Below are 71,386 nucleotides of genomic sequence, written 5' to 3'. Positions count from 1 at the left end.
ACAAGAAACATGAAGAAAACTACACGATGTACATAATCAAATTGCTTAAGAACAGAGATCAGGAGAAAAACCTTAAAAGCAGCCAGGACAGAGGCATGAAGAGCAAAGAGAATAACAGCAGACTTATTGTTGGAAACAATGCAATCCAAAAACCAGTTGACCACTTCTTTAATGAACTGAAAGACAACACTGTGAACCTAGAACTCTATAGACAGCCAAATATCTTGCATAAAAAGAAGATGAACTAAAGATTATTTTAGACATACAAAAGTTAAAAGAATTTATCACTAATCCTACAAGAAAGTTAAAGGTGAACTTTTGGACAGAAAGAAAATAAAATCAAATAGAAGTTTTGTTCTACATAAGAGAATGAAGAGATTGTCAATAATCAATATGTGGTAAATATTAAGAACAAATTTATTTTTAAAAGTCCTTAAAAGGCAATTGATAGGCCAGGGGCGGTGGCTCAAGCCTGTAATCCCACCCTTTTAGGAGGCAGAGGTGGGTGTATCACGAGGTCAAGAGATCGAGACCATCCTGGTCAACATGGTGAAACCCCGTCTCTACTAAAAAATGCAAAAAATTAGCTGGGCATGGTGGCACGTGCCTGTAGTCCCAGCTACTCAGGAGGCTGAGGCAGGAGAATTGCCTGAACCCAGGAGGCAGAGGTTGCGGTGAGCCGAGATTGCGCCATTGCACTCCAGCCTGGGTAAGAAGAGTGAAACTCCGTCTCAAAAATAAATAAATAAATAAAAAGGCAATTGATAATTAAAAACAAAAATAATAACAATGTATTGTAAGGTTTATATGTATAAGTGAAATGGTTACCAAGAATAGCTCAAAGGCCAGAAAGGGCAGGTGTAAATCCAAGTGTATACTGTAAGGTTCTGATGTTACAAATGAATTGCCACACTATATGTTGAAGATGAATTGTGACTTTTTTTTTTTTTGAGGTGGAATTTCGCTCTTGTTGCCCAAGCTGGAGTGCAGCAGTGTGATCTCAGCTCACCACAACCTCCGCCTCCCGGGTTCAAACAGTTCTCCTGCCTCAGCCTCCCGAGTGGCTGGAATTACAGGCATGTGCCACCACACCCGGCTAATTTTGTATTTTTAAGTAGAGACGAGGTTTCTCCATGTTGGTCTGGCTGGTCTTGAACTCAAGCCCCCCGGTCCCCCACACCTGACGAAACCTGGAACTCTCCATTTAGGTGACTGATTGTGGCTGGAGGGGACCAGGGACACCCAGATGTAACGGGGCAGGGGTATTTAGGTCAAAGATGAATGAGGCTCCAAGCTGGGGGCCTCTTTTCTTTCCTTCTCCCACTGTTTCTTCCAGAAAGGAGCAGTTACCCCAACTGGGCCACTGGACAAGGACCCCGAAAGTGCCTGAGTAGCCCCAGCTCCATGCAGACTACAGTGCCACAGCTACTAACCAGACCCTCTGTCTCCAGCCTCATTTTCTCACTTCTGCCCTCCGGCCAGCTGTATGGTTAGTCCCTACAAATCACAGTTCCCTCTTATCACAGAACAAAACTGATCATCTTCATCCTGCAGTTCGCCAGCAATCTTTATTTTTCCCCTTCACGTAAATCATGCACATTAATATCTGTTCCCATATCTGTTTCTCCACTGGCCTGTCTTAGCCTGGGTACCCTGAGGCACAAGTATGCTACTGCCTTATTAAAGGGTGTGCAATGCTTGGAAAGTAAAAGCAAAGGAAGAGGGGAGTGAGGCAGGAAGCTGGGAGAGCCCTTATGAGCGTGCTGTCAGGTAGAGCACCACTCACACTGGATACGCTGGTTGCTGGATGTTGCAGGGCTGTCTTCTAAGAGGTTGTATGAACCTCTGAGCCTCAGGCCAGCCTGGCCAGTGGGGAGGAATGGGACAGAATGTGTCCACTGTCTCCTGTCTGCCATTGATCAAGGTCTGCTGATCTCACCCTTCGGAACTCTACATATGAGGAACATCAGTCGTGTCTCATACCTTAGAGACTAGGTAGCCCCAAGGCAGGAAGGAGAGGTGTGCAGTGCTGGTGTGACATGAGGGCTTTGCTGCCTGAGCTGCTGCTGAGCTGATCACTCAGGCACAGCTGGAGCGCAACCAGCACCCTGGGGCCCCAAAGCAAGTGAGGCTGAGAGGGAGTGGGTGGTCCAGGAGAGGCGTCTCATCTATGGTGCACACAGCTGGCTCTCTGAAAACATCTGAAAAGTTGTAGGGGCAAAGAGCAAGAATTCAGTCTCTTTCAATGACAGTGCTAGGTCCTCCAACAGGACAATTTCTGTAAAGTTCTTGACCTGCTACTTAGGAAAGGTCAATAAATATCAGCCGCTATTACTACTATTATCACCCACGGTGGCAACCTTGCTCCATCTCTGTAACCTGGAAGAGGTGTTTCTTGGTCATCCCCAGCACTGTTTCTAACACATGGCAGGTGGTCTTTCTCCAAAGACTGTCTCTCTCCCACCCCGTTCCACGCATGTCACTCAGGCAGTGGATTTGGTCCAGGAAAGGGAAGGTGGGCCTGAGGGTAGGCAGGGTGGGGCTCGCAGAGGGGCCTTGCTGCATTTCCCCAGATGGCTTCCTCCTGCCCTGCCCAGGCCTGCTTCTGCTTCTCTCCACTTGGTCAGCAGACGTGAACCAACACAGCGGGCCTCCCGCCCAGCTGCTGGGGCCGGGACCTGCTGGTGTCTAGGGCAGCTCTGAGGGTGGAGGCCCCTCCTGAGGCTGAGCAGCTGGGGAAAGAGAAAGCTGCCAGCTAGGTTAGCAGTCAGCCAGATCAGGTATGGAAAATGCCAGGAGCTCCTGTCTTGGGGCAGCTGGAGCCTGCCATGAAGCATCTCTTCCACATGGCCCCAGCCCTGCGGCAGACTCTTCATATTCCATCCTGGCCTTGGTCTCTCCCACCACCCTCAGTTTGGAATGAAGACCTGCTGCCCTTTGAACAATTTGGTGGTTCCAAATTGGAGCCTCAAAGCAAGATCAGGCTCCCGCAGGAAAACAGCTCGATTTGACAGTGATGGGGAGGGGTGTCAGGGCTGAGGTGGCCTTCCTTTCTGCCCCCACACCACCCCAGGAGCAGAGTTCCATGGCCTTCCCCACTTTAGAAGCTCACCCAACAGCCTGCATCAAAGAACTCTTCCAGACCTGTTTTCAGAGGCCCAGAGGGAAAAACGCTCTGGTTAGCCTTAGGGGTGCAGCACAAGGACTTTGTGTGTGACCCAGGAGATTAGCTCATATGTTGTGGGGCAATCCGTATGTGTGTCCAATACTCTGGAGTTACAATGGGATCCCCACTGTCTGGCCCGCTGGCCTTTGAGCAATTTGGTGGTTCTCAATTGGAGCCTAAAAGCAGCGTCAGACTCCCCGAGGAAAACAGCTTGACTTGACAGTGATGGGATCCTCCCTGACTCATTTCTTTGGTCTTTCATCCAGTAAGTAAGTTATCTACTCTAGAAGAAGGATGATCATGAAGTCCAGCAGCATCAGGAAGACAGTTCACAAACAAGAAACTAAACTACTAAGAAAGGAGGCTCACAGAGGAGAGATGAGCTCTGCCTGAGCGAGGCAGGAAGGAACTGTGAAGACAGGCTTTTTTTTTTTTTTTTTTTTTTTTTGAGATAGAGTCTCGCTCTGTTGCCAGGCTGGAGTGCAGTGGTGCAGTCCCGGCTCACTGCAACTTCTGTTTTCCGTTTTCAAGCAATTCTGCCTCAGCCTCCCTAGTAGCTGGGACAACAGGCACGTACCACCACACCTGGCTAATTTTTTTTGTACTTTTAGTAGAGATGGGGTTTCACCATGTTGGGCAGGATGGTCTTGATCTCTTGACCTTGTGATCTGTCCGCCTCGGCCTCCCAAAGTGCTGGGATTACAGGCGTGAGCCACCGCGCCCAGCCGAGAAGGGCTTTTTAAACTGGGTCATGAAGGAGAAGTAGGAGTTTGACAAGGGGAAAAGTGGAGAGGTTGTAGACGGGGTTGGTGCATTCCAGGTACCGTAGAAGGAAAAACAGGCCACGCTTTGGGGTAGGAGGAATGTGTGTGTGTTCATTGTCATTCCGTAAAATTTTGTTAAATACCCAATATGTTCTAAGTAATTGTTTTAGGTGAGGTTCCAGAAATGCAGAAAAGAACAAGGCAGACAATTCTTATCTTTTTCTCTAGAAAAGGGAAATGAAACAAACAAAAATCACACAGGTAGTTGTATATTGACAATTGTGCCAAGCCTGTGGAGGGGGAGAAGAAGGAGCTATGGAAGCATGAATGGGGTGAGAGGATCTGCGGATCATCAGGAGAGTTCTGCCTGAGGAGGAGGCAGCTCAGCTGTCTTCTTCCAGGAAGAGGAAACAGCATGTGAATGGGCCTGATGCAGAAGGGACACAGTCCAGAGTATCTGAAAGTAGTTCAGAATCAATAGCGCAGCCAGACTTAAAGGAGGCAGGCAGGGGAGATGGTGGAGGGCCAGAAGGCTTTGACCTTTATTCTAAGAGAAAGGGGAGGGATGCAGTGAGATTTGCCCTGTGAAGAAGACCCCTCTGGCTGTTGCGTGGAAAATGGAGTGGAACAATCATGGATGTGATGAGGCCAGTTAGAGGAGTGATTCTTAATCCTAGCAGCACATTAGAATTACCTGGGGAACTTGTAATAAGGGTGATTGGAGCCTACTCCCAGAGATTCTGCTTTCGTTGGTTTGGAATAAAGCTTTAGTACTGGTAATTTTTAAAAAAGTTCTGCAGGTGTCTTAAATGTATATCCAAGGGTTGAGAAGCCTTCGGTTAGAGGAATATTGCTTTAAAGAAAAAGAAGGAAGAAAAGGAGAAGGGGTAGGAGAAGAAGGAGAAAGAGAAGAAAAAGAAGAAAAAAGAGGAGGAGAAAGAGAAAGAGGAGAAGGAGGAGGAGACTCATGGTGATGTTAGTCTATTCCAGGTCACAGAAGATGGCGGTTTGGCCTGGAGAAGCAGTGTTGGAGACAGAGGGCAAATGCTGGATACTTTTAGGAGCAGATGTATAGTAGTAACCAGGAACTGCCTGATTTTGGTTTTGGGCAATTCTCTGAGAAATAAAACATTGGGGAAATACCAATTGTGAGGTGCATGACATGAATTCAAGTTTGGACATGTTGGATCTAAGGTGCTTATGAGCTGTCTAAGTGGATAGCAGGCAGTTTAATATATAGATCTGGAACTTAAGCAGGGCGTGGTGGTCCACTCCTATAATCCCAGCACTTTGATAGGCTGAGGTAGGTGGATCACCTGAGGTCAGGAGTTCAAGACCAGCCTGACCAATATGGTGAAACCCTGTCTCTCCTAAAAATACAACAATTTGCTGGGCGTGGTGGTGTGCACCTGTAATCCCAGCTACTAGGTAGGCTAAGGCAGGGGAATTGCTTGAACCCCGGAATCGGGGGTTGCAGTGAGCCGAGGCGCCACTGCCCTCCAGTCTGGATAACAGAATGAGATTCCGTCTCAAAAATAAAAAAAAAAGCTAGAGCTCAAAGATATCTGGATCCGGGGTATAAATTTGGCAGTTAAAGATGGAGAGGCAGAGATATTATTTGAGATGTGGATGGGATTGCCTAGGAAAGGGAAACTGTATGTAGAGTTGCATGGGAGGCGTGGGAGGGTAGAAGAGGGCCTAGGACCTAGTCTGAGATGCCCTGGCATTGGCGGTTGGGTAGAGAAGAGGAGTTGGCAACAGAGTTTACAAAGGAGACGTTGGGAGAGTCTGGAAGCCCAGAGCAGTCACGTTTCAAATGTTCCTGGAAGTCAACAGATCTGAGGTGTAAAACAGGTTTATTTGATTTAGCAGTCTCTAGGACATTGATGGCTTTGGAGAGAGGTGTTTTTGTGGAGTGTTTAGGGCAAAAGCCAGAGTGGAGTGGACGCAAAGGGAGGAAATGCAGAGGACACAGCAAGAGTTTGGTTGCAAAGGGAAGTCAGAGCAGGCGGCAGTTGCTGGAGGGGATTCTGGGATCAAGGAAATATTTGTTAATACGGGAGAGAAGTGAGTGACTTCAAAGATTGTTGGAAAGGAGAGGAAGGGGTTGAAGATATGGAAGAAAAAAGGGATCATCGAAAATGTAAGGAGATGGGATAAGATCCAGTTGTTGGAGGATGAGCTGGAATCAGCTTTAAGGACTTGTCCTCTACTGCAATGGGAGAGAGAGATGAGTGGTTGCATGCACACATGGATAACTTTGTCCCTTTAGAGCTGAGAGGTTAAGGGACTTCCCATCTGATAACTTTCATCTTTTTGCTGATGTCATCTCCTGGGATTGAGGGGAGTGTGCATGTTGGGGAGGAGTTTCGTTTCTGAGGGTGGGTAGTCAGAGGGCTGGAAATCTGAAGAGAGTTGGTAGCATCTGCTATATTTTTGGGGGAGAGATGAAGAGTTGGGTGGTCAGGAAGCACAATAAAATGTGAGGCTGGATGGCAGACCTGGAGAAAATGTTGGTCAAGAATCTAGAGTGGTGCTAAACTCTGGAGTGGTTTTCTGGCACTTAGTGAGGTTGTGTTGTATCAATTATTTATCACTGTATAGCAGGTTATCCCAAAACTTGTTAAAATTACAAATGTTTGTTATCTCAGTTTTGGGTCAGGAATTTGGGCACAACTTAGCTGGGCACCTTTGCTTCAAAGTCTATCACAAGGTTGCAGTCAGAGCACCAGCGAGGGCTGGGGTCTCATCTGAAGGCTCAACCAGGGAAAGATCCACTTCCAAGCTTGCCCATGTTGGTGCTTGGTCGGATTCAGTTTCCCACAGGTTATTGGGCTGAGGCCTCAACTCCTCGCCATGTTTTGACCTGAGGTCCCTTTGAGTTCCTCGCCACCCTGGCCTCGCTGCAGAGCAGCTCACAATATGGGAGCTGGCTTCCCTCAGAGCAAAGAAGGGTGAGGGAAGGTGTGCAAGACAGGAGCCGTGATTTCTCTTCAACCTAATCTCGGAATTGATAGCCCATGATTTTTCCTTACTCACATGGCAGAAGCAAATCACCAGGTGCAGTGACTCTTCAAAGGAGGGGTTTATACCAGGACATGAATAGCAGGAGGTGGGGCTCACTGGGGGCTGTCTCAGGCTGCCTGCCACCCTGTGTGGAGAGTGGGATGAGGACAGGTTGTGGTCAGGTTGTAAAGAGCCATGTGTGCCAAATGGAGGGATTTGAGTTTCATCCCATTGACTCTTTAGAGTCATGGGTGATTTTTAAGGCATGAGGTGGGTAGATCAGTTTTTAAAAGTTCACATTCAGAGACTCTTTGGTTCTGCAAAGAAGAATCAACCCACAGGAACACAGCAGTGATGTACCCTGGCCAGGCACGTGGAATGCACATCCCAGACATCCACAGAACTTATTCTCTCACACTCTTCAGGTCTTTGCTAAAATGTAATCTTCTCCACGGGACCTCCTCTGACCGCCTGATCCAAAATTGCACTTCCCAGCCCCACCCAGCATCCCCTGTCCTCTGCTTTATTTTTCCATTACCTATCCCTATCAGGCCCATTATAAATCTTGTCACTGATTTCTTTATTTTTTATTATTGCTCTCTCCCTCCTAGAATGTAAGCTCCACGAAGGCAAGGATTTTGGATTGTTCTGTGCACGCCTGTCTCCCAGCACCTGAGCATTTAGTAGGTACTATATGAAGATTTGCTGAATGAACTAATTAATAAGTAAAGTAAATCTTGTTTCTCCAGATGCCATCTCCATGTGGGAGTGAGTATAAAAGGACAGCACCCTGTGAAGTGTGTGGGTGCAGAGAAGCATGAGGAAGTGGTGAGCTGGGTGCTCTGAAGAGATGAAAATATAAGACAAAGTCTGAATCTAGAGGGAAACCTTTAGAAAGGAAATCTTTCCTCCTCTGATCCTGATGGGTTGCAGAATTAGCTAACGCTTTGGGAATGACTACAATTCGGACTTTCTAGTAAAATAAGAAAAACTACAGATGGTGCAAACTCAATGTGGTGACATAAGTGGTGTAAGCATTACTACTGTAGGCTGACTGGGGTGGGGTTCACCGAGGCCTCTCCAGGGTACCCTATGGGCAAACACCTCGCCTTTTGATGATTAAAGCGAACTTCCCCCAGCCTCTTTCCCTTAGAGACACACAACATGCTGCCAAGGGAGGCACCTGTGGCCCAAGATGATTTTGCCCAGAGTGCCAGGAGTAACAGTCCAGCCTGGTTAGGATGCAGGTGGGGCCGGGCCTAGCATTAGGAGAGCCAGGCACTTGGGTCATAGCATTTAAGGAGGCACTCACTCTAGGGATCATGACAGTGCAGGCTCAGTACTTGCAGGAACCTAAATATGAAAGCCTCCTTAAATCATGTGCCCTGGCCACCTCATTCTTCCTAGGATGCTCACTTTCAGGTCAGGAACCATTATGACTTTTGTGGCCCTAGGCACGATTGCCTTTGTGGATCCCTTTATCTAAAAAATATCTATACATATACACACAAAATGATATTTTAGAACTGCATTGATATAGACTCAAAATAATATTCAAAGTAATATTCAAAATAATATTCAAATATTCAAAATATAATTCAAGCTGGATTATATTTCCTTTCTTCTGATTATAAAATATGTTAAAACATTTTCATAGGCTCCCAAACTATCGTGGATCCTGGCACCGCTACTGCAGCTGGCAGACAAATTCTCCATGGCAAGGGGTCACCCAAACTTGAGAGGGGGTCTCCTGTAGTCCGCACCCTAGATGTTTCACTTGCCTCACCCTAGTCCCAACCCTGGGCACAGGAATCCCTACGTTAGCAAACTTCATTGAGGGAATTATTTCCTGCACTTTTCTGAGTTTCAATGTCTCTATGTTTAAAATGGTTGTAATAAAATAGGAGTTGTTTATCACAATATAAATAAGAAAATACAATAAAATTACCACAAGATCCAGCAATTCCACTCCTACTCAAAAGAATGAAAAGTAGAAACTCAGACAGATACTTGGATACCAGTGTGCACAGCAGCATTATTTACAACAGCCAAAAGGTGGAAATGACCCAAATGCCCATTGACAGATGAATAGACAAACACAATGTAGTCTATACATACAATGGAATATTATGCAGCTATAAGGAGAAATGAAATTCCGATATGTGCCACAACATGAATAAACCCAAACACATTATACTAAATGAAATGAACCATACACAAAAGTCCAAATATTGTATGATTTCACGTACATGAGTTACCTATGTTAGGCAAATTCAGAGAGATAGGAAATAACCGAACTTCTGTTTGGAATGATGAAGAAGTTCTGGAAATGGATAGGGGTGATGGTTGCACAAGATTGTGAATGCAGTTAATGTCACCAAATTTTACACTTAAAAATACTTAAAATGGTAAATTGTATGTATATTTTCCACAATAAAAAAAAAGAGAATGCCGTATCGGCATAAGCACTTTATATAGGGTAAAAAGGCACACAGATGTAAGAAATTCTTATTGTCCCAATTGATAACTACTATATTGCTGTGGTGAATGAGTCTTCCAAAGTTCACAGACAGATTGGCAGGTGTTAAAAGGCTGTGTAAACACAGCCTTCTCCAGCCCAGACCTGTTGCTCACTGCCCACTATGGCCCGCAGATTTGATGACCAAGTTCATGAATGGATGATAGCCAAGATTCTTGAAGCTCTGGGTGGCACAGGGCGTACACTTTCATCCTGGAAACCTGTCATTCCTTGCTGTCTGACAGCATTCCCTTTGGGGGCACAGGGATTATGGTTTTGGCTGAGACATCTAAGATAGTCCTGGTGTTGGTAGCATAAGGAGTGACCCACGAGAGGCCAAGTTACCCACCAGGCCCTGACAGTGCACTTTGTGCTGATGTTGCCCTGATCCAGTTTCCTGGTTTGGAAAGAATGTTCTGATCTCCAAGTAAGCTGAAAGGGGAGCTCTGGGGGTGGGGGTGGCATTTTGACCTGGGACAGGGACCTGTAGGCCTCGTGTCTGAGCTGCTTCTTTTTCCACTGAGCAAATCCTACTTTCAAAGTTGAAGTCTTAAAAAACACACAGAAGAGGTGACATGCTAGGAGGGATCCCTGGGACCAAAGGACCCGTCACAAACAAATTCACCCCAGGGTTTCTTCTGTAACCAGTCTGTCTAGTGCAAGTTGGGTTTCAGGGATGCCCTGCCTCTCAAGGGAGCCTGTGGACTCCCTGAAATCTGTAAGCTTATGTTGGTTCTTGTGGAGAGAAAATCCATAGTTTCCATCAGATTCCCAAAGGGATGCAAGACCCCCAAACTGCTTTAAAACTACTATTCCTGTGAATTTAAGATACGATTGTGGAGATCAGCATTTAACTTACACCCAGTTTTCAGGACACATATGGATGGTAAACCAGGTACTGGATGACACACATCTGGTGGCAGAAAAGGTGCGGCGTTTCAGTGGGGCAGGAGTCGGGGATCACCGCTGAATCCTCCTCTCTCTTCTCCTAAATGAAGCGATTCATTTTTGAATAAACTGACCATGGAGCTATTATTTCACATCTGTGCAAAAATGCTGGCCCCAGTGACAGCAAATTCTCCTTGTTGACCATGACTCCTTCTCACTCAGCCTGACTTTGGTAAGTATGTGTAAATGACACACCCAAGTCAACAGTTCAGAACAGAGTCTGAAACAACGGCTCCTAAAAGAATGACCCTCCAGGCCTTGGTGATTCCTTTAATAGCTCCTCGTGGTCTATTGTAAGCCCCTAAAGTCTTGGTAGATCTGCAGGGTCTTTTGGCCAGGCTGGCAAGCATCAGGCAGATGGGAGCTTGCAGGTCGCTGCAAGGGAGGGTACATGTTGAGAAGGGTCATAATGAATGGGTACTTTAAAGGCTCTGAGGAGTGACTCAGACATTCCAATGCGGCTTTATTTTTTCCTTTTGTTGATGTATGAAATGTAATTGTAGTCATTTTTTCCAGTGAGTTGATAAATAGCAATTATCCATGCAGCTTGTGAGCTGGGGTCACTGTGAACCAGTTCACATGCCAGCATTTTTCTCTTCTCCACCCCCAACACCTGAACTAACTGCTCCAAGCCTGAGGTTGGAGGTTTCTTGATCCCAGGAATTCTAGCAAAGGTACAGCATGCAAAAGGTCAGAGGAGGCTGTCTGGGAAGGGTGGCCATAGAGAACTGGAAACCTGGGAGCTTTGGCCTGACCCTTTACGTTACCCGACAGTCCTTTGTTACCTGGGATGAAGGTTAGAGCAGAGAAGTGAGTTGTTTGGCATCAGAAAGATGGTCATCAAGAAAGGGAGAGAAGACGATATCTGATGAGCACCTTCTCACCACGTGTTGGGCCAGGTGCTGTGCTAATGAGCGCTTTCCCCAGGCATCATTTCTTGTCATGTTCAGAATTGCGGAGAGGGTAAACCTGAATACATACTCATACTGATCTTTGCAGTAATTCTCCTAAACTGAAGCACAAAGAACGAAGTAATATGGTCAGATAGTGGGTGGTGGGGGAATTAGGATTTGTTTTTTTTAAAAAAAAAAAAAAAGCCTACACCACCTGGTATTCCCAAGCAGTCTCCCATCCAAGTACTAACCAGGCCTGACCCTGCTTAGCATCCGAGATCAGGTGCGTTCAGGGTAGTATGGTCACATGCAGGAATTGCGATTTCAGCCCATGTCTGTCTAATTCCAAAATCTGTTCTCTCACTACCACACGAGGCTGCCTCTCATCAGAGGTCCGGCCTCACTGGCCCTCTTGGCCCTGTAAGAAGGGCAATCTTGTGTGCCTGGCTGTGGCAGTGTGGTAGAGCCCCAGGTAGTTCCTCAGCATCAGCTGCAGAGATGCAGGCTGCCACAGAGAACCTGCTCTACCCATAACCTGGGTGCTGGTTAACAGACCTGCGAGGGAATGACGATGGGCAAAACCAGTTTGGGAGCTGTGTGTCATTGATGTCTCTGTCCTCCTCTAGGTGAGGGACAGGCAGGCAACTCCTTAGATTGGTATCACAATTGTATTTAAGTTCTCCAGGGAAACAGAATCAATGAGGCAATTTTATACACACACGCACACACACACACACACACAGATTTTTGTAAAAATTGGCTCATGTGGTTATGGAAGTCAAAAAGTCTCACAATCTGCCATCTACAAGCTGGAGAAACAGACATAATTCAGTGGTGTATTTCAGGTCAAGCCTGAAGGCCTAAGACCCAGAGGGCTGAAGGTGTAGTGTCCAGGTCTGAGTCTGAAAGCCTGAGAACCAGGAGCACCAGTATTTAAGGGTTGGGGAAGCTGGGTGTCCCAGCTCAGGCAGAGAGAGAATGCCTCCTTCCTCTATCTTTTTGTCCCATTTGGGGCCTCAGTCACCTCTGTTGGGGAAGGCATCAGTCCACCAATTCACCAATCCAAATGCTGCTCTCTTCCAGAAACACCCTTGCAAACACACTCAGAAATAGTATTTTATCAACTACCTGGACATTCCTTAGCCCAAGTTGTGCATCGAGTTGATGCACAAAACTAACCATCACAGCAATGCCAGAGCACAGCTTTCACTTCTGCAGGGAAATTCTCTTTGGTGGCATTTGGCAATAGCCGCCCAAAGACTTCTGGGGGACTCCCAGGCCAGGATCCCATAGTCCAAATCTCACTGTTGGCGTTGGATAAAGAACAAAAAAGTAAACCAGGACTGGGATGGTTCTGTTGGGGCAGTTTAAGGGTGTCCTAACCGCACTGCTCTCTCTAGTCCACTTGGTGAGAACCCTGCCACAGTCTGGGTGTATGGCGATGAGGCCAGCGGAGGGTGCGACAGTAACAGTGGTGAGAGAGGGAAGGGCTTTGGGGAAGGAACTTTTGGTAAGATTGGACTGGGTAGAGCAAGGAATTACAGAAAGCAGACGTGAAGAAGAGATCTGAGATAGAGATTAGGAAAATGGAAGGATCTTTTCCAGTTAAGTGTGTACTAAAAGCTAGGTGAGGTTTGGACCTCCAAGCTAAAATATGAGTCAGACTCACAAGCTTAATAATCACAAATTTAAAGAGACATTCAGGTGAAGAGGAGCAGGTAACTTAGAAGAGCCTTGGAGCCTTGGAGCGCGAACTACCACTAACACCAGGGGCCTTGAGCTACTGTTCCTCATCATTGAATAGGAGCTGTAAGTCCTCAAAGCTGTTGAGTTCAACATTCTGCATGTAGAAGGCACATGATAAATCATCATTCCCTTTCTGGTAAGGGTGGGTAATTCTATAATTATTTGGGTGATCGTGGAAGCCGTATGTTTAAAAAACAAACTGAAAAATAAATCATTGCAAAGTCTATTTATATGAAGAAGAACTGGGACGCAGGCAGAAAGGGACAGGAGGCTTCTGTAGCTTTGCTGCTCCAAGTGTGGTTTGTGGAGCAGAGACATTGGCGTCCCCCAGCAGCTTGTTAGGAAGGCAGACTCTCAGGCTCCACCCAGACCTGCTCAATCAGAATCTGCATTTTAACCACAGCCCTGTCAGAGTCACGTGCACTGCAGTTTGAGAAATGCTTCTGCTTTACAAACTTGGTAGAGAAGAGCAAAATCACCCCAGGAGTTTTAAAAATACCGGTGCCTATGTCTCACTCCCACAGATAGGGATTTCATTGCTCTGGACTGAGGCCTGGGCACTGAGATTGTTCTAAAGTTCCCCAGTGATTTTTAACGCCCAGTAAGGATTGGAAATCACTCCTGTGTATTCTAAGGGACATCTGGCAGGGGGAGAAGCAGAGGAAATGGAGAATGGCGAACATCTCCCAGCCGGGGCAAGTCAGCCCTGGTTTTTGTCCCAAGGGCACCTTGGGTACAAAAGGAAGGCGGTTTCCTGGGGTTCTGAGTTCTAATTTGAAATTTGCCTCCCCCGACTGGCTGTGTGTCCCTGAGCTCAGTTAATGCTGGTCAAATAAGGAATAAGTCAATGAACTGTCCCTCTCTGAGCCCCCAGTGTCCTCGCTTAAATGACAGGCTGTTTATTTCCTCCAGCCCAAACATCCTGTTTCCCCTGCCTTTTCTGCCCCGTCCCCGCTTCGAGATCCTGCTGAAGTGGGATCATTTGCAGCTTCCGTGGGACGGGCTCCTAAGGGGCACGGAGGCTGCTTCCATTCACATGAAGGTCGGACTAGCTGTGTGACAAGACAGAACAATGGCTACCCTTTGGAGGAGTGGTTGACAGTAAAGGACTCTAAGGGAGCCTTCTGGGGTGTGATAACCTTCTGTATCCTAACCTGGGTAGTGGTTTTATGGGTGTAAAATGTTAGCTGAGCTTGTCACCTGCAGTTGAGCACTTCATGTAATTTATGCTTCAATTATCAACAAAAACTGAGTAGTGCTCAACAGGCCCCCAGGAAATAGCCAGGTCCTCAGGGTACTGGCAGACAGGAGCTGGGGACATTAGTAAGCTTGGGAGCTAAAGCAGAAATTGGGTAGAAGCTGAGAGAGTGACCTCCAGAGACAGATGGATGGGAACAGAGTTGGAAACTCAGATAGAGAAGGTGCTATGGGACTAACTTGACCCAAATTCCAGGCAGTTGAATCAGTCCTAGGTGAAAAGGGTGGGGTTTGGACCAACTGTGCCAGTTTGCCCTGGGACTTTTCCCCTTCTTAGCACTCAAATTTCTGTGTCCCATGAAACCTCTAGGCCAAGGTAAATAGGGACGCTTGGTCCCCCTGCTCCCAGGCCTGGGCTGTGGGTGGCATTTGGATACGTGGTGAGGGAATGGAGCAGACCCAGGGAGAAGCCACTCCCACCCAGGGCCACCAAGCTGTTCCCGAGCAGCCCATGTCCGTGTAGGTGGATGGGCGCTCTCCTTTCTCACCAGGGCTGGGCTGTGAATCCACCACGGGTCTGAAACCAGGCAGTGGACCCCTGTTTCTCAGCCCTCCAGATCCCACTCCAGCCCTCCCAGGCTTTTCCAGCCATGCCATCTGCCCATACAGTCTCTGCCTTCACAGCACCCATTAGGCTAGTGTGCAATTGTTTCTTTGCTTCTGGAGCCCTTTAGGGGTAAGAGTGCATTTTCCTTGGCTTTGCACACTACTATAGTTCTACTCAGGGCTGGAGCATTCTCTTTTTAGGGGATTTAATTGTAATCTTTTTGTACCGGGGATCTTTTTGGCACCTTGAAGAAATTCTAATTCCCTTCTCAGAATAATACTTTAAATGCATAGCACAAAATACAGAGAGTTGCAAAGAAAATAAAGTATGCTGAGATACAGCCATGGAAAATATTTTTAGAAACACATTTGTTAAAAAAAAAAAAAAGAAATATCCTTCTTTATTAAAGTTTTACCTAATGAGATCCAGCAGCAGCTGTAATTTTGAGGTAGCCATGACTACAAATGATATTTCATGATACCTGCAGCGAGTGTGCTGTGAAAATGAAAATATCTGTGATTTTGTATTAGTGACAAATGGCAGGCACTACTGACACCACTGTGGTTTGTTGACTGCATTCCTATGAACAGAAAATGCTGAATTTCATCTAGTAATTAACTAACGTATAGATGTGATTTTTGTCCCATCCGATGTCACAGGCATCCCTGAATCCTAGGAACCCCAGGTTAAGAAATGTTGTGTAGGTGGATGGAAGATAAGAACTGTGCTTTGTAAACTGTTGAGTGCACCGTCCTTGAGGGATGTGGGTGCTCTTAGGATAGATAAGGGAGGTTGAGAACCAGGCTGAAACTGGATGATTAACCAGCAAACCGTGAGGGCAGAAGCAAGCAGGGGACCCTCGCTGCTCTGTCAGAGCCGGCTGCCAATCCTCAACATGCTTTGTCGTAGTCAAGTAAATGACAGAGTTGGATATCTGTCCACACCCAAATCTCATGTTGAAATGTAATCCCCAATGTTGGAAGTGGGACCTAGTGGGAGGTCACAGGGGCAGATTCCTAATGACTTGGTGCTGTTCTGGCCATAGTGAGTTCTTGCAAGATCGGGTTGTTTAAATGTGTGGCACCTGCCCCTCCCTTTGCTTTCTCTTGCTCCTCTCTTACCACATGACGTGCAAGCTTCTGCTTTGCATTCTGCCGTGAGTGAAAGCTCCCTGAGGCTTCTGCAGAAGCCAAGCAGATACCAGCACCATGCTTGTACAGTCTGCGGAACCGTGAGCCTGTTAAAACCTCTTTGCTTTGTAAATTACCCAGTCTCAGGTATTTCTTTATAGCAATGCAAGAATGGCCTGATACAGTAACATTTGATGGAGCTCTGCCTTTCTACACCATTCACTGGTGCATGGGCGGATGTGCCAGCTGGCAGTGCTGGGGAACCATGGGGAGCCTGTTTCTTTGGTCTGGAGAGAAAGGTTTGGAGAACAGAGGGAAGTGCTTTTGGGTCAGCACAGGGTCTGGGGTCATAGCCTACCATAGCCAGAGGAGAGGCTTGCAAGGCTGCTGGGGTTTTCTGCACAGCCCCTGCATGGGAAAATCCTCTGGATAAGAACTGCTGGGGCCTTCTTTTAAGAAGAGAGTCCCCTGGGAGAGGTGGTGCATTCAGACCTGAAGGTCTTGGCATGAGTGATTTTAAAAATACCACCTTGTGCAAGAGACCAGGGGAGGCAAAACTCTGCAGGCAAGTGGCTCCGTTGCTGGCGCCAGCCCAAGTGACCTTGGGCAGGAAAAGTGCCCTCTAATTAGCAATCAGGAAATCAAGGCACAGCACGGCGCCAGGCAGCATGACCTCAGCCCTAGCCTGGTGACACTTCAGCCCTCTAGATGGCATGCCCTTGCCCCTGCATGGCAGGGCTGGGACACTGTGGGTTACTTTTTATCTGAAGTCGCTATTGTTGGTTGTCTGGTAGCTGCTGCCTTGGGTGCCAGCGGCGACAAACATGCAGTGAGGGTTTCCTGTGTAGCTTCCGCCTCCTTCTCCACGCACAGTTCCCTCCCTGGGTAGCATTTGAAGGCTACCCAGAGCTTAATCCTGGCCTTGGGGGAGACCAAGGATGCAGTGGCCTTCCCAGGCTTGTCCCCAGCACACTGACCACACAGCCTCTACCCTTGGGTGTGCCAGCCCCATTTCCTCTGCAGAGAGGTGTATTAAGCTAGCTTTTCGAGTTGCCTCTCTCCCACCCCCGTGACTCTACTGAGTAAAGGCACTGTTTTCTAGAAAGCCAGATTCTCCAGATCAGTGGCTCTCAAATTGTTTTGACTGTGATCCACAGAAAGAAAAATATTTTTTTCGTGACCAAGTACACACACTCATCGATACGTAGGGATGAAACAAAAATTCAGGGAATAACATTTGCTCTTCCAATATCTGCGGTATTCTGATTTTTTCCTTTTCTATTGTAGTCTATTTTATTTGTTTTCTTTCTTTTTTAAAAAAATTCTGGTTGCAGCCCACATAGATTACTTTCACAACGCTGTAATAGTCATGATGTAGCTTGAAAAATACTATGGCAGATAACTTTCCAGGGCTATTTCTCTTTTCCAAATGGAAGAAGGGCACTAGAGTTTATTGCGTCCCTGTGAACTAGGCACTGTTCTGGTTTTTGAGTGATATCTATTTTATTGAAAAAGAGACTGAGGCTCCGGCAGGCCAAGCCCATGTTCTTCTAGCTTAGAAGTGAAAGATCAGGAATTCTAGAGGTGTGCTGCTATAGGCCTGAACTGGTTCTCAGCTCATTCCAGTCCCACAAAATCAGCCACGGTGGGAGCGTTTACACCAGGCATCCCCAAACTAAGGCCTGCGGGCCTCATACAGCTCCCTGAGGCCATTTATCCGGCCCCCCGCCGCACTTCAGGAAGGGGCTTTCATTGGTGGTCAGTGAGAGGAGCACAGTATGTGGCGGCCCTCCAAAGGTCGGAGGGACAGTGAACTAGCCCCCTGTGTAAAAAGTTTGGGGATGCCTGGTTTACACCATGGAAATTGGCAAACACTACAAATCAGGGCCTTTTTTTTTTTTTTTTTTTTTTTTTTTCAAAATTTCAGAGAAATTTACCAGCACACCATTTGTTCTGATTCTTCTCTTTTCCAAAGTCAGTATATTTTGAAGTCCTCTGACCTCAGCTTCCTCATCCATAAAATAACATTAAAAATGTCTGCTTTGTAGGAAAAAATTATACTCGTGGAGCACATTCTGGTAAGTATGGGAGAACAGTGACTGGAAGGAAACCAAAATGCAAATAATTGATATGTTACCATGATGGGATTTGAAAGATGAAGTCCCTAAATTTCACCATCTTGAATAATTTCCATCAGTGCTAAATGTACTTTGTACAAAAATGAAAACATTATACATATGAAAACCCACACTTTGCAGAAGTGTTATGAGAAATTAGAAGAAAAGGAGGTAAACCAGTGATCTGTAATTGGCAGATGCCAATAATAGAAAAGTGTGAATTCATGCTTTTATGACTGAAAACAGAAAAAGAAATATTGCAAATGAATTGCATGTCAAAGTAGGACCCAGGTAAACAGACAGAAAGAAGCGGTCTAAGGAATATTCTGATTCCAAGACTATACTGATGAACATATCACACAGGAATCACTAATTTTTTTATCTAGTCCTAGGGCAGTGGTAGCCCCTCTGTCTGACAGATAACTCTAGCTGTGGCACTGAGAGAAGACGACTGAGCCTTACTTAGGAAGGTGTGGGCTCCAGCTACTGGATGGTGGCCTCAGCCTGCCTGCATTCCATTCACTCCCTCATCCCTGTTCTCTGAGGCCATGTGGAAAAGCCTTTATCATCATGATCACAGTTGTGATGATAACGGCTGCATTCGCTTCCTATTGTGGCTGTTAGCAAATTACCACAAACCTAGTAGTTTATGACAAATTTATGATCTTACAGTCCTGGAGGTCAGAAGTCCAAAATAGCTGTCGCTAGGATATGATCAAAGTGTGGGCAGGGCTCCATTCCTCTGGAGGCTCTAGGGAGAATCATGGCCTTGCCTTTTTCCCGCCTCTAGAAGTACCTGCATTCCTTGACTGGCAGCCTCTTTCTCTGTCTTCAAAGCCAACAGCATTTCATCTCCACATCTCTCTCTGACTCTCTCACTCTCCTGCCCCTCTCTTTCATTACGGTACCTTTGTGATTAGATTGGGCTTAAAGATAATCCAGAATCTCCCCAAGCCAAGGTCAGCTGATTAGCAACCTTCATGCCCCTTTGCCATGTAACATTACATATTCACAGTTTCCTCAGATTAGGACAGGGGCATCTGTGGGGGTGGAAGACATTATTTCTGTCCATCACAGTGGTTAATATTTCTCGAGCACTTATTATGTGTCTAGTAGAATTCCAAGCATGTTACTTGTAGTAAGCATTTAGGTGTCGCCACAACCCTATGAGTTAGGTACTCACTTTACAGATGAGGAAAGTGAGGCATACAGAAGAAAAATAACTTGCCCAAGGTCACACAACTAGGAAAAGGAAGGGCTGAGTTATAGATCTAGGTGTCTGATCTCAGAGCCCATGCTGTTAGCGACAATCACCCTTCAGTAATTTAAGGACATGTACAGACTGAATTCTGACTAATTCAATCCTTCTCTAATGATCCAGAAGCCCTTTCCAGATGTGACAGTATCTCAGGTCCATCAACATCAACTGCCATAGGCCACCAGTTGGGCAACTTTGAATGGGCTGATCAGTGGATTTCAGGGGCTGGGATGCCTGGTGAGCCTTCCTCCTTCCCTGAGGGCTTCTCACAATGGCCACCTGTGTTTCTGAAACCCACCTTCACCAGGACCCACAAGGCACTGCTCTGTGGTGTTTGCTCTCAGCTTTCTTTTTTTCTCTTCTCCAGACATACTAGCTTCATAGACAGCCCTCAAAAAGATGGAGACAATCTTTATCTCAGGGCCTCTGAACTGGCTGTCTCCTTACCTGGAATCTCTTCCCAATCTACTCTCAAAGCTCAGCTGTCATTTCAAACAGGCTTATGCCCAGGGATCCTCTCAAAAGAGGAGCCAGGCAGAGCTATTGACCTGCCCTGATAAGGGACCTCCCTCTCTTCCCTCTCCAATCTTAGGTGGGCAGAGGCATTTAAGTTCTCTTCCCCATGCCTTTCCCCTCTCAAGGTGATGAACAGAAGGAGGCAGACTGAAGGAGTTGCATCTTATCTTCACCTTGAAGCTGACTTTGTATGTCCACAAAGAACCCAAAGCAAAAAGCAGGAGAGAGAAGGCAGAAGTTAGTTCATTAGCCACTAGACCCTCAAAAGACAGAAAACATCCTGACTGTGGAACACCTACTGGGTGCTCAATCTTCACACCCCTGTGTAGGAGTTATTAATCTTACCTCCATTTTACAGACAAGAACACTGAGGATTCTAGACGTTAAGAAACTGGACCCAAAGCACCCACGGAGGGGCTGCGCAGGACTCAAATGCAAGTCAGCTCAAACAATCCTTCTATTTTAGGGAAAGGGGACAACTTGGGGGAAGCAGGAGGGTATTAAAGCAACTGGCTAACCATGAAAAAGAATGACAGAACATTTTTCCAAACAAATCATTGCTTTGTTTAGAAAGTCACATGGAGACAGTGGGAGACAGAAGTGAAGACTCATCTTTCATCCCCAGGAGCTATTTGCCTGTGGATATTCAATTGTTCTAGCACCATTGGTTGAAAAGACTTCTCTTCCTTCACTGAGCTGCCTTGACACGTTTGTCAAGAATCTGTCAACCACACATCTGTGGGTCTATTTCTGGACTCTATTCTGTTCCACTGATCTGTTTGCCAGTCTTGATGCCAACACCACACTGTTTTGATGAAAGTAGCTTTGTATTAAGTTTTTGAAACTGAGAACTGAGAGTCCTCCGACTCCATTTTCCTTTTTCAAAGTTGTTTTGCCTAGTCTGGGTTCTTTCTATTTGCATATGAATTTCAGAATCAGATCATCAATGTCTACAAAACAGCTTGCTGAGATTTTGATTGTGTTGAGTCTATAGATCAATATGGAGAGAGCTGACGTTTTAACATTTAGTCTTCAGATCCCATGAACATGGTAGAGCTTTCATTTACGTAGAGATTCTTCGATTTCTCTCAACAATGTTTTGAAGTTTTCATTCAACTGGTTTTGCATATCTTGTATCAGAGTTACCCTAAGTAGTTTGTGTTTTTTTATGCTAATGTAAATTGTATTTTAAATTTCAATGTTCTGTTATTTTTTTTTAATTTTACTTTAAGTTTTGGGATACATGTGCAGAACGTGCAGGTTTGTTACATAGCTATACACATGCCATGGTGGTTTACCACACCTATCAACCCATCATCTAAGTGTTAAGCCCCACATGCATTAGGTATTTGTCCTAATGTTCTCCTTCACCTTGCCCCCCACCCCCTGGCAGGCCCAGGTGTGTGATGTTCCCCTCCCTGTGTCCACGTGTTCTCACTGTTCAATTCCCACTTATGAGTGAGAAGATGTAGTGTTTGGTTTTTTGTCCTGTTATTACCAGCATACAGAAATACAGTCCATTTTTGAATATTGAGCTTAGATCCTGCAACCAGGCTAAACTCACTTATTAGTTCTAGTAGCATTTTTGTGTAGATTTCATAGGACTTTCTATTTAGATGATGCCATCTGCAAACAATTTTCTGCAGGGCTGTGTTCAAGGAGTCTGCATTCTAATAAACTCCATCCTCAGGCTGCTGGAGGAAAATAAAGGGGTAATCCAATATGAGGAGGGTCAGGTCCTGCCGGTTATCCTTGGGGCAGCAGACCCATAGATCTAGGTGTTTCACTGAGGCTAATGTTAAAATGGGTCACTATTCTGTAAGTCCTGGTGGACGTCTTCAGCACAAACCACTGGATCATCTATACTCACCAAGGTTAAGGAATCCAGAAGAGGGCTGAGTGAAGGCAAAATATCCAGCTGTGGGTTAGAGAGATGCCCCCAAGTCCCTTCTACAAAGCACCATTTTCTCACTCTGACCTCCAAAAAGCCTCCTTCCTGGTCTCTAGGCTTCCCATCTTGCCCCCTCCAATCCCATCTCCATTCATCTGGGTTATATAAAAATATAAAGCAGACCATGCTAGGCCTTGCCCTTAGAATAAAACCCCCAAACTCCTCACCAGGACTGAGTAGCCCTCTTGCACGCTTTCCTCTCCCGCCACCCCACCCCACCTGCCAAGCCCTTTCCAAGCTGTTCTCCCTAATGGAAACATTTTCCAATGCCCCCCACTCCCCTCTCCTCCCTGCCACCTGGTACCTGGCTAGCTTCTCCTTGTCACTGCTTCCAAAGACCTTCCTGACCATCGCAGCTAACGTTCACTCTCAGGACATCCCAGTATGATCCTGCCTCGTACTCACCATATTCCTCATTAATGTTCCACTAAGGCAGTGCTGTGAGAACCAGGCCCAGTGACATTTGTGACCTTGATCCCTTACCAATGGCTCCTAAGCAGTAGGCGCTCAGTAGATGCTTTGCATGATAGCCTGAGCTTGCCACATGCCCAACCATTCACCCTCCATGTGAATGATCTTACAATATGTCTTGGGTTTTTCTTCCATTAGGGGGTAGTTCAAACCTTGGCTGTGGGTTAAATCTCCCCAGGGAATTCGCCCCAGACAAGCCATCAGGTGAGCTACATAAGGAACCTGTCTTGGAACTCCCCCAACTCAGCCTCCCCGTAGGATTTCATCTTGCTCCTGAGCTCACTCCATTCCAATGGAACAGGAAGGCGAAAGAAAACCAGACCAGAGTGGAAAGGATTTTCAAACTTTATTTACAACTGTCACAGTGACAAAAAGTAGTTTGGAAAAAAAAAATGCTAGTTTCTCCCTGAGCCTCAAAAAAGAACAGATAGAAGTTACAGGAGGTTCATCTCACAACAGGCATTTTTACTGAAATACTAGGAATTTTTTCAATACAATCAGTTAGAAATACACACAAATTACTTAAAAAAAAAAAAAAAAAAAGGAGGCCAGATAGGAGCTCAGCCACTTGTCCAAGAGCAGCTGGGTCCCCCCAGCAGACTCCACCACTGAGGGTCCTGACGTTAGCGGTCAGCCCCTGGCCTGCTCAGACTGCAAACGGTCATACAAAGTGGTCTAGGGACCGGCAAAAGTAATAAACCACCCCCCAAAACAGACACATACACAAAGTAGATTTGTTACGCAGTTTACAAGCACGTTCCCATCACACAGCAAGACCGGGACAGGTGATTCAGGGTAGCAGATGAGGGAAGACACCGAAACACAAGAATTGAAAAGGCAAGACCCCCGTCCACAAAGGGAGGTGAGGGAATGAGATTATGGATGAACCACTCTCTGCAGCCAAAACAGAACGAAGCGGGGAGCAAGAGAGAGAAAGCCCCTCTCGCTGTAGGCTGCAGGCCTCTCCCACTTCTGTGAGGAGTTGGAAGAAGTTATTGCCATCGATGTGTGTCACACAGGCAGACGACAGAGGGAGGAAGCAGGGGGTGCGGGCGACCATCGGCTTCCCAGAACGGAATTCCGCAGACTGCTGCGTCCACAGCACATCCTCGCCCTTCTGCCCTGGCATCCCCAGAGCCACAATGACCTTGAGGTATTAAATACAGCTATATACACAAGTCCAGAACCGAGGGTCAGTCTAGACTGACTGGAGACCTGAGGGGACATGCTGCGTGCCTTGGTTGGCCAAGTTCAGCTCAAGGAAGGCTCTCAGTCCACCTCTGGGCCACACAGTACTGCTCTCGGAAGCATTTGTCCTTCGACCTCCTGCTCCAGATGGCTCTTAGCTACGATAAGAAACGCAAAGTCCAAAGGCCAACTTTCTCATACAACTGGTGCCCTTGCAGGAAGCATGTGGGCGGTGGGGAGGGATAAGGACCACCACTGAGTAAGGACAGCAGAGGTCCCTTGCTATGCCTCCCTTCCGCTCTTGCCCCAGAACAACATAGGGAGAAGCCAGGGATCTCACGACATCCTTTAGTCTCAAACTTGAGCCCAAGGCTGCCACAAGAGCCTTGTCCCCACCATGCAATAATTCCCAAGAAACATTGCGAATTATTTTTGGCATGGGTGTGCCAGCTCTTGGGACCTTAGTGACCGCTCACCTCCCCAACAAGACACAGAAAAAGCCACGTCTGCTCTCCACTAGGCACCCACAAGAAAAACAGACCAAGAGCTCCCATGGGCATAGGTACGGCAGCTGGGCAGCCTGGCGGAAATCCACAGCTGAGCGGGGGACCTATGTGTCCATGGCTGCTGTGGCTGGGGCAGAGAAGGTGGCGGTGAGGAGGAGGAAGGGCCAGCCAGAGAGAGCGCACCCACTCCGTCTTGGGAGGGCAGCAGTTGAGGGAGAGACCTTCATGCCAAGTGTCCACCCTGGGGCATCCAACAAGGGCAAGAAGTGCTCTCACTACTCCTAGAAGTACTGGGAAGCAACATGGCTAAATCAGGGAGAAAAGCTGAAAAGCACTGCCTCTTAGAAACCGATCACCTTGGCTTTGTGAGCCTACCACAGCTGGGAGAAGAGAGGCCATGGAGAAGGGTGGGGTGACCTTTCCTTCCTGCACATCACCTCCAGCTGGCTTTGCAACAGCCAATTGCTCCTGCTCTCCTTTCCTCTCCTCCCTGTCATAGACCAACACACCTGAAATGAAAGCAAAGGGTGGGCTGGGTGAAACCGGAGAGAGAGATGAGGACTTTGTTTTCTGATGCCCTGGCAGCCAGAGTGAATGTTTGCTGAGCGCATCCTGGCTGCAGTTCTCTGCTCAATGTTTTCTTAAAAATGTGTTTTTTTCTTTGACCACGTTTGTTTTCTTACCCCAAATGTTCCTTGCTTGCTTTGCACATGCCCCACCTCCCACCCCCCGAGACCCACTGGAATCCCACCACTGCCTCTAACTGGGCTGCCTGAGTTCAGATAATGATCTCAAAAACAGCACTCGCTCCCCCCCAAGCCCAACCCCCTGGCTCTAAGCTGCTTCCTTTCTAGAAGGCCTTGCAAATTGTCAGAGGGCTCCACTGCTCGGCAGATTTCAAAATAAAAGATAAGACAAGAAAAGAAAACCAACTCGGTGATTTGCAGGTGCAAAACGGAAGCCTCGTTTGACATGTTCAGAACGACTGTGGCTCACTCTCTTCTTCCACCGTGATGGGAAAAACAGTTCAGGAACAGATGCTGGCTGGTATGACCCATGGGAGCCCACAGGGACTCTACTGCTCTTTATTCTCTTTCGCTGTCTCTTCGCAGTTGTCTTGCTCATCCTCCTGGACCAAGAACTCCTCCGGGGGCCACCGGAGCTCCCCGCTCTCCACCTCCCCTTCCGTGGGCTCCACCACTATGGAAGGCAGGCGGTCCTTCAGTTTGCAGCAGCGGTCAAAGTCTGATGGGTCTGGAAAGATCTGAAAGAAAAGCAGAGCAGGTGCCTGGTCATGTACATATTGAAAAGAGAAATTCCATTCCTTCTTTGCACATCCGTGTGGCATACTGGGTGTGTGCCATAGGCCAGGGACTACGCTTTGCACTTGGGAGGCTGTGGAGCCGAAGATGGGAGCCACAGGAGAAAATTCTGGGGCAACATAGGAAACTGTCTCTCAGTCAGGCTTTGATTCTAATCCTGGAGCTGAAGGTTTTGGGACAGTGCCGCCGAGTCTAAAGGCCGATGACTGTATTTCATTTTCAGATAAAATAATCCCAAATCATGTTATCCACAGGAAGTCTGATCTTTCTCTGCAGCAAGTAATTTGCGCCAGAATACAACAGGTGCCACAGCATTAAGTACCTCTTGGAATTATTATCGGCATTAAGTGAGCAGGCTGCCAGGTGCTATACATACCTAACTTCCAACCTACACAGTCATGCAAAAAATAGGTGTTGCTAATGCTAGCCCAAAGAATCTCAGGCTTGGGAGAGTAGGTGGTCCAAGGCCAGACAGCCTAGAAACGGGTGAGGGATGGGATGGGATTAAAAACAGGGTCTGTTCAATTCCCTTGCCCCAACGCCAGCCTGTCCCTCAAGTAGATGGTCCTGAGCCCATTGCAACTGTAAAGTCAAAGCCAAATCCTGATGAAAAGCATGGACCCCGTCACAGGCAGGCTGGGAACAAAATCCAAGGACCCCTTCTTTGTCACCTGCGACCTGGCTTCCTACCAGCTCTACCCCTGAAGGCGTCTACTTCTCCTACCAGAGTCCTAGCAACCAGGCTTTGTTTTTTTAATGCCTACTCTGTGTCCTGACCTGAGCTGGCAGAAACCCCAAACCCGGCTATAAAATCAAGGACCAAATCTGGCTCTGTGGATTCCCTTTGCACACATTGCCCTGTGACTACAGCTGACCCAATTCTTTGCCCAGCAGCTTAAGTACTTAATCCGCTGGGCTGCTGGTCCCTGCCGTTCACAGCCCTCAGTGACACACCCCAGAGCCGGAGAGAGGAGGCTCTGTCTGGGATGCTGGGCTCACAGAATCAGGCACTTGGCACCTTCACCGCCATCTCTTCTCACCTCTCCATTTGGTAGATGAGTAAACCAAGGGCCCAGAGGGGTCAGGAGAGCCGCTCGAGGTCACACAGCTTGTTCATGACACAAAAAAGGAAAGCAAAACCTTGAGTGGGTAGGGACATATTTGAAGAGATCTGGGGGGCTGCCTGCTTCTTGATCCAGATGGAAACAGGCCCATGGCAGCAGACAGAAATCTTCCATGACCAGGACATAGAAGGCTCTTTTGCAAACTCAGGCCTCCCCAGCTTCTGTGGTGCTCTGAGGGTGCCGGGTCTTACTGCCACCCAAGCCCAAGCAGTGCCCCAGCCAAGTCACACTCTCACCACATCACAGGCCACGTGGGGCTTCCAGGAATCACAGGCCTCAATGAAGCCTCCCCAATCCCTGCAGACGAGTGATTATTAACCATTTATCCAATAAAGGCCTATTGCTGGGGATTAAGCCTTAAGCCAGCTGCACAACCAGGCATCATTAAAGACTTAACGAGGCTCATAAAAGGTATCATAATGGCAGCCAGGAGGAAAACAAGCATAGGGAGGGGCTGGGCCAGTGGGGGTCACGGAGGCGCGGGGACATGGATCTCGACTCCGGGCTGTGTCCTCCTGACCAGGCCAGCCCGGAAGTCCTGCCCTCGGACTGTGCTGTGCCCGGACGTGCGTGTGCCGAGCGAGGCATGGCCAATTGGGCTTTTTAGACACTTCCTCATTTCTTGGGTGGAGCCAGAGCCCCCCATGGGCTGTGGGGACACAAGGCGCCCTCCAAGCATGAGCTTTCAGACCCCTCCATCGGAATCCCTCTCACCCACTCCCACACTACAGGTCACAAAGCTCTTTCAGATGTCGCCTTGTTCAGGGCTCACTGCCACCCCAGGAACAGTTAAGACCCGGGACTCTGCGGGGCACATGGCAGGGCCAGGATTCAAACCTATATCTGCTGTTTTCAGTGCCCGTGCCTTCTGGAAAATGGATTAGGCTGCTGCTGGGTCTCCATCCCGTTTCACAGATGGAAAACTGAGCAGGGAGGGAGAGCCAAACTCTGGGCCTTGACTGCCCAGGAGCTGTGGGGGCCCCAGTCCAGGAAGTGAGCTTCCCGGTTTTGATGCTTGTTCTAAACCTTCAGGATCCAAGACAGAGCTTCGAGCTGTCAAGAGGAGAGGGGCACCTGCCCCGTGCAGAGCCTGGCCTTGCCTACACCCTCTGACCTCACTGCCGGGATTATGCTGACCTGTGTCAGGACCACATCGCCTGGGCTGGGAGAGGGAAAATCCAATTCTAACCATGACGACCTAAGCCAAGGAAAAGCAAAAGGGATGAGAAGCAGGGCAGGACCAGCAGAAGGAGGAGGGGGAGGAGGCGGGGGAGGAGGAGGCGGGGGAGGAGGAGGGGGAGGAAGAGAGAAGGAAGAGAAAGAGGAAGAAAAGGGGGAGAGGGGTGAGAAGCATTAGATTTCATTTCAAGCTGGGAACAGGTCTTTCATTAAAATAAGGAGAAAAAAAAATAACGATGATGATGATGGATGAAATTTTTTGCTGAGCAGAATCTCAAACCTAGCGCTAATTCGAGTTCCCCTCATCCAGTTTTTATTTTCTTGGTTTCAGTTACCCACAGTCAACCGCAGTCCCAGGGTAGGTAGGTAGGTACAGGACAGTAAGATATTGTGAGAGGGAGACAGAGAGAGACCACATTCACATGGCTTTGGTTGTGGTATGCAGTTATAATTGCTCTATTTTATTGTTAGCTGTCCTCGTTAATCTCACATTGAGTCTAATGTATAAATTAACTTTGATCACAGGTATGGATATAAAAGATAAAACATAGCATATGTAGGTTTGGAATTATCTGTGGTTTCAGGCATCCACTGTGGGTCTTGGAACGTATCCCTCAGAGATAACGGGGACTACTGTAACCCTGTTTTATGGATGAGAAACCTGAAGCACAGAGGGTAAATGGCTTGTTCAAAGCCACATACCTGGGAAGCGGCTGAACTGGGATCCAAACCCAGATCTACAGGACTTCAAATGCCATGGGTTAAGCCACACAACCACCACTGCAAAGCTCCGGTCAAGTCCTCTCAATCCCAGATGCCTCAGTTTCTCCTATTGAGAAGCGAGTGACCTTCTTGTCTCACTAGATGGGTACAAGTTCTTGGCAAACATAAAGATGATAAAATACTTCGAGAAAATAAGTGAAATTCAATCTATAATGTCCTCTTTGAAGCGGTTTCAACAGAATTACGGTAGGCATCCAATCTCCAAGCAAGAGCCAGTCACGCAAACACAGTAATTAAAATAATTCCAAACAGCGCCGTTTGTACTGAGAGCTGCACAATTAAGTCTTTTAAGTCCTTAGAAGAAGTCTGAGAATTGAACTTCTGATAGTGCTTAGCTGCCAGAGAACTTTACTCCCTGAATTGCTCCAAGCAAGCACCGCTTAAAAAAAAAAAAAAAAAAAAAAAAATTCTTTTTACAAAGCCTGTTTTAATAATTGTATTTTTAAAAATTACTATAATAATCAAACCCTTCCATCAGAGATCTTATTTTATTATCAGATTATACCCATTTGGGCCTCAAAATTGTCGCTCTCTCCAAACACAAAAAGTACCCAGAACCAACAGCTTCTGGTTTCCTCACAGACAGACAGAAAGCCTTGCAAAGTGCTGCTGAGTAATTTGCCAGCACAATCTTATCTCTGACAGCTGCTTCGGAGGCTGACCCCAAGGAGGTCAACATTTTTCCACTAAGTCATGCTTTTTAATCATCTAGGCAGCAGAAAAATGAGAGGTTGCAACTGCAATTTGATGGGGTGGGGGAGGCAGTGGGAAAAAGGACTTGAGTCAGACTTGCCAAGCACGTGACAGGTAGGGTTGAGGCAGCAGGCCAGCCCGGCGTGCTGTCTGCCTGCAGGAACTGGCAGGGAGCAAAGAACTGCCCCTGTTCCCGAAAGGAACTGCTTCTAGTTAAATCTCTTACCCCAGAGTGCTACTTCTCTCTGTACTACAGAAAGGGAAATACAAACAAAAATCATTTTCCCTTCTCTTTGTGGCTCTCAGAGGCATTTCTCATCCTCAGCCCAGGGTAGGGCAGGTTTAGAAGCATCTACCCCAAGCTGTGATTCTCCCAGCCCTACACCTTCCTCCCTCTTCCAGCCCTGGACTCCACATCCAGCTGCCACATTGGACTGCCAAAGCTGACGGCTGAAATGAATCGAATGGATACCAAGTGTATTAGTCCATTCTCACACTGCTACGAAGAAATCCCTAGGACTGGGTATTTTTATAAGGGAAAAAGGTTTCATTCACTCACAGTTCCACATGGCTAGGAAGGCCTCAGGAAACTTACAATCATGGCAGAAGGGGAAGCAAACACATCCTTCTTCACAAGGTGGCAGGAGAAAAAAGTGGTGAAGTTATAAAATCCATCAGATCTCATGAGATCTTACTATCATGAGAACAGCATGGGGGTAACTGCCTCCCATGATTCAATTACCTCCTGCCAGGTCTCTCCCATGACACGAGGGGATTATGGGAACTACAATTCAAGATGAGACTTGGGTGGGGACACAGCCAAACCATGTCATCAAGTTCCATCCTTTGCAAATGGAATGAAGCCTTGATGTTCACACACACCGTGAACCTCCGAGGTCTTGCATGCCCCACAGTATAGAAGAGTAAGCACCATTCCTTGTCTCCACAAGCTCACCCTCAGGCCCAGGATTCTCTGCACCAACAGCCGCTGCTGTTGGTGGGTCAAAGAAACGCCCTGGGCTTCCCTGGAACCTCCTGCTGCCTTTGTCATCCTCATACTAAATCAAAGGCAGACACTCACCAGACAGGGCCATTTAAAGTTACATTAAATTGATGTTTATATTGTATCACATATAAATTTGTATTAATAAAAATAAAACAAAATTTTAGTCATTTTTCTTATTTTTTATTATCAATAGTATTTTTTTTTTTTTGAGATAGGGTCTGGCTTCATCACCCAGACTGGTGTGCAGTGGCAGAATATCGGCTCATTGCAGCCTCAACCTTTCAGGCACAGGCGATCCTCCCACCTCAGCCTCCCAAAGTGCTGGGATTACAGGCATGAGCCACCGTACCTGGCCATGGTGACGGTGAATTTTACAGGGGACACCTCTTCAGAGGCATCCTTTGCCTGGTGGCCTCTAGTCCCAACAGGCCCTAGCATTTTGGGAACTCAAATGAATTCACTTGAAAGGTCCAGAGAGCTTCAAGACTTTGTAGGAGGAAGAGACGGTCTGTAAAATACTGGAATTTCTGACTGTATAGGTCATTGCTGTTCAATAGAACATTCTGCATAAGGAAATGTTCTCTATCTGTGCTGCCCACTACAGTAGCCACGTGTGACTATGGAGCACACGAAAGGTTGCTAAAGTTGGCCAGGCATGAGTGGTTCAGGCCTGTAATCTCAGCACTTTGGGAGGTTGAGGTGGGAGGATCGCCTGAGCCTGGAAGGTTAAGCCTGCAATGAGCAAAGATTGTGCTCCTGCACTTCAGCCTGGGTGACAAAGAAAGGCCCTACCTTAAATTAAAAAAAAAAAAAAAAATCCTGCTGATAATAAAAAATAAGAAAAGTGGCTAAAATTTTATATTTTGTTATTTATATTAATATAAATTTATATGTGATGCAACATAAACATCAATTTAATGTAACTTTAAATGGCCCTGTGTGGCGAGTGGCTGCCCTGTTGGAGAGAGAATTTAGTATGAGGACAGCAAGGCAGCAGGAGGTTCCAGGGAAGCCTGGACATTTGTTTGACCAACCGACAGTGGAGGCTGCTGGAGCAGGGAATCCGGGGCCTGAGGGTGAGCTTGAATTGGTCAAGCCTCAGGCTTTTTGCTTAGGCGTAAAAGTTGCCAGTGAGCCAGTTCCCGTTTCACCCATGGAGGGGAACTGAAAGGCAACACCAGGGCTTCAAAGGCCCCAAATTTGGGGACCTGGCTATCAACTGTCTGCCTCCACGCCAGGTGACCTAAACCTGGTTGCCCGGGGTGGGAAGAGGAGAGAGATGCCTGGCACCTAGCATGGAAAATGTGAGCGATTCTGGTCGGAGCCGCCCTCCCCTGTGAGCGTGCATCTCTCAGACACCATCTCTGACAAACAACCCGAGCTGGCCACAGAGAGGCAGAGGGCTCTGCAAAGAGCCGGGAGATGCTAATAGGGAAAGCGGACACCAGCAAGTGGAGGAGATGAAAGGTGGTTAACAGGACACAAAGGGCTAATTACCAGCTCTGCAAGCTGAGACTTCAGGAGCCTGGACATCTCGCTCTTCTTTGCAAGGCTGGAAGGAGGAAAGAGGAGGGCCGGGGTGGAGAGGGAGGGCAGAGAGCCTGAGATACATAACCAGGCTAGCTCCCTAAGGCACTGTGGACAAAACCGCACAGTAAGCCTTTACCCTCTCTCGTTGCAGAGAGCTAAGAAAAATCAGCCCAAACCCGCTCAGGAAAATTGCTCTTCCCACAGGCAGACCACAGAGTCTGAAGGATCTGGCTTTTCCCTTGCCTCCATCTCTTATTATCTCTGTGACCCTGGTCACGCCATTTTATCGCCTCTGAGCCTCAGCTGCCTCCTGAGTAAAACAAGGAAATCATTTCCAGTTTACAGTATGGTTGGCACGGTCACAGTGCTGTGCCTTGAGAGCTAGCACAGTGTCTGACAGTCTCAAGGAAGCGGTGACACATTCTCCTCCACTCCTCCTCTATACTTTGGATCAATGCTAATGCTGACCTTGCAGGCTTCGGAGAGAATCAAATACAGATATGTGTGAACATGCCCTGTAAACTCAAACTTCCTAACGATGGTTCTTTTTTTTTTTTGAGATGGAGTTTCACTCATGTTGCCCAGGCTAGGGTCCAATGGCGCAGTCTCAGCTCACTGCAACCTCCACCTTCCAGGTTCAAGCAATCCTCCTCTCTCAGCCTCCTGAGTAGCTGGGATTACTGGCATGTACCACCACGCCTGGCTAATTTTGTATTTTTAGTAGAGGCGGGGTTTCTACATGTTGGTCAGGCTGGTCTCAAACTCCTGACCTCAGGTGATCCATCCACCTCAGCTTCCTAATGCTGGTTCTTACTAGGTAAAGCTGGGGCCCCTCAGGAGTGGGTTTGGAGTGAGGAATCAAGGAGTCAACAGTTGTAGCTTGGGACAGGAGCAAACACACAGCACTCCTGGGCTTGTGCCTACAAATCCTAGGGCAAGTTCTTTGGGAAAACAGCTGGGACTTCATCACTTCCCTCCCAGTGCCTCCATTTCCCTTAGGGCATGGGTTAGGCCCACTGGAATAAAAACCATGCCCTCATCACCACCCCACCCCCCGCCAGAGGCCTTTCGAGTACGCTTCTCCTCCTTCCTACTCCAGGGGCCTGCCCCTCTGCTTCTGGATTTCTTCTGTCTCCTGGAGAACAACAATGAATTGCCTTGTATGTTTCTTCCTTCCTAGGAGGGGCTGGCTTATAACAATGGGCAGATTTCTACCAGCATCCCGCTCTGCCAAAGGATGAATGGACAAGCCGCAACTAAGTCAAATAAAAAGCACACCTGTTCTTTGCCCCCTAACAATGCGTGAAGGCAAGAAATTCAGTCTTTGAAATACTTGCCTCCTGCTATTTTATTATCATCATTATTATTGTTTGCATTTTACTGGCTTTTCCAAGTGAAATGTGGCTATTAAGAACAGAAAGAATTGTAGCAAATGGGCAGCAGAGCTACTGACTAGATGCAGGGAAGGAGGAATATTCTCCAGTCTCTACTCAGAGACTTATCCACTCACTGTTTGTCTTTAAGACTCTCATCTTCCTTAAATTTCCCCTGGACTGGGGTTACAGAACCTCCACCTCACTCTATTCTGCCTTACCCTGGTGCCTCTAATCCTACAGAGGACGTAAGCAAAGATTTGGGGCTTATAACAACTGCTGGACCTCCTTCCTTTGGATCAAAGATGCTTAAGCCTCCAGCCTTGAAACTTGAAAGAAAAGGAAATCCTTTGGATAAACACCATCTTTCATAAACATCCCTCAAACACACACCCATCCTGCGAATCAGGAGTTCCAAATTCTAATTAATTAGCACTAATTTCTACTGATAACTCTGGGCCCAGTGGAATCAGGGGACTTTTGGAATGTTAGAGAATTTTTTCGAAGTTCTCTGGGACAGTGAAAAAAGACTTGCACAGTTATTAGGCACAGATGACTTCAACTATTCACGTCTTACTGACTGTATCATCATTATCTTCTGGAAAGATGACTGGCCCCCTGTCACCTCCAAGCCTCTGTGGGTGGCACATCCCTCCCTCTGTAATCCCTCCCTGGTACTACCCAAATGTCCCACGGTCACATCTTCTCTCTCAGCTGCCATTTCTAACCATTTGCTCATTCTTTGTTTTGGTCTTGAACTCCTGACATCAGGTGATCCGCCCGCCTTGGCCTCCGAAGTGCTTGGATTACAGGCGTGAGCCACCACGCAGGGACTCATTCTTTGTTTTGGAAGCACAAATCTTCAGTAATTAGCCTGGTCCTGCTGCCTTCCTTCCCTTTCTTGTCTGGGTTCCCTTCCTAACCCCCGCCCATGTAGCTTCCAAAAACATCCCTGCATGGAAACAAATCTCCAAGGCCTCCCTTGCAGTCTTGCCCCATGGCCTTCGCTCCACTTGATTCCATCTCTACCCGTTCTGCAGTGCACTACCAGGACAACTCACTTTGTCCCCCGCTGCTCAAATTTTTTTTGCCCCAAATAAAAAGTCTTGCTTGATAGTAGCTCTCATAAAAGAAGCTTGGAGATTTTAGTTGATCACAACTGCAGCATTGAGGCTAACAAGGGAAGCAAGTAGGGCTATATTCCTAGAGGTATATACCTTTCAATGAAGCCATCTACACTAACAGAGGAGCTGATGGCCCTGCTACTCTCTTATCAGACATATTCTGTTTAGCCCAGGGCAGCCATTCTCCAAGCTCAATTGCCAAGATCCTTTTGGGCAGGGACCATCCACAGAGATAAAATATTCTCATAGTATTACTAAGATGTTTGCCTTTTCCATGGTGTTAACACTTGCACTAAGGGTATAGAAAGCAATAGTGGATGAAACTGCTGGCACCTTAGCAAGAATAAACATGGTGGCAGCAAACCATACTTGTTGACATCAATTGTTCGCCAGCTTACCCTTACGAATAAAATGAAAGCAGGCAAACGAAAGAACTTAATGCCTTTGATGAAGCAGTAAAAAGTAATCTATATTAAATACTGACTCAACTACATGTTACTTATATATGTGGCACAGTGAAATGGACAGCCTACAACATTTCTGCTGCTGATGGAAAATAGCTGTCTTGAGGAAAGCAGTCGTGTGACGGAGTTACCAGCTGAACTAGCCACTTGTGCCACGGAGCACCACTCTTACTTGAAAGAATGACTGACCAACCAATTGTAGTTATTCCATCTTGGGTTTTCGGCAGGCATTTTTCTCAGAAAACGGACAAAGTGACAAAGTGAGCCTGTCACTTTGAGGAAAATGACTGATAATATTTGTCACCAATGATAAAAATAGAGCTTGCCAGTGAAAATTAGAATTTTGGAAAAGTTGTATCAGCCACCACGAGCTTGACGGCTTCCTAATGCTTGAGATCAGTGGAGACATTAAGTAATGTGATTTTATGATATCATGTAAGGAAATGTGTCAACATTTTGAAGACCTGCGTAACTCAGTGAACCTATATTTTCCAAATGATCAGAGGATTACACTAAGCATTGGTAAAAGATGTACTCAAAGTACAAAACAGACAAATGAATTTTAGTGTACAAAAAGGTCATTGATAAGATTTCAGATATCACATTGCCACTAACATTTAAGAAATTACCACTCGTTGGCTGGGCGCAGTGTTTCACATCTGTAATTCTGGCAACTTGGGAGGCTGAGGTGGGAGAACTGCTTGAGGCCAGGATTTCAAGACAAACCTGGGCAACATAGTGAGACCCCATCTATATAATTATAAACAAAATAGCCAGGCATGGTAGCATATGTCTATACTCCTAGCTACTTGGGGAGGCTGAGGCAGGAGGATCACTTGACCCCAGGAGTTGGAGGCTGTAGTGAGCTATGACCATGCCACCGTACTCTAGCCTGGGTGAGAGATCAAGACCCTGTCTCAAAAATAAATAAATAAATAAATAAATAAATAAAAAAGAAGAAGAGAGAAAGAAAAAAACTACCACTTGTTGAGATTTAGTGAAGTACTAAAGCAACAAATCTGCATAGGCTAGATGACCTTCATTGACTTCAAATAACACACACTGCAACAGATTGACTGGAGAAGCACATGAGAGTCCAGCCTAGTCTTCTATTAAACTACACATTAAACAGACATGGAAACATGTAAAATAATGCCTCTCTCCTCACTAAACATTTTGCTTTGAAAAATATATTTTTTATTAAAAACTGTTATTACATTAACATGTAACAGTTTTGTTGTTCTACATGATTTAGTAAGTAAAAATTTTTTATATTCTGTTGTAATTTCTGAAACAGTCAATATCAAAAGACATGATCTGCATAAACAAAAGCTCTTTGGGTCATCCTAAATAACTTTTAAGAGTGTAAAAGGGACCAAGACTAAAAGGTTTGGGACTAGATGGCCTGGAGAAATAATCATCTCACTAAGACAGCTATGGGCCAGGTGCAGTGGCTCATGCCTATAATCCCAGCACTTTAGGAGACTGAGGAGGGCGGATCACTTAAGGTCAAGAGTTTGAGACCAGCCTGGCCAACAGGGCAAAACCAGGTCTCTACTAAAAATACAAAAATTAGCCAGGCTTGGTGGTGCATGCCTGTGATTCCAGCTACTCAGGAGGCTGAGACACGAGAATCCCTTGAACCCTGGAGGCAGAGGTTGCAGTGAGCTGAGATTGCACTACTACACTCCAGCCTGGGTGACAGAGTGAGAGTCTGTCTCAAAAAAAAAAAAAAAAAAAAAAAAAAAAGGAGATTATGCAAATCAAGTTTGAAACACTTATTTTAAAACTGCTAAAGATTTGAGGGGAACATAAAAGGTGACTTCTAATATCTGAAAGGCTGAAATGTAGGGAAAGAGCAGGTTTGTTTTTCTTTTAAACTCCAGTGGGCACGTCCAGGATCAGGATGGAGGATTTCACGTCATTGCTCAACTTTTAAAAAACACAGTAAGGATTAGCTCTCTCACTTATAGACATGGAAATCAGGCCCAAACAGGTGATGTGAGTTGCCTGAGATGACACAGATAGCAGCAAAGCCAAGATTAGAAACCAGTTATCCAGATTCTTAGTCTGTAATTCCTCTGTGCTGAGATGCTCTGGGCTCTGTGTCACAGTGGCCAAAGAATACCTGGGTGACCCGATGTCAGGCTACCGTAGAGGACATTCCTTATCAAGGTGATAGGACCAATCTCAAAGCCGCCTTCCCCTCTGAGGAGCTACAGAGCCACTGCTTTGATTCTAAAGAAAGTGTACATGTCCATGGTTTCCGAACTTTAAGTGTAGTCTCCAACAGAATTCGGAACAATTCTGTCTCCTTTCACCTGTTCTAAAACCCCTGATATATTATAAATATTAACATTTTCAAATAAAACGTACATACCACTCTTAAATGTACTCAATGGATTACAAATACCATAAGAATTTGACAGCAACCATGGCCTATTAAAAAACGCAAGAACAAACTCTTAATTCAAATCTTGTATTATTACTTTCTCTATGTAAAACTGTATTTCCATTCTACTTCCCTGCTGAATTTTTTGTTAATGTAATGTATTTTCATGTTTGAAAGTTTTTAGGCATTAGCTTTTCATACTTCTCTACAATAAAAAGATATATTTATGCATATAAATTGACATTTTAAAAATGTCCTATGACCTTAAGGCTTTGTTAATTTATAAATTCTGGATTGGTTTATTGCAGCTATTAGTATATAACTAATCAATGAACATATCACAAATAATTACTAAACAAAAAGGTAAATTTTTATTGAGGTTTCTTTTTTTCTTTTTTTTTTTTTTAAGACAGGATCTCACTTTTACCCAGGCTGGTGTGCAGTGGTGCAATCTCGGCTCACTGCAGCCTCCACCTCCTGGACTCAAGCAATCCTCCCACCTCAGCCCCTCAAGTAGCTGGGATTACAGGTGAATGCCACGACGCCTAATTTTTTTTTTTTTTTTGTAGAGATGGGTTTTCCCTATGTTGCCCAGACTGGTCTTGAACTCCTGAGCTCAAGCAATCTGCCCACCTCAGCCTCTCAAAGTGCTGGGATTACAGGTGTGAGCCATGTGTGCAGTCTTATGAAGGCTTCTTACTGTGACAGATGGATTGAATTGCGATAGGTTCTCCTCTTGCAAAGAGGGAGAAGGGCAGTTTTGAAGCAAGAAAAGGAAACAGGTGAAGCTAGTCTTCAGAAAATGCAATTTGCAAAAAGCAAGAGAAGAAGGCTTAAGACGTGGAATGGATTTCCTGAAAACCCTCCCTCCTGTCACGTCCTTGGGAAAGTGTCTGTGAACCCCAGGAGCAACTGAGGCAGGAGAATCGCTTGAACCCGGGGGGTGGAGGCTGCAGTGAGCTGAGATCATGCCACTACATTCAAGCCAGGCAGTATATACATAGAAACATTATTAAGAAGTAATTTGGCATAAAAATCTCAAATACTCAACCGCCAATGTAAACAGTCAAGAAGGTTCCTGATGCTTCAACAGCCATACTCAAGGGGCACATGACCAAAGAGATACAGATTTTAGGGGATCCTAAAAGGACTGTGCTGTGGAATTTCACACTCCTGTGAGCTGGTATTTGTCAGCCTCATGATATGCCTTCGTCATTCCTCTTATGTCCACACACGTTTTAGTTTTCCTTCACTCATTTATTTAAAATATACTAGTTTAAAAATCTACCACTGCATAAATGAAAAACTAGTCTTACATTTTTCAAGCTGTCAGTATAACACCTAAATGACCTTTGTAAACCATCAGGAGTATGTGGACCCTACCAGAGCACTGGCCTGGACTGTCTATGTGTTGCAAAGCACCTAGACCCTTGCAGGGTTGTTGGGTAGAAGGCCCTTTGACACTGAGTCCAAGACTTCCATTATGTTAAGATCTACTTTTCAGAGTCCAGCCCAGGCCAGGTGCAGTGGCTCACACCTGTAATCCCAGCAGTTTGGGAGGCCGAGGCAGGTGGATCACCTGAGGTCAGGAGTTTGAGACCAGCCTGGCCAACATGGTGAAACCCTGTCTCTACTAAACATGCAAAAACTAGCTGGGTGTGGTTGTGCGTGCCTGTAATCCCAGCTACTTGGGGGACTAAGACAGGAGAATCGCTTGAACCTGGGAGGCAGAGGTTCCAGTGAGCCAAGATAACGCCACTACACTTAAGTCTGGGCAGCGGAGCAAGACTCCATCTCAAAAAGGAAGAAAAAGAAAAGAAAAGAAAGACAAGAAAAAAAAAAAAAAAAGAAAAGAAAAGGAGTCCAGCCCATCCTTAATTCCAGGGAAGGAATATTTCGCAACCATGAGTTTATCCGTGAGCCGGATCTGGAACCCCAGGAAAGCCACGTTGGTTCAGAGACAAAGCATGCATCTGGTGAACCTTTGTGGGTCTCCAGAACAACGTAATTTTACTGGACTTCAAGGTTACACAATGCTCAATGTCATTAATAAAATAAAGGAGTCAAGCCGAGCAATCGCTGACTCACGTACATTTTTAATCTAGAGAGGGTGTCAGTCTGCCTACTATGGGACAAGAATGTGATCACCAGCTATTTTGCAATGCTGGCTGAATGTTGCTTAAACATCATCAACTGTTATCATCACACTTAAAATAAGTAATTAATAAACTATAGGAAGATGTACAATATCTCCTAAACACTTTAAAATAGCCAAATACCTTTCTGACTCTATCCAAAAAACTCTGCCATTATCCCATCTTTATAGATGTTCTACCCTGGAGATTCTATTTGCTAGAGCTTTCAATGCTGGGAGCTTATATTTTGATAAATTCTTTGATGTTTTCTGTTTTTAAGGTAACATATAATCAGGAGGCTTAATGATGTTGAATCTCTTTGAATCAGTAATTCTACTTCCAGGAACTTACTCCAAGGAAATGAATCAGACCTGTGCAGAGATTTCTGCAAAATGATGTTCAGATCAGTGTTCCTTGTAAGAACATAATATGCCACAACCTCAATATTCAGCATTAAGAAATGTTACATAATACAATTTTACAAAGTAAACCAAATGGCAAGAACATAGTCACGATATTATATTAAGTGAAAAAGGGATTCACTACAGCATGTACAGTATGGTCTCAATTTTATTTTTTAACTATAAATGCTTAGAAAAATACTGAAAGTAAAGATACCAAATGTTTCAGTGATAGAAATATGGGTGTGGTTTTTCTTCTCTTCACATGTCTCTGTATTTTCCTAAATTTCTATAAAGAATAAATATTGGCCAGGTGTGGTGGCTCACACCCGTAATCCCAACACTTTGCAGGCCAAGGCAGACGAATCACTTGAGGTCAGGAGTTCAAGACCAGCCTGGCCAACATGGCGAAACCCCGTCTCTACTAAAAATACAAAAATTAGCCAGGCGTGGTGGTGCATACCTGTAATCTTAGCTACTCAGGAGGCTGAGGCAGGAGAATCACTTGAACCCAGGAGGCAGAGGCTGCAGTGAGCCGAGATGGCGTCACTGTGCTCCAGCTGGGGCCACAAAGCAAGACTCAGTCTCAAAAAAAAATTATCTTTAACATAATAGCATAGGCTGGGCGTGGTGGCTCACGCCTGTAATCCCAGCACTTTGGGAGGCCTAGGTGGGCGGATCATGAGGTCAAGAGAAAGAGACCATCCTGGCCAGCATGGTGAAACCCCATCTCTACTAAAAAATACAAAAATTAGCTGGGCGTGGTGGCATGCGCCCGTAGTCCCAGCTACTCGGGAGGCTGAGGCAGAATTGCTTGAACCCAGGAGGCGGAGATTGCAGTGAGCCAAGGTTTCACCACTGCACTCCAGCCTGGCGCCTGGTGACGGAGTGAGACTCTATCTCAAAAAAAAAAAAAAAAAAAAGTGAACTGGAAACAAAGGTAAAGATGCTCAATTGTTAACCATTATGGTTTATACATTGTGAAATTATGTTGACTGTAAAACAAGAAAATTTAAGAAAGAAAATAAAAATTCCATAATGAGCACGTTTCTTTTAAAATTGGAAAAGCAAGCATAAAAACAGTAAAACACACACTTTATCAATGAAAATATGAAATTACCAACAAAGAGGGAAAGGGAAGGAAAAGTTTCCTATAATTAAAACACTAATCTAAAGCAACCACTTATTAACCCCCATCTGCCCTTACAGTTGTGCGTGTGAATGTGTGTGTTGGTGGATGCGGGCTGGCACCACTGCCTATGTCCATGGGGATAAGTGGCTGACCTCAAGGCCACCTTCTAAATTAGATCTTGTATCCAGGGCCACGTCTAGTGAAAATGTTTAGGAATTTGGGAAAGCCAAGGATACCTCTCAAATCCAGTTTGAACAAGTGCTTTAAGCTCTCCAGAATAAAGGTAGAACATGAATTCAAGGTATATTTTAAATTCTGTTTGGGAACCACCAAATCAAGTTAGGAGAAAGTCAGGCTTAGACACCAGCTGTATCTGCACTGAAATTTATGAGTGCCGCCTTTGCTCGGACCAATTCTATTTTATGTAAGAGATCCAGAACTTTCTTTCCCATTGATTCAAATAAAATTCCTGGCTGAGAAGCGAAGAGTGGATGAGTTTCAGCTAAATGCCTGGGGTCTCTTCTACACAGTTTACTTAAAATAAGCTACTGCCGATGCAAGGCAATGAAGTCCACTGGAGAGGGGGCTTGAAGGGGCTCCCAGTCGTGCCTTGAGATTCAAGTGCTAGCTTGACAACAGTTTGGAGAAACTTTGGGCAAATTTCAATTGTTTTTAAAGATGTGTCTGTGTAATAAGGGCCTCCCCGCACCAGCCCAGGAAGGAAGCAGAGGATTTGATGTGCTGATAACCACTCCTTCCTGAGCTGCGCTGGGGGACAGGGGAAGGGCAGGTGGCGAGGTGAGAGGCAGGCAGACCCAGCACAGCAGCTACCAGACTGGGGAGGAATGAAGTCCCAGCAGGTCTTAGCCCTGTGTGAATGAGGGCCTGTCTTCATATCCTCTGAGGATTACTTCAGGGCTCAAGCCTGCAAGATCATTTCAGGACATTCACTAGACACCCAGGAATAGCTCTTGGCTACAGTCACAACATTCGCCACCCAAACTCTTCCCTTTCCCTCACAGTACCATCCTTTCTATCCAACGTGGAAGACCGGGCCTACTTAGAGAAAATGCAGATCCCATAAAAACCGGCTTCATGGGATTGCCAAGATAAAGGGATTCTCAGTGCAGGATGGGGAGAGAGGAAGGGCCAATCCATTATCCAGGCTCATTAAGCAACTATTTGTAGGACACTGTGCCCAGCGTCTTAGAAACAAAGAGAAGTCTAAGACACAGCCTAAGCTCAGCAGAGAGATAAACACACTATCATCTGGAGAGAGAGGCATCAGGCCCAACACAGGCCCCTTGAGAGGAGGCTGGGCTGTATGGCCCTAGTATGCGATGTGTTGGCTGGGAAAGTGAAGAAAGCTTGTTCTCTCCCTGGCCAGGCTACAGACTCACTGTTGTGACCAGGGGCTTTGTGGGAGCCAGGAGGAAATCCCCATGGGAATAATTCCAGCCCTCTTCAGGGTACTGTAGGAGGGAAGGTGCTGGATCCTCATACAGAGACGACTTGCTCTGAACAAGGTGAACAGTGACTCACATGGAGGCAGAAAGCGCAGACACAGGCCCAGAGCCACTCAGAGAAACACACTATTTGTGCTTTTGAGATCAGTGGCCCTCAGTGCCTCTTTTACATCCCATTCCTATGATTTTTATCAAGGAGAGAGGCGGGTAGAGGGATAGGAGAAAAGAAAGTTGCTGCAGTTCCAGGAACATGTGTCTGCACTGGATGCCTCCTGCCAAGTGTTTTGGAATTTTAGCTCTATGTCTCTCCAGGGACAACTGAGGCCTTTTAAGTCAGACATTGTGAAAGATGATTTCCTGGAGACCATGGGACTTGCGTGCCACTGCTCAGCAGGGCCTCCCAAACTCATGAGAACATGTGGGGTACTACAACTGGGGGTAACCAATGAGACAGGGGTAATGAGAGCAGGAGACAGAGGTAGAAGATGCATTATGCCCAGAATGGCCTCGTGAGCAAGGGCTGGTGGGGGACAGAGGCCACTGAGCAGAAACTTGCCGAGGGCTCAACCCATCACCTATTTCCATACACACATTCCACCCAGGAGGCACCAGCAGAGTGAAGCCAGGCTCAGGAGGTCTCTGTCAAGAGGGGCTTAGCGGAGACATGAGCAAACAGAATGGGTTTCTGAGCTGCTATCTAACTTCAGTGACGAAACTGAGCCTGTTCTTTGAGAGACGAGTTGCTGCTTCTGACAGAGTGGGGAGGGTCGACATGGAGAGACCCCATCTCTACGAAAAATACAAAAAATTGGCCTGGCATGATGGCGCACTCCTGTAGTCCCAGTTACTTGGGAGGCTGAGGCACGAGAATCGCTTGAAACCAGGAGGTGGAGGCTGCAATGAGCAGAGATTGCACCAGTGCACTCCAGACTGGGTGATGAAGCAAGACTCCATCTCGAAAGAAAAGAAAAGAAAGAGAGAAAGAAAGAAAGAGAGAAAGAAGGAGGGAGGGAGGAAGAGAGGAAGGGAGGGAGGGAGGCAGGGAAGGAAGGAAGGAAGGAAGGAAAGAAACAATGGGAAGGAGTGAGAGAAAGGAGGTGGCTGTGTCTGGACCTGAGAGATAAAGAGGAAAAAGATCCTGTGCTGTCGACCCGGAGGGTCCTTCACACCTCTCCGCAAAAATGCTAAGGCTGAAGGAAGAGAGGTCAGCCCCCTCGCCTGCTGTTCCCTACCGTCGCAAGCACCAGGACATCACTCCCTCTCAGCTCTGTTTATCAAAAGGAATGTGTGGCACACATGAGCACGATGGTGTGTGAAGAAATTGCTCCTTCTGGCTCCTAGAGCATCCTCTCTCACTTTCCCGAGGAGGAGAGCCTGATGTTTGCCTGACTGACAGATGGATATCAAATGGTGGGGGGATGCGTCAAGAATAAAAGCAGAAGGAATACAAAGGGCAGCCAGGAAGGGAGTGTGCTGATTAAAGGAATTTAGAGTCTGGGGAGGGATAATGTGTTCAGACCTTGGTCCAGGTGCTTTAGAAGGGAGTTTTAAATGAAAATCAAGGAGTCACATCTGTATCTAGACCTTAGCTGGGGTGCTGAAACTGTAGCAGCCTCTGCTGCTGTGTGAGGAAGTTACAGTAGCAAGGCCAGGGTCCCAGGGCCCTTGGGTGAAGGCAGTGCCAGTGCCCACAGGCAAACTCCCAGGACCCTTCCCCAGACAGAGCCCAGGCCAGTTCAGGTGCAGCATGGAAGGAGACCATGTCGCAGAGGCATTCCCTAACACTACATTTTTAGAGTCCCTGGAGCTGAGAAAACAGCCGCTGACTTGCTTCCTTGAATTAAGCCATGGAAGAAGGCACTGGGCGGCAGAAATTCCTGTTCCACAGGCTCGATGGAGGTGGGAAGGGAGCTGCTGCCACCAGGGATGTCAGCATCCTGCTGGAGACCCTCCCACTCAGCTGGCGAGCTGGGAGCTGGCCGCGCACAGCCTGCCTGCCCAAAATGTACTCATAACTTTCTAGTAACCATTTACTCACCCACCCCACAGGGTGTCACTATTCCTGTTAAGTGAATGCACACACGTGGATTTCCCTTACTGAATTGCCAATCCAAATGAATGTTACCACAAAACAAGCCACCAGGAGAGGAGATAGGGCTTGCTTGAATCTTGAGGGGGTTAAAAGGGCATCTATCCGAAGCCTTGCTAGGCATGAGCCTGAGCAGACCCTTTACACAGGCTAAGGCAGAAAGGAAGGTGGCCAGCTTTAGAATCAGGAGGTTCAAGTTCATGGAAACAACCACCGCCCGCTATAGCACTTAGGCACCTTGGGTGGGGGCGGGGTACAAAGATGAAGATAAGTCCTCCCCTGCCCTCAAGGACCTGGACAAAGAGAATGTAAAGCAGGACCGGTACCCTTGAAGCCCAGCGTGTCATTGCTGGTAAGTACAAAATGCCACAGGCGTTAAAAGGTCACATCTGGTACAGAGAAATCGGGAAAACATCATTCTCGATTCTTGGTATATCTGCAAGGCTGGGAAGTGATTGACAAAGTCCAATGTGCCGTTTGTTTGATGACTTTGTTTCAAGGTCAAATCACAAGCCTGAGATTCTATTTCATCTGCCAAGTCTGGACTGATGTCTCCTTCCCACTCTCAGTTCCTTAGAAAAGCAGGTCTCGGTAAGAGCCACGTACTATTATTATCCTTAGGAGGAACGCCAAGAACAGAGCTCCGAGATCCCCTGCCCCCAGCCCTGAGCCGAGCCCAAGCATGCACAGGGAAGAGGCTCCAGCCAAGTGTCTGTCCTAGCCAATCCCCAGAGCTCTGGTGGGAATGTATCTAATTGGATGGCACTAGCTTTGAGTGGGCCCAGAGAGTATCTGTCACACCGCAATTGTCAGACCAGCTCACTGCACAGCCCTGTCCCTGGCTTAAACAGGGACGAGCCCAGGGGTGTCTGAAGGTGCAAGAACATCACCTTAGAGCTGGAGCTGCCCTCTCAAAGTCCTAATTTTCTTTCAAATAACAGCCCCAGTCTGCCTTCCTTCCAATTCTGTCGGTGGGACTTCATTGTTGCTGTCAATATCTGGACTCGCTGTAGCTTGTGTGTGTCCCACACTGGACTGACTGCACTGCCTGTGTTCCAGATGTCTATGTAGACGCTGGGTTCTTACAAGGGCCCTGGACCCTGGGCACAGAGGCCAGCACGGCAGGCTGCACAGAGACAGTGCCCCTAGAGATTGCTTGGTTAAATACTACAGTCGCTCCCCTTCCTCTTCGCCAGGCAACCATGAGACCTTTCTGAAATCAGAGAAGTTGTGGAAAAGTGTGACAAGAGTGCTTTGTAAATTCCAAGTAAGCTATTTAAGAGCTGGGGAGTGGTCCCCACCAAAGTAGCAGAAAGAGATTTCCTGAAAGGGGGCTCTGAGAACTGGGCTTTCAGTCCAGCACCACAAGGAAAGATTTGAGGATCTTTCGCTCAGGCAAAATAGATTTCTCAGCACTGAGGTAAACTCTGCATTGTTATCCCAGCGTACACCTTTAATGTTCTATTGATTTCATTGGCACTGTATTTGGACCTGTCTTTGTATACGTAGAGACACATGTGGTTTCATTGGTAATTTACAAGCAAAAGATGACATGACGTGACACCTGTCTGAAAATGTAATGATTGAACTCCCTGTGTACAGTGAGTGAATTAAAATGTCTGCCTCAGTAGACATTTCTTAATGATTCTACTTAATAGATTATATGTCTGCTGAATGTTCCTGTGTACATATGTGTGTTAAATAAAACAATTGTATTGGGGAAAAAAAAAAAAAAAAGATGTGTGAGGAGCCCAGAGGTGATTTTATTCTCCCCCTGCCCTTGTAGCCCCAGCGCGGCTTTCCTCCCCCAGCCCCTTCCTCCCTCACCACCTGCCCTGAGCCTCAGGTTCAGCATCATGACCTGAAGGACTCGAAGCACTGAGAAAACTGCCCTGTAAGGCCTGGCCCTTTAGCTTGGGATGTGTTTAAAAGGAAAATATGAAAAGCACACACAAGATGAACAGATGGCTGCATTTGGAAAGGTTCTGTGATGGAAATCTAAAACCCAGAACCGAGAAAGAACCTCACCTGTAACCACAAAGAGATTCAGTCTGACTCAGGGGCTTGGAAACTGCTACCCAAAACCCCCTGGCTGATGGGCCAGGAAACTTCTACCCCTCCCATCAGGCTGGGGGGCCCTCAATTGTCTTCCTCAGACCTACTCTGGCGAAGGAGGGTAGAAAAGTCAAACATCGGAAAGAGAGTTCCCCCTTGCCCTGCACACCCGCTTCGGGCTAAATGGCTACTTATTTCCAGTCAGCAAGACGGGCCTGCCAATCTAGGCAAAACAAAGGGGCCTCCTTGGCCTCCCAAGCGTGTCTGAAGCTCTGTTTTCCTGCCTGAGCTTTTGAGCTTGGTTCTATCTGATCACTCTGCCTCCATGGCACCCACCCTAACTCCCTGGCTTTCTGTTTGTTTTTTTTCTTTTTCAAATAAATGTCCCTGGAACAGTTCTTCCCTCCTCCCTCCCTCTTCCCTCCCTTCCTCCCCTTCCTTCCTTCTTTCTTTCCTTTCCTTTTTTTTTTTTTTTTTTTTTTTTGAGATGGAGTTTTGCTTTGCTGCCCAGGCTGGAGTGCAATGGCACGATCTTGGCTCACCTCAACCTCCACCTCTCAGGTTCAAGCAATTCTCCTGCCTCAGCCTCTCAAATAGCTGGGATTACAGGCATGTGCCACCATGCCCAGCTAAATGTTGTATTTTTAGTAGAGACAGGGTTTCTCCATGTTGGTCAGGCTGGTCTTGAACTCCCAACCTCAGGTGATCTGCCAGCCTTGGCCTCTCAGAGTGCTGGGATTACAGGCATAAGCTGTACCCCTTGGTACAGCCCTAAGGAATTACCAGCCCGAGTCCTCCTAGACCCAAGCCAAACCAAGCCATGGTTCAGACACACAATACATCATAAGAAAAAGGCTCTGGGGTTAGACAGACCCAAGTCACTGACTCAGGCTGAGACATTTCCTCATCAGTGAACAGGGTGAGGATTCCCAGCTGGGAGCTGTGGTAAGGTATGAGCAAGGTAACGTCTGAATGCTTGGCGCACAATGGGCATGCCCTTCATGTATGTTGCACGGATCCATCACACTCCCTTTTGACTTCCCAGGACTGGCCATCCTATGCAACTTCCCTAGCCCCAAGGTCTTCCCTTAAGAACAGACTCCTTCCTCCCCCCAGTTTAATTACATTGGAACTCTCCTCCAAAACCCCAAACCAGCTCACTGCCTGGGGGCAGTAGAGAGGCAGCAGGGAAAGCCAGAGGTAGGGCTGTGGTGAAGAGTACAGCGGGGTCACTCTGGTCCCTCTTTGTGGTCCTCGTGCATTTTGGATCCACCAGACAGGATGATCTCTAAGCAAGATCCCAGCAATAGCACCCCTGAGCTAGCCTCCCTTTGGGGGAAATCTCTCCCTAAGTGGTCTGAATGTTAACTATGAATCAACTGGTCAATCATCATCCCAAGGATGAAAGTATCATTGGACATGGCCATCCCCACCAGACCACCCTTCTGCAGAAGCCCCCGCACAGCCATGCTTCTACTGCCCCAGGAATGGCTGGGAAGGAAAGTTCTGGTATCAATCAACTGCACAAATCACTTCCACCTTTGCTGCAGTGAATGGGAAAGTTCAGAACCAGTAGGGTTAATTCATCACAATAGCTAATGCTTGCTGACTCCTTCTCTGTCCCAGACACTGGGAAGGCCCTCTACACATCCTCTGATCACAGTGAATTCTTTACCGCAATCTTAGGAGGTAAGGATGATTGTTGCCCCATTTTACAGATGAAGAAACTGAGGCTTACTGACATTAGGGGACTTTGCTACAGTCCCACAGCTCTTATAAGTAGCACTGGGATGCAAAACCAAGTCTGTCCCCACCCCCAGCAGAAGCTACCAGGCTCTAGAGAGACGGAGGGAAGCCAGGACTTACCTGGTAGGAAAGGCCATCCTTGCGGGGGCTGAGGCCGATCTCCTCCATGGGGGGAGTGTTCATCATCACCTCAGTCATCTCAGCCGATCTCAGATAGTCGGGGCTGCCAAGAAACCCAGACCAAAAATCAACAAACACACTCACTTTCACATTCCTACTCTTCATGCATTCGCTGCTGTGGGATCAGGGGACTGTCTGGAGACAGGATGAGAGGTGTTCAAAACAGAACTTGCAGAAAAACAAGCTCACACCCTGAGGAAGCGCCTTGCAAGCCCACAGCCCCAGGACTCAGCCCCAGCGGATAAAGCCCATTGTCTGCAGACCTCTCCGGCAAACCTCCTCTTCCCTCCTCCCCTGTACTCTAGCCCCCCACTGGGGCAGAAGGACCCTGAATGTTCTTTTAAATGACAGAACTAGAGAAACCAAAACAGTAGGTAGCTGAGTCTATCTGTCTATATTAAAACCAATTCAACCACATCTCCCTTCACCTCTCCAACCAAGAATAAAAATAATCCTCACATAAATTTTCCAAAGTGAAACTATATGTTATTATATAACATACAATAACAACAACAGGTCAACTGGAGGGAAAAAAGTCCAATCATATGGCTTTCCTAAATGTCTGTCTCTCTGGTGCTCTTTTTGGCAAAATGTTCCACTTAAAGCCCCAAGGGGTCAGCTTTTCTGCAAGTTTCACATCTGCCATCCAACCCCTTTCTCTAGCCCCAGCCATAGCAGCTGCTTGCTCACAGCTTGAAAAACATCCCCTGGATTAAAAGCCTTAAGGATACCGGACTCTGATTGCAAAGGAAATTTCCAGAGGGGCCAAGCTGGCCCACCAATGGCTGCCATGTGAAAGTGCTTTGTACTCTCTAAGCAGGATACAAATGTTCTATTATCCTTGCACAAGCCCTGGGCACATACGGGATCCCATGCACATAACGCTGAACATACGCAGCAAATCCAGGTACCCACGACACAGCACCCAATACTTTCACATTCGTGCCTGTGCACACGGTTTAAAACAGAAATGTGGGGAAGGCTTTTTGAGGGACGCTATCTAAGGAAACAGGGGTACCAGATTCCTCTTTATTGTGTGTGAGGTTACTACATAGACAAGAAATGACGCTGGATTTAGAAACAGAAGCCATCGATTCTAGGCTCTGTCCCTCAAGAGCTGTGTGATCTTGAACAAGTCCTGTAACTTCTCTGAGCCACAAGTGTCCTGTTTGTTACTCTGATGCTAATAGTGCATACCTCACAGTTAGGTTAAGGACTAATGTCTCCACAAAAGCATTGCAAGCTACAAAGCGCAAATTGATAAAAATCATCTTAAACCTTAACTTTCTCATAATACGCCTAATCTGCCCAAACACGCACCTTGGCACATTTGGAGCAGTCAAAGGCACAAAGCCTCCAGCAGCCTTCTAATCCTCACCTGGAATAAGGCACCAAGCTGCTCATACACTATGGCTGAGGCAAGGGAGGGGCGCCCACAAGAAGGGTACACAAGCGTAGGGGTGGGGGAACTTGAATTGCTGAGAGAGGGAAGTTCAGTCCCCTCTCTAAACACTGCTAGGCTGGGATGGGGGCAGGGAGACTAAGAGAAGATGGGGCTCTTTGGGGCAAGTTTAGGTTCCGGAGCCGGGCCCTGCAAAGGTAGTTTCCTCCACGTCCTGGAAACGCTGCTGTCGACCCCCAAAGAAAGGATCCAGAAGAGCGCCCACAGGGCGAACAGCCTGACTTAGGGGCGCTCTATCCTCGTTCCGGGCTGTGGCGCCGGCCCGAAAAGTTGAAGCGACAAACATGAACTTTCCGCTTCCTGGGCCAGGCCGGACCGCGCCGAGGTTTGAGCCCGCTTTCCCTTCGCTCAGTGCCTGCCAGCCACTCGGGGCCGAGCTCCCCACGTCCGCACCTGAGAGCGCGCTCCGGGGCCGCTAGCGCTCGCCCCCGGCCGCTTCTCTTCTAACCCAGCGCTGGAAGGAAGAAACCGCCGGTGAGGAAGTCCCAGCAGCCAGGGGCCTGCCTGGTCTCTCTGCATCCTTCCCGACTCCGATCCCCAGTCCGTAGCAAACCTCCGACGCCCCGAGCCCGGCCGGGGTTCCTTCCAGCTCTGCACTGCGAAGGCGGCTCCTCCCAGCCCCGGCCCCCACCAAGGTGCATTGGTTTTTAGGGGCTACGGAGAAGGCAGGGGTCGAGAGGCTGCAGCCTGTGCCCTGCTGCTTGTGGCTTTAGCGGGGCTACGTGTGGGGAGAGCGTTTCCCGCACCCCACCCCCCGGAGCTCTGCAAACCCCGCGGCTGCAGCAGCTCAGCCCCGCTGCAGCCGGCCTCGACGCCGAGACTTGCATGCAAACAAAAAGAAAAAGAGGAGGGGCCCGGGAAGAGCAGGAGCCCCCTGCGCCAGGCGGCGCGCGCCTCCTGCAGCCCTCCGCAGAGGGGGTTTCACTGAGGGGATTCACACGTGACCCCTGGCTCCCCCACCGACCAATACAAACCCTCCGGCCGTCACTTAGGTGCGGGCTCCGAGTTCACGTCCTTTGTCTGGATGTTCTCAGCAGCCCCCTCTCCCCACCCCCACCTTTGCAACCTTGACGTTGACTTCTGCACTGGCTCGGGCGGCGGGTTAGCGCCAAGCGCCCGCGCCGCCGGCTGCCCTCGCACCCGGAGCCGGCACGAAGCAGGCGCCCGGGCCCGCAGCCACCGCCGCGAGACGCAGGCGCAGGGTACTCACCAGTGAATGGGGAAATATATAGACATGAAGTCCTAGGGGAGGCTGACCCACGCCCCTGTGATTTAAAAGCTGTCCCTGCGTCCCGAGCGAGGATGACACGGGCGCAGACGGGCACGGCAGGCGGCCGAGTGCGGGCACCGGGCGTTCGCCGTCCGCCTTCCCAGGACAGCCCCACGGCCAGCGGCGTCAGCGAGGCGGAAACAACTCCCAGCTCTCCACTGAGCTCTCGGCCCCACAAAGAGCCCGGGAAGCAGTATTTATAGGGGCGGGGGCGGAGCTCGGCCCGGGAGGCCCCGCCCTCCCTCGCCCACTCCTGGAATAACGTCACCAAAATCATGAATGGCTTCAGCGCTCGCAGCTCCCGCGGGTGGCGGCTCGGGGGCGCACTCGGCTCTGCTACTGGGTCCGTGGTTCGCTGCGGCTGCGAGCCCGGCCCCCTCCCGCCACTCTCCCACGCGCACAGGCGCTCACTCGCACCCTGCCGCGACTCCGCGTCCGCGCCGCTGCCCGCTCACAGCCCCCTCCTCGTACACCCCGGACTCCAGCGCAGCGCGGGTGGACGCGGGGTGGGAGCGAGGAGGGCGCGGGGGCCGCTCCGGACGTGACCGCTCGGCTGCTGCGCTGCGCGGAGGGAGGGCGCCCGCCACTCCTCCACCCCGGCCGCCGGGCGCCAGCGCCCTCCTTCCCACCCACTGGCTGTCCCCAACCCTCACTTCGGGACCCTTCTGAAGCGTTTGTTCCCCGGACTAGGCCTCTCCCTGGAATCCTCTCCCGCAGCCTCGCGATCAGCGCGGGGAAACAAGAGCATAAAGAACAAGCGGTGGGGAGGTGGGAGAGACGCAGAGCCGGGGGACCGAGAGCCCACGGGGCGCGTTGGTTTGCGAAGGGCCGGTCCGCAACCCTGAGAGCCGTGGAAGGTATTACTTGTGGGAACAAGGATGTGGTGTCTTTCTAGGTAGGGTTTTTCCATTGGAGACACACACACATTCGCACGGTCGGCAGCGGGGGCAGGGGGTGCGGGCGGGCAGCGTCCACGCCGCCCCCCATCCTTAACTCCCACGTCTTCTCCGAGGAGTCGCTCGTGAAAGCAGAAACAAAGAGCTTCAGCCGAACGCCTCCCACACTGCCCAGGAATTGCAGCTCCAGGGATCTGTCCAGGCAAAGCTGCGCAGCCCCCCAGAGCCCGATGACGAGTCTCACTCCGGACCCAGCGCTGCCCCTCTGTGGCCTCTGCTTCAATTACACCTGTAAAATGGCTTTAGAACCCTGACCTACGTGTGTGTATAGAGGCTGGGGAAAGGGAGGCTGGGGAAAGGGGGCGCGGGGCGATCAAAAACTAAGCAAAATTAAATCGGTTTTAAGTTAATCAGCTCTTTAAAAGAAAGTCAGTGAGTGTATTGAATCCGTATATATGTGTTTGAAAGTGGGAACTTACAGCTTTATCTCACGCAAAAGGATGATGGAATTGGTGAGGGTTCAACGGGTAGGACCCTGAAGGAAGCCAGGAGAGAAGACCCTCATAATTTTCATCAGCCCCCGCAAAACCAACAAAACAAAAATAATAAGGATTGACAAGAATAACTTTATTTAAAAATAACTTGGCTATTTTCAATCACTTATATGCCTATATGTACAATCTGAGTAAAAATGGTGGGCTTCCTATGAAAACGCATCTTCATGACAAGCCCCTCGCTGCACCCTCCAACCAGAGAAATTCCCCCGCCTCCCAAGCTAAACCCATCCTCTTCCTCTGGGAATGGTGCCTGATGGAGGTGCTAAACTGGAAATGCCGCAGGGAGGTGCGGTTGTTGTTGGGGTGGGGTTATTGTTGGTGTCCTGCACAGAGGGTGGGGAAGCTTCTCAGTGTCACTGGCCAGGTGTGACACAATGTCATCTAGGCAGCCACAGGAGAGGCCAATGCTTGGAGAGTTGGTTTCCAGTCTCGGACTTCCTGGCACTCAGAGGAAAATTCTGAGCTAGACCCTGGGTGCGAAGGATGAAGCCTTCTGCCATTCCTCCCCAGTAGCAGTCTCTGGTGAGGCTGGGATCAAAGAGTGTCTCAACATTTTTACACACAACAGACACACTTTACATGTTTGTGATTATTGCCATGTGAAGCTTTCAAAACTCAGAAAGCTATTTCCTCCCTCTCCCAATTCCCCCAAATATCTAAATGCCAAAATGGCCTCATTTTGGAGAAGAGGGTGGGGAGTAAGTCCTCCATCAGCTGTCAGCTGGCCTCTGGAAAAAATCCTCTACATTGGAGTGCATTGAGGGAATTACCTGATGCCTACTCTTTGGGAAACTTATGAATGCCCATTTTAGCTAAAGTTCACCTCTGTAGGTAAGTTAAAGTAGAAAATAAGCCTTGGGGTTGTGATCCCAAGTCTACATTTTTCATCTTTTCTTTTCTTTTCTTTTGAGATGGCGTCTCACTCTGTCACCCAGGCTGGAGTGCAATGGTGCAATCTTGGCTCACTGCAGCCTCCACCTCCTGGGTTCAAGGGATTCTCCTGCCTCAGCCTCCCGAGTAGCTGGGATTACAGGCATATGCCAATGTGCCTGGCTAATTTTTGTATTTTTAGTAGAGACGAGGTTTCACCATCTTGGCCCAGGCTGGTCTTGAACTCCTGACCCTGTGATCCACTTGCCTCTGCCTCCCAAAGTGCTGGGATTACAGGCGTGAGCCACCGCATCTGGCCCCCAAGTCTACATTTTCCATTTCTCCTCTGGGGTCACAGTTGACACATCCATTCATTTGAAAATATGGGAGGCATGTTGCTAAGCTTTGATGAAACCATAACTAGCATGCTGTTTCTCAGTTATACTAGCCTATATGATGCCTTGCAGGATTTTTTTTTTTTTTAGCCTTTTATTGTCTTGGCTTTCAAAAGAATGTGAGAAGGGTAACATAGCACAACTTACGGTCCTCAGTTCACAGATACGCAAAGTGAGACCGAAATAAATTAGGAGACTTGCCAAAGATCACACAGCCAGAAAGTGGTTGAGCTGGGCCTGGAACTCAGAGGTTGTAGGCATACTCAGCTTCCCACTCTGTTAACATAGCTCCGGCTGACTGCATTTCCTTCATATCTCTAAAGATACAGAGTATTTCAACATGCACACTGACCATTTCTTCCGAATACCCTATGAGATAGGTTTCTGTCCCTACTGCCTTTGAATAAATGAAGAAACAGAAACACAAGTGAATGAAGTTACTTACAGCCCCAGAACCTTAGAGCTGAAAGAGACCTTCCAAATCACCTCATCCCAGTCTCCTCATTTTACAGGTGAGAAGACACCCAAGGGATTAAATGGCATGTCTAAGGTCACCAGGCTATTAAGTGGTATAGATGGAACCTAATGCAGGTCTTCAGACCACTGGTCAGATGTTCTTTCCACTTTAACACTGTGTCTTGCACTGCATTTGCCAAGAAGTCCACAGCAAAGGTCAAACCCAAGACCTGAACTCTGTAAACCACTGCTCTCCATCACCAACATTTATTGAGCATCTACTAGATGTGGATCAGTGAACTAATTATCCAGTCAGAGCCCTCTGTACTCCCTCCCTTCTCCCACCTTTGTCTTTGGAAACTAAAGTGTTGAATTGCAATTCTGTCTCAATAGGTATCCAGGTGTAATCAGAATTGCCTTGCTTTCGGACATTATATCCATCCATTTTGCCGGCACCTTCTCTTTCCTACCTAAAATACAAATTTTATAAAAAAGAATAAATGTAATGAACTTAAGATCTTATTAGAGTTTCCTCAGCTGCAAGGATGCCGTGTATGTAGGACAGGGTCATTCATCTAGTTAAAAAAAAAAGTCTCCATCTAAATACATTTAGCAGCTGGGTGTGGTGGCTCATACCTGTAATCCTAGCACTTTGGAACGCTGAAGCAGAAGGATTGCTTGAGCTCAGGAGTTTGAGAACAGCCTGGGCAACATGATGAAAGCCTGTCTCTACAAAAAATAAAAAATTAGCCAGGCATGGCAGCGCACACTTGTAGTCCCAGCCACTCAGGAGGCTGAGGTGTAAGGATCACTTGAGCCCCGGAAGGCAGAGATTGTAGTGAGCCATTATCGCACCACTGCACTCCAGCCTGCAAGGCCCTGTCTCAAAGAAAAAGATCATTAAGCAACACATCCCCACTTCCTATCTCCCTCTGGCTTGCAAAAAGACAGTATTGCCTTTATTTTGCCTAGTGGTGGTGAAGTTGATATTCTGGTTACCAATAAGGGACTTTACAAAGTAGCTATTTGACCCTGGGGAGGAAAATAGAAGGGAAGGGGCAACACTTGCTGAGGTACACTGGTGTCTTACTACGCTTATGTCTTGCAACATGTTAGACAGAGGCACTATTGCCCCCATGTCACAGACGAAGAAACAGAAGCCCTGAAAAGTTAAGTACCATGGCTGTGGCCACAGGACTCTCAAATGGCTGAACCAAACGTGACTCTGGGCAGGGCGTGGTGGCTTATACCTGTAATCCCAGCGCTTTGGGAGGCCAAGGGGGGCGGATCACTTGAGGTCAGGAGTTCAAGACCAGCCTGGTCAATGTGGTGAAACCCCACCTCCACTAAAAGTACAGAAATTAGCCAGGTATGGTGGTGGACACCTGTCATCCCAACTACTCAGGAGGATAAGAGACAGGAGAATCGCTTAAAGTTGCAGTGAGCTGAGATTGCGCCACTATACTACAGCCTCCTGGGGGACAGAACGAGACTCCATCTCAAAAAAAAAAAAAAAAAAAAAAATGTGACTCTGAGGCTTGCTGGTTCCAGAGCTGATGCTTTCCCCACCATACCACACTTACCACGCCTCTGTGGTTTTGTTTGTTTTCACAGTTACACTATGAACTGAATACAAAACTGCTGGTTCCAATAGCAAAGACCAGGACCACTGGAATCCATCCGTCCAGGAGGGCAGGGCTGGCAGAATAAACAACTTCCTCACCCTGGGAATCTGGGAGCTTCTTAAAGATATCAGTCAAAGGCTTGGGGTTAAAAAAAAAAAGTGAGTAGGAGAAGGGAAGTTTCTAGCCAATTTTTCGGTGAAACTCATTTGCGTACATAAGAAATCTAAAAGGCAAGAATGTGTGTGGGTTGAAGTGAGAATGAAATGAGATAATGTTATGAAAACACTTGGTAAATTGGAAAGCACTGAGCAGACGTAGGGCTTGTTTTTAAGGTGTTTGAGAGAAAGACGGAGTTTAGCAGAGTTGATTGCATCTGCTTCAGTGTTTTACTCATTACCATCACAGACTGCCCCGTTTTCCTCCTGGAGTCCCTTGATTGACATATCCAGCTTTTAGGGAGCAGACCTTAGAGGCAAGCAGTAACGCTCTGCCTGGTGGCCGCTCTTGCAGTCCCAGAGTCCAGGCATTTTCTCTCCAAGCATCTTCTCTCACAGCCATGACTTCCTCTGTCTTTGGTACCTCTCAGGAAGTACCCAGCTGGGTACTGGCCACAAAGAGAATGAATGAGGCCTGAGAGTGTGAACCTTCTATCCTGGTCCTCAGTGAACGAGCAGTCAACAACACAAAGCAACTGGAACTCACCAGGCAAAATCCTCCAGCCTTTGACTTACTTTGCTGTAAGTCCTCAGGCAAGTAGGTTGACCTCTCTGTGTCTCAGAGAATAGCTCAGACAGAGAATTGCTTCCCTTTTGGGAAGCAATAAAAGCAGACAATAGAAGTCTCTTTTTGAGGCCTGGGGTCTAGTAAGGCTGAGATAAATTGCTTCTATAAAGGCTCAAGAGAAAAATGCTTTGCGTCCTTACCGTCAGGCTCTGCAGCTCACCCCAAAGCCACTGGCCCTCTTCCCAAGCGGACGTGCAGGAGGCGCCTCTGTCTTTCAATCCAGAATCCTCTCATTGCGCCAAAAGAAGCCTGACATCTGGCAGCTCATAAACTCTTGCCTTCCCAAATATCAAAGAAGTCCAGTCCTGGCTTTTTCTTTATTTCTATCAAGGGACCTTTGAACCAAAGGGATTTTTCTGACAAAGAAAACTGTATGAAATCTTTAGGGTCCAGGCCCTAAAAGAAAATACTCCAACTGGAACCAGTTCAAGACTCTCATGTCCAATTAAGGAAATACTCACATTCCTGTCCTAGCCCTGGCTCTATCTTGCTTTCTCTCTTTCCACATCCGCACAGGAATGCACTTCAACAGCCAGAAAAGAGAGGTGACTATCACCAGGATGCAGATCATATAGCAGAGTGCTCCTTGGGGTAGGCTGATACCTTCCCTGAATTATACGAACAGCAGACCACAGCTTAGTACAAACTTCCTTCATACTGCTCTGTCTACATTTCCTGCTATTTTACCCACAACTCTGGACCAGAGAAAATCCATCATACCTGGTGTGGGGCGGTGGGGGAGTGTTATGGAAAAAAAAAAAAGGGAAACACAACAGTTTCTTGTGAAGAAAAGCATTTTCAGTTTCCTTTTCAAGTACACAGGATGTCTGCTAGCTTCCTCCAGGGGCAGCTGTGTCGCCGGAGGAGCGGGCTGTGTGTCATGCCCCAGAGAACAGCTCCTCCTGAACACTCTGCCAGCTCCCTAACTGTAACCCGAGCTAGCACTTGCTGGCTGGAGCCCCTGATCTACTTCACACCCACATGGCACCCAGCCTCAGGATCAGATAGCTGGGTCCATATTTCACCCTCCTGCCCTCTCAACAACAATTCTAACAGGCATTCGCACCCACTGTGTGCCAGACAGGTGCTGGCGTTTCCAAGGCATCGGTTCAGGAGACCTTTAGTTTTCTCCCGTGTCCGTCACTCCCCGTAACCATCCCAGATAACCACACTCTGCATGACGGTAGTATGCCTGCAAGGTCACTGCAGCCATAAAACAAATTCCCTAAACTGCATGAGTGATCCCCCAAAGAATCACAAAACTAAGTAGAACTGTCACACACACTAGCAAGTGCATTTTGTAGGTAAGTCCCCTAGCCTCTTCCCTTCCTATGCAAATTGCTACCTCTGAGTTCCTTTTTTAAAGAAGTAAGAGTCTGCCTCTGGTGCTTGGTAAGGTGTCCTGCACTGGGGAGCCCGGGGACCTAGATGCCACTCCCTCTAATACCGTATAATAACTGCTGCAGTAGACTCACGTGAGCAGGGAAGGTGATATGATTAGTTTGGTCTTGGGCAGAGGGACTGGGAGAGGGGGGCTGGCTGGCGGAAGAGAAGTTCTCAAGCGCAAGCAATGGGTCTGTTTTGTGTATTACTGGGTCACCACCAGAAGAGTGTCTGGCATCTAGCAGGCACTCAGGGAATATCTGTGGAAAGAACAGTAGCAGGAATAGTTAAAGGGAAGGGATGGGAACTGAGCTGGCCTCGAAGGATGGGGAGAAGCTAGAGAAGGGTAATACTGCCAGCAGATCAGCATTGGCAAAGGCGTAGGAGTCAGCAAGGGCCAGGCGTGTGCCGGGAACTAGGGGTGAGCCGCAGCTGTATCTATTCTAGACCTGGGGAGGAGGCACTCCCCTGACTCCAAGTCTTTATGCTGAAGGGAATAACGCTTTGTGAGTAACAGGCCTCATGCTCTGCAGAAGGGACTGTGCACACAATTTCTAGCAGAAAGAAAAGTCTGTCACTTCCATTAGCCAAATCAATCCAGGTCCCTCGCCTCTGTGTTATTTGAGCTAATATCAGCGATTCTCTTCCAGCCTGGTGGGGCCTCCCCAGAAGTGTTAAGTAGGTCAGATTTCCTGTGTGTGAATTTGTCCTTTGAGACTTCCCCTTTCTAGCCCCTCTTGTTTCACACTTCTCTTGAACCCGCCCCAGGCACCCGCTGGACTCAGGAAGCCCCATGCTCTCTTCGTAACTGCCTCCCAAGCTCCAAAACCACTCTTGTCATTTCCACCGAAACTTCCATCCTGCAGCTCTCTAAGCCCAGGCAGCTGCCAGACAAGAGAACCTGATCAGACAAGTAAATTCGCACTATTGTGAGAATGACATGCAGGCACCACTTCAAAGGTCTCAGTCTCACAGTGGCACTGCAGACAGGGTAAGTGGGTGACAGGAAAGTCTGTGGTCCTGGAGGCAGACTGATGGTTGATGGTAGAAGCCTGAGAGAAAACCATGTCGTAATGAGAGAGAGAAATGGTGAACCGAACCACCTGGAAGGGCTGGGGTGGGTGCATCCAGTGGGCACACTATGAGGTGACTTTCCTTGTCTGTCCCAGTCCTTCTGGAGGGATCTGACTGGAATTCTTGTCCCTAGATCTAATGTAATCATAGCACTCTAGCGGGTTAGCTCCACTGATCAGTGGAAGAGGGAAAAAGATCTGGGCATACCATTTTCTTTCCTCCCTTCCTTCCTTCCCTCCTTCCTTCCCTCCCTCCTTCCCTCCATCCTTCCCTCCTTCCTTCCTTCCCTTCTTCCCTCCTTCCTTCCCTCCCTCCTTCCCTCCTTAATTCCCTCGCTCCTTCCCTCCATCCTTCCCTCCTTCTTTTCTTCCTTCCTTCTCTCTTTTCTTCCCTCCTTCCTTCCCTTTCTTTCTTCCTTCCTTCCCTCCCTCTTTCCTTTCCTCCCTCCTTCCTTTCTTCTTTCTCTTCTAAGAAGGGACAGAGCTTTAGACCCAAGGGACCTCGAGCACTCAGTGCCCCTGCCCAGGGGTGTAAGTCCTGTGTGAGTCTGAGCAAAAGCCAGGACAAGCAACGACAGCAGGAAGACCTTTCTACATGCTTGGTGAGGCCTCAGGAGTGGCTTACACGCAGGGTTTTAGAGCCCGGTGAGCAGCCAGGTGGCACTTTTTGGCCTCAGACAGAGCCAGTGGCCCTACTACCCCCAGCTACTGAAGATGGTGGGGCAACTGGCCACCCACGCCTCCCATTCTCACCAGGGGCCCTGGGTGGGTGAATTTAGAGATACGGCCAGGCAGGAACCTTGCCCTGCACTCTCCTGCGTGAGTGCCTGGCTTTCTTGTTCATTCTCATCCAGGCCTCTTCTTAGAAAGGAACACCAGAGGGCCAGGTGTGGTGGCTCATGCCTGTAATCCAGCACTTTGGGAGGCCGAGGTGAGTGAATCATGAGGTCAGAAGTTTGAGACCAGCCTCGCCAACATGGGGAAGCCCTGTCTCTACTAAAAACACAAAAAAATTAGCTGGGCATAGTGGCGGGCACCTGTAATCCCAGCTACTCGGGAGGCTGAGGCAGAAGAATCGCTTGAACTGGAGAGGCAGAGGTTGCAGTGAGCTGAGATCATGCCACTGCACTCCATCCTGGGCAACAGAGTGAGTCTCTGTCTCCAAAAAAGAAAAGAAAAGAGAAGAAAAGACCAGAAAGACAGAAGGCGATGCACCTGAAACTGTTTTCTAATCTCCTTCTTTAATGCCCTTGATATTATTACTGCAAAAAACTAGAATGTTCTGTGTTTGAGTCTTCCCAGTGGTAGAGGGGCCTTCCCCACTCCTAGCCACCTGATTATTTTATCTGGATGGTGGCAGGTTGTCCAATAAAAGCTTTGACTCACTTGGCCTCTACTTCTGCCCTAGAGAGGGCTCCTTCATACATACTCACCAGCGCTATTCTCATTTAGTTGCCTTCATCTCCAGGACGCTATTCTTCCACAATGCTTACTAATTTCTCCATTTTAAAAGAAGAAATGGATTGCACATGAGATATGACGCTGCCAGGCATTCTTAATAAGAGAACCACCAGTTCTTTTGACTTATCGGGGCTCAGTTTGCTTCTCTGTAAAACGAGCCTGATACTTCCTGGCCTTCTGCTTACGGCGTGGTAAGTATTGTGCAATCGTGACAAGACTCAGCTTCCTTGACAGAAAAGTGCATGTTGGAAATAGATGCTCGGTGCCGCAAAGAAAAATTAGCACTGAGACAAAGGATCTTTCAGGAATGCAAGTTTTACTTCCTGGGCTACAGGAAGGGGACCCTCACTAGCCATCGTGCCATGAGAGTACAAAACACACAAGAGAGCATAGGAAAACACACACATTTATTCCTTATGCATTTGGGGTTGTCCTTACTGCTGTGTCTGATCTCTGTTGGCCTGAGCCAGACCTCAGAGTTTAAACTAAACCCTATTGGCTAATAACTTAAAACTTTTCTAAACAGATAAAAGTAATGAAGAGCTGGGATGTGCCTGTGAGCACATCCAGCACAGATATCTTGGTTAAAGTACAAAGACATAGAATGTACTACGTGCCTGTAAGCATGGCATGTCTAACAGCTACATAGGATAAGGCTTAACAAAGTTATGAGCACACTTATTCTTCAACAAGGAAGGAAAGTTTAAAACGGAACTTTTCCACTTCCCACAGTGCAGTAGTAAGTTACCCTCTAACGGGCCTGCTTGAAGAAGAACAGTGAAAAGAAGGGAAAGGGAAACCACATTGGTTATTTCACTTCTTTGCTGGTCAACAGGAAAACACAGCAAAGGCAGCAAAGCCCTCTCCTGTTTTCTGAAAAAGAGAGGCCAAGCCTGTTCTCTTAGCAGAGAATGATGCCAAATAGAATCGTTGCTATTCCACCCCTCCCTCTTTCCAGGGCCTAATTTGGAGTATTCGTGTGGGGTCTCACCTTGCTGATACCTTGGCTACACACGCACGGCTGTGGCATTTGTGTGGCCTAATGGGGAGGTGACACGAGTCCTCTTTGGACTAGAATGTATGGTGCCCCACCTTCGCAGCCTGCCCTCTGTACACAGGGAAGTGGGCATTTCCTTCGGCATTTTACAGCTATTTGTTCAACGGGAACATTAAGAAACTCCTGGGTATCAAGTGCCAGCAAGTTGCCCAGCTCTTCTTTTGTTTCTGGAAGCTCCGCAGGTCCATACAAGTACATTCACTTACGTGCCAGGGGCGTCTCATCGGTTGAACAAATGCTCTGTTTTCTGGGTCTACGCTAGGGAAATAACACTGACCTCAACCCAAATAGAAGCAGTAACATCTCATCCAGTTCACGTGGTTTTACTGCCTTTTGTTTGTGTTTGGGTATTTCTAATAAGCAGCAATGAACACCTCCAAATGACTTCGGGGAAACAGGTGTGACTCCAATATGTCATTCCTTCCTTCTACAGAGCCGTGACCCATACGGTGGAGAGCGCCACAGGGAATCGCAGTGACAGGACCTGCACCAGGGGTGAGCATCTTATCGTAAGGAGGGAAGGGTCCTCAGGGGGCTACTGCAGTAGCCCACGAGGGAGGTGTATGCCAAGGCAGAGCTTCAACACTTAGTAACTGTTCTGATGTAGAAGCAGAAGGGAAAGGAACTTGGGAAAGGCTTGGAGATCTTAAGCTTGGGTGACTGGAAAATTGGCATCATCTGCTGGAAAAACACAGTTAAGAAGGGGCTGGTTTGGGGGAGAAGACGGTCATGTCCCTTTTCCATGTGATGACCGGTCACTGAATAGCAGCCGTGGCCAGCGCTGCTGTCAGACCATCCACGCTGGTTGTTTCTCTAGCTCTTGGGTCCACAGGGGCCCAGGTGTTTGTTCCAAAGGCCATATGCCAGTCAAGTCTTTGTGCTGTGGGTACCTGGCCTCTGTTGTAGAATGGGTTCTTCAGAAGCAGATGCCAGGATAGGTTTGGCACCAACACCTGTGCAACAAGAAGGACGACACGGGTTTGGGTAGAAAAAGAAGTCTAGCCGGGCGCGGTGGCTCAAGCCTGTAATCCCAGCACTTTGGGAGGCCGAGGCGGGTGGATCACAAGGTCGAGAGATCGAGACCATCCTGGTCAACATGGTGAAACCCCGTCTCTACTAAAAATACAAAAAATCAGCTGGGCATGGTGGCGTGTGCCTGTAATCCCAGCTACTCAGGAGGCTGAGGCAGGAGAATTGCCTGAACCCAGGAGGCGGAGGTTGCGGTGAGCCGAGATCGAGCCATTGCACTCCAGCCTGGGTAAGAAGAGCGAAACTCTGTCTCAAAAAAAAAAAAAAAAAAAAAGAAAAGAAAAGAAAAAGAAGTCTAACAGACATGCAGCTAATGAATCTTGGCCAATTCTGTGAGAAGCTTTGGAGCCGATATGACCTGTCAAGGGTGACCTGTACAGGAACAAAGTGCCTGGGCCTTTTTTCCCCTCAGTCCACAGCATGGGCTGTCCTGGGAGGGCACGAGCTTGGGGAGGCAGCTCTCTGCAGCCGTGGCAGACTTTGAAGGAGTGAACAGCTGGAGGCAGGCTGCTGGTTCCATGCCTGCAGCTGGGCAGCAGGCCTTCTGTAGAAGGGGGATCTGCATGGCACATTTCACGTCTTCCACAGACCCCCAACCCTTCCAGCTGTGCTTCATTGCCTCTCTTCGGCTTGCTGTGAACTGAAGAGCTGTGCAGCCAGGAGAATCCTCAGGAAAAGGACAGATCCATGCTAGCTCGTCTGCTCCACTTCGCAGTTGACAGAACTACAGCCCGCAGAGAGGAGGTGGCTTTCCCAAGTTCCCACAGTCAGTTAATGGTGAACCCAGCACCAGCACTTACTCCTTCTTTCCCCTTGGCCTCTACTTGACCAGAGAGGAGACTACTCTGTGCCCAGAGGTCGTGATAGGAAGACTATGGTCTGGCCTATGCATGGGCTATGTGCTGTGCCTCTGTCTTCAATGACTAAAACTTTGCTGGAAACCCTAGGGATTCCCCTTTCAAAACAAAGAGTGAGGCTGGCACAAGACCTGGGGAGAAGCCTGGATTCCGATTCCCAGAGAGGCAAGGCCCCTGAGATTCCCAAAGCAGTTTCTTTCCTCTGATTTTTGTCCTAGGATTAAGCCAGCTCAGCCGACATCATTCTGGAGTCTCCCATAATTGTTCTCGCTGGACCAGGCATTGGCATGGCCAATAGCCTGCACTGGGATGTCATAGGAAGATTCCCAGGAAACTCCCTGTGGTGTATGGTAGGGCTGTTGTTGGGGATGCTTTTTGTGGCCATTCCGCTATGTCTTCCGGTTCCTTCTCATGAGGCCCCTTGGGGAGCCTCAGCATCGGGAATGGATGTGCTCCTCTGCAGCAGCTGCCTGGTTTTGCTCGTCATGGGTACAGTGCTGTACGTGCATTTCTTGGATTTTTGCTTTGTGGGTTGGGAAGTCAGAACTTGATTTGAAAGTGTACAGGACCTTACAGCAATAAGGCAGTAGCCACACTGGGCTTTGTGCTCTTTTATCTGTTATGCTTCCTTTCCCTCTATGTTCTATTTTTAAAACTTTGTTCTATTTTATGTGGGTTTTGTAAACTTGAATTACTTTCTGTAAAAATGTAAAATGTAAAGAACAAAATGACATATGTCTTCTTTGGAGACCTTCAGTTTGTCTTGGGACTTGAAGCTGTTTTTTCTTCTGTGCAACGGCTTCCCGGGGATGGCGTTGCTGTGGACTTCCTGGACGGTTCAAATCTGGCCTCCCCACCCTGCAGTACAGATCGCGGCAGCATCTTGGCACCGCTTGGAATGAGGTTCCAATGTTATTGGGGCCCTGGAGCAGCCTGACTTACTGAGCGGTCACTAAAATTCAGGTCTTCCAAGGGCCTGGAGGGAGAGTCTCACATTGTCCTCACTTTTTCCTGATTATAATGAGTGGCCAGGGTCAGCCAGCAGGGCTGCCTCCCTCCTTGTGATCCAGACATGACTCAGGTTTGTACCTGGAAGCTGCCTGGGTGTTGCAAGGACGCATCATAGTTCTTCCAGGTATTTAAATACCTCCAGGGGGGTCAGTCTGGTTATAATTACCTTCACTTTGATGTTTCCAGGAGCTGGAGCTTTTTTGTTTTTGTTGTTTTCCTGGAGTCCTGAATGGCCCTTACCAGGCATTCTTTCCAAGCTGACACATCAAAACAACTCCTCCTGGTATTCAGAACTTTCTCCAGTTGCATGTCCTGGGGGCAAACACATCAGCACCAAAGGGATCTGAAAACCAGTCTTGTCCACCTTTGGGAGCAACTCTCCCTTTTGAAGAGAGGACTTCCTAGGCCAAACATTGATAACCAGGATTTCTGAATTCCTGTGCTTGGCCCTGACAATGTACAAACAGAATTACTCACTTCCAGGTGGCGAGAGGGCCGATCACCACTAGCAGACAACGCCCGTCTCTACCACAGGTGTTTATTATCTTCTGTCTGGGTTATTTCAGATCACTGAAAGGAGGGAAGGTAGCAATGAAATCTCTTGGAAATTACACATATAATGCATGAATTAACCTCTCTTAGCTTCAATTTCCTTGCCAGCCAAGGAGGGGGTGGGGATAATAACACCCACCTTGCAGAGTTGGTGTGAAGAGTGACAAGAGATGATAGCAACCATCTGGTACAGCACCTGCAACCCGAATCAGTGCTCCTTAACCCGCAGCTATTTTGACAGTGTAAAATGCATACAGTCACCTGAACATTAAGACTTTGCAAATTCAGAGTGTGGTCCACAGGCCAGCACTGTGGCATCTCCAGCAGGTTGTTAGAAAGGCGATTTTCTCAGCCACCTCAACCTGCTGAATCAGAACCTGCATTTTAATGGCACTCTCCAGGTGACCTAGTAACACATTACAGTCTGAGAACCCTTGATGTAAGGGACAGGAATTTTACCTTTGAATTTGGTGGTGATGGCATTTCCCTTGGCAACAAACAGTCAGTTAGGGAGTCTGTCAATCAAGTTAAGGCAATATTTACCGAACACTTCTGGGCCTGAGACTCACCTTGCTCACCTGCTCTGCTCACCTGCCTCCCTCGGTCACCTGCTCAGTGGCCAAGACTCCGGGGAGATTGCGGGCTCCTTGTTTACCTGGCAAGCACAGATAAGGTTTCTCACAGCTCCACCTGAGCTCCTGTGCCAAGGTAAACTTGCTGTCCAGAACGGCTCCCTGACTGGAAAATGTGTCAGTCTATTTATTTCTCACTCCCACTGGAAAAAAGGTGGGGTGGGGGAGTGACTGGTCATGATGTCATTCTTTCCACGGAACTTCTCAAAGGCATTGCATTTCTCAGTGACTTCCAGGCGCTGCCTGTGTATCTGCACAGCATGGAGCACAACTGGCCAAGAACGGAGTTTCTCTTCCTTCTCCCACCATGCTGCCCCTCCTCCACCTCCTGCTGGGGCTTTTATTCCCTGTGGGCCTTGCCAACAGCACTAAAAAGGAACCTGGAAGCCAGGAGGTGTGGGAAAGTTTTCTCGACATTTCTCCCAGAGGTGAACTGCATAGAATTGGGATCAAAGGGTGAAATGATCTCTCTAAAAACCATACAAAGAATCAACAACACTCGCATTCATCAAAATTCCTGCTTACATTTCTCTGGAGAAAAGCTGATTTTCTCATTGGGTTTCTGGCTCCTCGGATTGATGGGAAATGCTAGCAGACAGCACTGCAGAAAACCTCGGCTCACCCAGAAATCTGGGCTTAATCAATGATTCCCGCCATTCATCCATTCCAAGAGGCTCCTGCAGTTCTGCATTGCTTCCACCCCAAGTTAGAGGTACTTTTTGAAAACACAAAACTTAGTAAATTAAGAGAGGGGCCTTGAGCAGGCCAGCACAAAGAATTTTCGTGAACCAAGAAACAGAAACCCAGTCCAACTGAAAGCATTACCAATTTTTTGATAGTGTTTCAACATGTAGATAAAATGAGAGACTGATCCAGTGACCAGGAGTGGACCCACTTCCCAGCTCTATTCTCCAGGGTAGACTTGTAGTAACAAACAACCCTCAAACCTCAGTGGCTGATGGTACTCATTTCCCACTCATCCTCCCATCCTCCTAAGGTTGCCTGGGGTTGTCATTCTTGCTCAGGGACTGAGGAGGACAGAAGCTTTGTCTCTGAGCTGTTAAGCTGGCCAAAGCTTTTGTGCACTGGCTCAGGAGGCCAGAAACACAAGTCAATTCCAGTCACATTTCGTTGGCCAAAGCAAATCTCTAGGCTGCTCCTGATTCAAAGTGGGTAGGGAAATGGAATCCTACTATGGGCCTGGCAGGCAGAGAACCAGAAATATTTGGTGGGCAGCACTAATGATCGCCACATCAGCTTTAGCAAATATTAACATATTGCCTTATTTGCTTCATGTCTTTTCACTTCAAACAAAGTAAATATCAGCAATACAATTGAGTTCCTCTCTGTACACCTCCTTCATCCCATTTTCTTCCCTCATTTCCCAGAGCTAAGCACTGTTTTGAGATCAGTGTTAATCATCCTCATGCATGTTTTTATATTTTTACTATTTGTGCTACATTTTTTAATGTATCACAAACATTGCAAAGTATTATTATGCAGGCTTTTAAACTTCATATAGTGTATAATCGTATCTATAGTATCATCTTCTGCCAGGTTCATTTCTCCCTCGGCATTACAATTGTGAGATTTTTATCTATGCCGACACACACTGTGTTGTATTCCGTTGTATAACTACAATACGATTTAATTATCTATCCTCTTGTTGATGGACATTCAAGTCGTTTCCAGTACTGCAGTGAACATCTGAATACATGTATTCTTGACTGTATGCCTAAGTGTGGAATTTCTGGACATGATCATCTTCAGCTTTGTTTGTTGTTGCCAGATTGCTCTCTGGAGTACTTGGATCAACTTACAGTTCCACTAGCAGTGAACGAGACTCGATGGGTTAACGTCTTTCCCAGCACTTGGCATTGGCTTTTTGCTGTCTGCTGGGTGTGAATGGTATCTTACTGTTGTTTGGATTTGTATTGCTTTAATAGTGAGAGTAAGCATCTTTTTATACTTTTATTGACCTTCTGGAGTTCTTCTACGAATTGATAGTTTTGCCCATTTTCCCCATATGCTGTCTTTTTCTTATTAATTTGAGAGATCGTGTTACATATTGTATTCATTCCAAATATTATCTTGTAGTCTATGGCTTGTTTTTCATTTTGTTCTGGTGGCCTTTGCTATACAAAAGTGAATTTTAGTATACTAGTCAAAATTACCACTTTTAAAATTAAACTAATCACAAGTTTCTGTTTTCAGCATTTTTAAATAAAATCTTCATCTTAAAGTCACGAAGAATTTGGCTGTTTCTTCGTTTTGTTTTAAAGTTTTGCTTTTTTTTTTTTTTTAAGTTCTTTAATTCACCCGAGATTGCTCTGATGTGGAAATCTACTTTTGTATTTTCCATATGGATAAACGTTGCTCCTAGCACTCATTTATTCAGATAGACCCCCCCTTTCACCGCTGGCATGTAACATCATCTCTGCCCTGTGCTGTTTCCTGTCATGGACAGGCCAGTGGCTGGGCTCTCTCTTCTGCTCTCTGCTGATCCTTGTGCCTAGACTAGATAGTCTTCTTTACTAAATATTTTGATAATAAATCTTGATATCTGGTAGGGCAAGTTCTTCCACCTTGTACTTTTTCAAAATTGTTTCTCAGTTATTCTTGGCCCTTTGCTCTTCCAAGGGAATTTTGAGATCAGATTATCTAGTTCAAAGCAAAACAGAACAAAACCAAACAAAACCCAAACCTAACCAAAAAAAAAAAAAAAAAAACTCTGTTGGGCTTCAACTGAAATTCTGTAATTGATTTGGGAAGAACTAACACCTTCATGATTTTAAATATTCCTTGTTATTCATTTCCTTTTATCTGGCATGTGCTTGTGATTTCCAAGCCCTCTGTAAGACCCTTTATTTCCTCCTCCTCTTTCCTCTTCCCTCTCTAACTCTTCTTACTTTCACCCAAACATTCTTTACTTTCTATTTCTTGTTGTGGCTTCAGTATCTTTCCTTATAATACCATTCATCTCTTTCTTTTTTTTTTTTTTTGAGATGGAGTTTCGCTCTTGTTACCCAGGCTGGAGTGCAATGGCTCGATCTCGGCTCACCGCAACCTCCGCCTCCTGGGTTCAGGCAGTTCTCCTGCCTCAGCCTCCTGAGTAGCTCGGACTACAGGCATGTGCCACCATGCCCAGCTGCTTTTTTGTATTTTTAGTAGAGACGGGGTTTCACCATATTGACCAGGATGGTCTCGATCTCTTGACCTCGTGATCCACCCGCCTCGGCCTCCCAAAGTGCTGGGATTACAGGCTTGAGCCACCGCGCCTGGCCCCATTCATCTCTTTCAAAAGTCTCCTAATTCATCTAACTCTTTTCAGATGTGCAAAAGGTAAAACCCAGACACATGTTATAATGATAGGAGGGGAAGGGAGTTCTGGCCGCCTCCTGTGAGGAGATAGGAAGGCATAATTCCATATGGGTGGGGGAGGTGCACAATAATCTCTCTGAGCTTCAGGATGTAGTATGTGTAGTGGTTAACAGCCCAGCCTGCTTGGTTTGAATTCCAGCTTTATGATTCACCAACTCTGATCTTGGTAAATTATATCACCTTAGCATGCCTCAGTTTTCCCTTCTGTAATGCAAGGATGAAAATATTAATTCTCTCATTGTATAACTGTGAAAAATAAATGAGCTAAAGTATGTAAAGTACTTGGGACAGTGCCTGGCACATTGTAGGCGTCTCATATGTGTTAACTATGATTGTCATTACTGAGATATCCAAGGCGCACTGGAAATATGGTTAATTTGAATGTTCAACTTAGTGTCAGAGTAGCTCACTAATCTCAACACCGCAAATAGAATTTGCTGGTTAGCGTTGTATCTTCTCATTAAGAAGAAGGGCACCATGGTATGGTGTAAGATTTAATCGTTAGTGATCTCCAGTGGTGCTAGTTTAGTTCAACTGTGTTGTAAATTTTGCAGAATCAATGAATTCAGGGCTGGATGGTGGCCAAGATAATCTAATCCAATTTCCCAACTCACTCGTGAAAACTCTTCCAATAAAGCTTCTATAGAAAAGGAAGATTTTTATGAGAAAAGATCAGAAAGGCAGGAATAGTGAAAGAACGAAGAGCAGATCTATTGAAAAATAAAATTGAAGAGATGGTAGAAAATATCATGAATTAATAATGGTTAAAAGGTTGCTGGGAGTAGCCACTAAGAGAAGCTGAAAGTGAGGATGTTTCTGGAGAGCTGATAGCCTGCAGGAGAGAGATACTTATCCAGGAAAAAGTCTGTGCCTTGGAAGCTGGGTAGTATTTCTTGAGATTCTACATGACTGCCTAAGCGGGCCATTTGAAGGGCTTGGAACATATCTCTCCTGCCTGCCTGCCACGAGGCTGCCAAACAACGGTGCCCACTTTGGGTTAAGACTTCAAATGTCCCTATTGAAAGGAAATTTACATAACATCCGAGCAGTGAGACTCCCACAGGAGGGGTCTGCCCAAGAGGCTGCAGCCCCAGTAGAGGTCATGTGCCTGGGTGTGACACAGCACAGTCATGAAGCTGGGCTCTCACTCTGGCTCCACAGCACCTCCTACTCCAGCCCTGTGACCACCTCCACCCCTCTGTTCTCTTAGTCCATTCATTCTTTCAGCTCACAGTGGTACTGGTGCACCAGAAGTACGAAGACAAAACAGCGCTCCATCCCTGCCTTTCACCGGCTGGTGGAGGGAGGCCAGACCCAAACAGACAAGGGCAGGAAAGCTGACCCTTCTCAGAGCAGGAGGGTAGTATCATGGTTAGCAGTGCCAAATTTGGAGCCAGAAGGGGAAAATAAATAATGGAAGGAGGCTATATATGGAGATAAAATGACTGAGAATTTTTTAGAAATAAAGAAAATACAAAACTTCAGATTGAAAAATATGCCAAGTGTTAAACAAGGCAGACCCAAAAAGGAACTCACACCTAGCTATACTGCAGTGAAATTTAAGAACATTAATGACAAAGAGAACATTCTCAAAACATTTATAAAGAAACACTAGATCAACTAAAAGGGAAAAAGAATTCGAATGACACAAAACCTTGATAACAAAACTGGATACGAGAAGACAGTGACGTTGGCTGGGCATGTTGGCTCACGCCTGTAACACCAGCACTTTGGAAGGCCAAGGTGGGAGGACAGCTTGAGCCCAGGAGTTTGAGACCAGCCTGAGGAACATAGCATGACCTCATCTCTACTAAAAAAAATTTAAAAAAGAAGACAACAAAGTAATATTTTAAAGTTGTTGATGGGAAAAAACTTCAACAAACTGTCATTTAAGTAAAAGTAAAATAAAAATAGTATCAGGTTTATAAGGCTTCAGATGGCTTACTTCCTAAATTACTTTTTGAAACATTCTTGAAGCTACTTTTTCAATACAGAAACCTGATAAAAAAAGGAAAATATATACATAAGGTCAGAAATGTGAGAAATAGTGTACATCAACAACAAGACATTGACCAAGCTGGTTTTTGAAAAGGGTAGCAAAATCTACAAAGGTCGGATGAGACCAGTGGAGAAAAAAAAAAAAAAAGAAGATGAAACCATGCATGAAATACTGAAAGAAGCCACAGGCCATGAAGAGTTTGAGACTAATACTATTATGAAGAATTATAATTTGGAGGCCTACTAAAATTGATAAAATTCTGAAAAAACATAAAATTCCAAGTTTGGAACAAGAACAAACAGCAAACTGTTTTGTCAAGTATTCAATTAAGAATTACAATATAATCAAAAACCTTTCTGAAAAGCCCTAGGCTCTGATGGTTTTACAGATAAGTTCCATCCACTTTTAAGGATGAGATACAGCCGGGCGCAGTAGGTCACACCTGTAATCCCAGCACTTTG

General features: G+C 47.2%; 1 protein-coding gene and 1 pseudogene across 1 annotated transcript; both read right to left on the bottom strand.

Moving 5' to 3' along the window:
* Nucleotides 1-11,497: 11,497 nt before the first annotated feature.
* On the bottom strand, nucleotides 11,498-11,606 carry LOC120361938 (5S ribosomal RNA; annotated as a pseudogene).
* Nucleotides 11,607-24,101: 12,495 nt separating this feature from the next.
* Nucleotides 24,102-51,070, bottom strand: LBH (LBH regulator of WNT signaling pathway). The gene is made up of 3 exons (XM_003941516.3): nucleotides 50,849-51,070; nucleotides 48,117-48,219; nucleotides 24,102-25,246 (listed from the first exon to the last, which is right to left on the bottom strand). Exons 1-3 carry the CDS (start codon nucleotides 50,872-50,874, stop codon nucleotides 25,058-25,060), a joined length of 318 nt encoding a protein of 105 aa, XP_003941565.1. The 5' UTR covers nucleotides 50,875-51,070; the 3' UTR covers nucleotides 24,102-25,057.
* Between the last annotated feature and the right edge of the window lie 20,316 nt (nucleotides 51,071-71,386).

Source organism: Saimiri boliviensis, chromosome 1 (genome assembly GCF_048565385.1).
Source record: "Saimiri boliviensis isolate mSaiBol1 chromosome 1, mSaiBol1.pri, whole genome shotgun sequence".
In the NCBI taxonomy this organism is placed as follows: domain Eukaryota; kingdom Metazoa; phylum Chordata; class Mammalia; order Primates; family Cebidae; genus Saimiri; species Saimiri boliviensis.
This window is presented reverse-complemented; position numbering and strand designations above follow the sequence as displayed.

Bases quoted from the DNA above. Each gene is read 5' to 3' on its own strand.
- LBH (XM_003941516.3), bottom strand. From the start codon at position 50,874: ATGTCTATATATTTCCCCATTCACTG. The intron at 48,220-50,848 runs GTGAGTACCCTG...GTTTCTTGGCAG, and splicing joins ATATATTTCCCCATTCACTG to CCCCGACTATCTGAGATCGG. The intron at 25,247-48,116 runs GTAAGTCCTGGC...CTTTTCTTTCAG, and splicing joins AGGATGGCCTTTCCTACCAG to ATCTTTCCAGACCCATCAGA.